We start from the raw sequence: 72,089 nt of genomic DNA on the forward strand, positions 1-72,089 counted from the left end.
ATGATAAAAGGATTGACCCATCAAGAAGACATAACAGGGCCAGCCCGGTGGCACACTCGGTAGAGTGCGACGCTTGGGAGCACAGCGGCGCTTCCGTTGAGGGTTCGGATCCCATATAGAGACCGGTCCGCTCACTGGCTGAGCGTGGTGCGGGCGCGACACCGAGGGTTGCGATCCCGTTGCCGGTCACGTAAAAAGACAAAAAGGAAAAAAAAAAAAGACATAACAATCATAAATATATGTGCACGCAATGTTGGAGCAGCCAGATTTATAAAACAATCTTATATCAGAAATGGAAAGAACTATCCAGACATTTATATGGAATAACAAAAGACCATGCATAGCCCAAATAAATAAATACAAAAAAAACTGGGGGAAATCATAGTACATACTAACTTTAATAAATGCTAGCTTTTGTTAACACTTAGCACATTTATACCATATTCATTAATGTATGAATCCATCCTTGTATCCATCTGTTTCACAAATCTTGAGTTCCTACTGTGTCAGACATTATGCTATGCCTAGGATATAATGCTGAAGAAAACTACAAAAGGTCTCTTCCCACATGTAGCAGGTCTTGATCTAGAAGCAAAAATACATGGACAAATAAATGTAATCACAAATCACATTCACAAATAAATGTAAAACTTGTATAAACACTATGTAGGAGATGTTCCTGGTATCACATGATGAAATCATAGAAGCATTTTATCTCTGTGAGCCTGCAGACTTTACACCATGTGGATGCTGCCATTTTTCACAATTAGCAACACCCCACTTCTTGGCACCAATTTTCTGGAACTAGGGAAATAACCATAGGATGGATTTTGGGACCCATTGAACTCACTGTGGGTTGGAAGTGGGCTAAAACTCCATTAATCACCTGAGTCCCATAATTCCTTATTCTAACAGGAGAGCAACTATGACTTTTTGAGTCTCCTGTAATCATTGTCAGTTGAGATCCAGTGTCCAGTAGTCTCCAGAAGGTCTGATTATTTCACTTTCCCTAGTACACAGTTACTTTGGTAAAAGGCCATTGGTACCTTTGAGGAAGGATGGGAGAAAGACTAACAACATAATTTTTCTGTCGTGTCCTTCCTCAAGGGGACCCAGATATCCCTTCATTCAAGAGGTTCTGGGTTTATAAACTGGCTCAAGTCTGGGAATTGACTGAGGGGCCATGACTCTCTGTTTTTATGATTCAGGTTAGACTTGTGTACAGCTGGCCTAGTTTTCCGCTTACACAGATCAAGCAAGAATTTAGTAGGCTTCCCATTTATTGGACTTCTAGGAATACCATGATTAACTAGCCAATGCCATAGATCTAAACAAATCAGACCATTCTGATTGTTGCTTTGCCTCTGCTGTCCATTATGGTAACTATACCCACCTTGCCTTTGGTGGATGAGCACCATCACTTGGCCCCTGTCACCCTTGGATCCAATTATTACCATGGCATTTAAGTTTTCTAATTTTTTATGCTCTGCTTCCCTTTTAATTATAAATTTTGGTTTTACTTCATGCCTTTGCTGACATAATTCAGTGTAGGCTGTTACAAGTAGCCACACAGCTACCTGGATGCTTTGCTGCTTAGAAATTTCTCCTGCCAAATACCCTGGTTCATCACTTTTAAGTTCCACACTCCATAAAACTTTCCAGCATGGATACAATTCAGCCAAGTTTTTTGCCAGTTTATAACAAGGGTGAACTTTGCTCCAGTTTCCAATAAGCTCTCCCTTAGTTTCATCTGAGACCTCTTTAGAGTGGCCTTTACTATTCATATTTCTATCAGCATTCTGCTCACCACCATTTAACCAGTCTCTAAGACATTCCAAACTTTACCTGGTCTTCCTGTCTTCTAAGCCCTCACCATAATCTAGGCTTTATCTAGCCTTCTCCTCCAAATTCTTCCAGACTCTGCCTATCACCCAGTTTGAAAGCTGCTTCCACATTTTCAGGTATTCATTATTAGCAACAAAAATGGACTAATGCACTATCGCTGAAGGAAGAGTAGAAGCCAATTAGACAAAGAGTGTACATCCAAACAGAAGGAAAAAGAAGTGCAAATACCATGGAGGAAAAAAGGATGATGAATATGAATGACTAGGAAAGGCCCAGCTGGGGCCAATGATGTGAATTTCCTGTGGGAAGATCAAGGCTTCATTTACCTTCCAAGAATTTAGATAAGTGTGGCTGGGGGTGTGTCTGAACTTCAAGTTAGAAATGTAGTTAAGGATTATATGGCACAGGGCCTTGCACACAGTGTTAAGATTTTTGCCTTTGCCTTAACAGAAATAGGAAGCTACTGAAGGTTTTCATTTTGTGTGTGTGTGCATGTGTGTGTGTGCGTGCGTGTGTGTGTGTGTGTGTGTGTGTGTAAAAATAAGGTCACTAAATTTTGAGAAAAAAAGTCATTCTAACTGACTGCATGGTGGGGATGTAAGATGGATGCAGTCAGAACAATTAAGAGGATATTGCAGTAGTTCAGGAAAGAGTCGATGGTGGCTAGGACTAGAGTCATGGTAATGGAAATTGAAAATAGTGGATGAATTTGAAAGGTAAATTGAATATAGAGTAGAAGTTTCAAGGATTACCCCTAGTTTTCTGATTTGTGGAACTGGATGGACAGTTAGGGCACACTGAAAAAGAGCCAAGTTGAGGGATCATATATTCTATTTTGTATATGTTATATGTGAATTAATTTTGAAACATTCAAAAAGATATATCATGAATCATGGACCCACATCTTGTGTGGGAATAGATACCATGATCTTTATGGGTTTCTTCCAACTCTTTGGTTTTCTAAGTTCTAATCATGTTTTTATCACTAACCAACTATGTGGTCCTTGGCAAGACATTTACCTTTCTTGAGCCTTAGCTCTCTCAACTGTAAAATGAGGAGGTTGAATAATATGATCTACAAAAATGAGGTTTTATAAAATTTAATAAACAAACCAAGGACAGGAGCCAGTTTTTATAGGTATATATTCTCATCATATGCTTCTACCTCCTCCTATTCCCTAAATGAATGTCCCAGAGTTGTTTGTTACTTTAAATTAGGAACAGAGTAACCACTGGAGTATGCCAACGAGACATATTAAAGTCAATTTTTTGACTGATACAAATAAAATCCATGAGTATTGTATTTTAGAGACAAAGTTTTGGAGACTAAAGTTGTCTGGGTTTTTCTGCTACCTTTCTTTAGCAATAATCACTCAATTCAACTAGCTAATTATTCCAAATTCCCATTTCACCTCTTTTATTTCATATACTTTCACATCTATTATTACCGGTGTTAATGTATCTATAGTTTTATTGATTATTTCCAAAAATGACTTGAGGAAGCTGATTACAAAATGTATTTTGGTGTGATACAGTTTCTAAAATGAAAGTAAATATATATATGCTATGGTCTGAATGTTTGTCCCCTCCACAGCTCATGTGGAAGCTTAATCCCCAGTGTGGTATTTGAAAGGTGAGGCCTCCAAGTGGTGACTGGATCATGAGGAATCCATTCATGGATTAATGCATTAATGGTAATGGGTTATCACAGAGTAGACTGGGGGATTTATAAGGAGAAGAAGAAGCATGTTAGCACATGCTCTTGCTCTGCCATCACCGTGTGATTGCCTGTGTTGCCATCGGACTCTGTAGAAAGTCCCTACCAAGAAGAGGGCCTTCACCAGATGAGCCACTCAACCTCGAACTTCCTAGCCTCCAAAATTGTAAGAAATAAATTGTTTCTTTATAAATTACCCAGTTTCAGGTATTCTAGAAAACAGACTAAGACAATGTGTATTGAATATGGAGGAAAGGGTAGCAAAGGTTTAAAACAGTCCCCTAAGTGAATATAATTAATGTGAATGGGAATGTGAAGCTTAAGTGAACTTCTTGGCAAAGGTAACAGAGAGAAATGTGAGTAGTTATATAATATTCATTGTCTTATCAAAGAAAACATGGATGCATTCTAGAAGCAAATTTTTTTACCCTGGACTAAATTCTGAAAGGAATTAAATACATAGACTTTTAGACTGGGGACACGGAAAAGCAGCTTAGTATTGTTCTGTTATTTCTAGAAAATAAAAGTGCCCAAATTCCAGAAAACAGAGGAGATATTGGAGGTGATAAAAAGGGAGATAATGAACATTATTGGACACCTACTAGGTGTCTTGTATAGTTGTTTTATATTTGTTATCCTATTTTACCTTCATCAATTTTCTATGAGATAGATATTATTTCCATTTTAAATATGGGAGTCCTGAGGCTTGGAGATATTGTCTATAGCCTCCATTGTAGGTATTTACAGTCTTTGGTGTGTTAAGCATTAGACTTAAAAGTGTTGCTTAATATTGATTTCTACTGATTACTGCCCATGGTTCTAGCTTCATGCCCCCTGCAGGTCTTAGGCTAAGCTATCTCTATGCCACACATGTGACATAGGGATATGGAAGAGGTCCTAGTCCTAGGCTTTAGCCTCTCTAGTTGTACCATGCATCCAACCCTCCTGAGTTGTTATGACCTCCTGAGGGTGCTACCATCAATTTGTACATGGGTTCTATGAATTCCTACTAAATCTTCATTCTGATTTTAGTCTCCAGGAATTTATTTTATCCTCCTCTTCTTGACCTTTCATCAGTCCTTCAGAGACAAGGAGATTATTTATTTTTCATGTTCAGGATTTTACAAATGACTGAGGTTCTTTCTGATTCCCACTTTGCAAAACTTCTGGTCTCCTCATTGAAAGAGAGTGGGGGAAAGCCAAAAAACATAATGGTCTCAAGAAATATTGTACAACACTAGTAAATTGAAAAGCTGAAAATAAAGCCTAGGTGTACTTGGAAAAACAATGTTGTGTGTATTATATTAGTATAGCACAGAAATTAAATTCATGGTCTTACAAGTTAAACAGATAGGGCTTTGAATCCCAGTTCGGACATTTAGTATTTTTATGACCTCGGGCAAGCCAGTTATCTACCCTTTATGCACCTCTTTACTGGTTTCCAAAATGGAGATATACATTGTTCACCTACATAGACACACTGGGAGATTAAATGAGATCATAGACACAATGTGCTGAGGGCAAGTTTTGGCATATCATTTGTTCAATCATTAGAATATTCCAAAGTAACTTTCTCAATTAGAGTGCATGAGAAGTAAACCACACACAAAAGTTAACTCAAAATGGACCAAAGACCTAAACGAAAAGAGCTAAAATTATAAAACTGTTGGAAGAAAACATATGGGAAAAGTTTCATGACATTGAATTTGGCAATGATTTATTGGATATGGCACCAAAATCATAGACAACAACAAAAATTAAATAGACAAGTTGTGCTCCCTCAATATTAAAAACTTTGGTGCATCAAAGGATACTATCAACAGAGTGAAAAGACAACACATGGAATGGGAGAAAATATTTGCAAATCATACATCTGGTAAGGGATTAATATCCAGAATATATAAGGAACTCCTACAACTCAACGACAAAATAATAAACAGCTCAATTAAAAAATAGACAAAAGATTTGGATATATGTTTCTCCCAAAAAGATATTCATGTAGCCAATAAGCACATGAAAACATGCTCAACATCACTAGTAATTACAGAAATGCAAATCAAAACCACACTGAGATATCAACACACACCCATTAGAATGGCAACCATAAAAATAAAATGAAATAAAATTGCAAGTCTTGGCAAGGATGCAGAGAAATTGGAACTCTCTTGCTGGAAAAAGTGTAAAATGTGCAGCCAGTGTGGAAAACTGCGTGGTGGTTCCTCAAAATATTAAACATAGAATTACCATAGGATCCAGCAATTCCACTTCTGGATATATACCCATTAGATTTGGAAGCAGAGACTCAAACAGGTATACCCATGTCCATAGCAGGATTATTTACAATAGCCAAAAGGTAGAAGCAACCCTAAGGTTCTTCAGTGGATGAATGGATAAACAAAATGTGAAATATACATACAAAGAAATATTATTTAGCCTTAAAACGGGATGACATTTTGATAGAAGCTACAATGTGCATAAACCTTGATGACATTAGGCTAAATGAAATAAGCCACACATAAAAAATACAAATACTGCATGATTTCACTTATATCAGGTACCTAAAAGAGTCAAATTAATGGAGACAGAAAGAATGGTGGTTTCCAGGAACTAGAGGCAGGGGAAAATGGAGACGTTATTGTTTAATTAGTATGGAGTTTCAGTTTGGGGACTATGAAAAAGTTCTGGAGATGGATGGTAGTGATGATTGCACAACGATGTGAATGCACTTAATGCCACAGAACTACACACTTAAAAATGGTTAAAATGGTTAATTTTACGTTTTGTGTATCTAACCATGGTAAACAAAAATAAAATGCCTAGGAACTCTCAAGAATCACAGGCAGAATCTCCTTCCCTAATAAAAATTCAATTTAAATGACAACTCAAGACACATTAGCTACAATTGCAAAATGACCTGCACAAAAGAACTCGAATACGTGCCATAAACTCAAGTATGTGTTCATGTGGGTTAAGGTTAGCTGTATGATCAATTAGGAAATTCCTATCCCACTTACTGGTGTTCTCAGTTCTCAATTTCAGCCTTATATTTTGACAAGGAATAAACACATTTTCCCTGGAGTATTTTGGCCTTTAACTGTCCTTTCTAGTCGATGTCATAGATCATCTAGCAAACCTGGGAATGAGCTAATTCTGTACCTTATTTTTAACACATGTACATTCAATATTCATCCTAGGCAAGATTGTTAAGTAAGTGAAATTTTCCTCTAATCTATTTTTTAAAAAAAATCTTTTTCCTCCTCTCCAGGGACCTAACTTGCAACAGTTGACCCAAGTTATGGAACTTTCTTGATTCCCCTTCTCCTATTGATACAGATTTATCTTTTGCCCCATTTTAGAAAGCAAAACTCATTCAAGGATTCAAAGTAAATTAATGTCTGATAATTGCTTTAAATATTTCCTATAGTTGATATGGTTTCCATTTTGACATGAGTTTTCATTGCTTCATCCCAAACAGATGACGTGAAAATTTCAAGAAAATTATGGGGAGTAAATGGAAGATACACGTTTTGTTTTGCATCTCAAATTACATGAAGGCAACTATCTAGTACACCTGGATGTGAGGGTGACCTTGTATAAAGTACTATTTTTTATTCTCATACTGTGGAAAGGCAGGAGTAAAAAAATAACCGGTGTGTGATCTCTTGATATATTCATTGAACAATAGCCCACTGGTAAGAAAAGACACAGCAAACATGGTATTTCTAGATTGCATCACAGGAGACCCATTTTCCAATTTGAATAAGGGAACCTACCAGGCTGAAAAAGAGATTGGCCCTGACCTGCAGGCATGGCACAGAGTACAGAAACAGGTACTGGGGTATTAGCATCATGTTGTGCTCATAATTTGTTTATTTTTTTTTTTTAATTTACTTTCAGCCTTGCAGCTTTCTCTAATGCTTCTCCTGTGGCCATGCTGTTTTTAACTTTGGCATGTTTTATTAAAAAAAGAACACAGCAGCAATTGAACTCCAGAAAGCAAAACATCCTCAACTTAGTTGTCTTTAACAAAACAAGACATTTTGTGCTGCTTTAGTGACAGCAGAAGTAGAAATTGCACTTTTAATAAAACTCTAAAGAATAAGAGTCGGTAAGGGGCAATTATTTCATGGTTGCAGTATGATGACTTACCTCCTCAAAAAGAGACAAATTCTATGCATGGAATGTCAGCAAATGAACAGAAAAGGATCATTCCTATATTGCTGCAAAGAGAAGCTTTTGCTAATTTTGCTTTATTCATATTTTCATTTCTTCTCTTAGATATTTCTCAATATCTACTAGTCCCTACTGGCTTTAATTTCAACTTACTTCCTCCTCCATCTGCTAGATCTATTCCTTTCATGGTTTGTTTGGCTTAACATCTTTTTAATTCAATAAGTAGGTTCAGTTCAACGGTGGGACTTAAAAATGGCATGATGTTAAAGGATATGGGCCACCATGACAAAGAGCACATGTAATAGGCAGGAGCACTAGTATTCGAGTGTTTTATTCTTTAATTTTTTCTTTGTAAAAGTCACATGAAAATACACTTTTATGAAGGCAATGATAGCCTATATGAAAGACGTGCAGTGGACACTGTCATATTTTCCTGCTAAGTATATTTTTGAGTTAATTATTCCCGAAAGATTCTCTTCCTGGGTTAGGTCTACTCTAGGGCCAAGGGGATTCAATATTTACCTCTAGAAAAACTATGATTTGTACTGTGAATTTCAATACCTAAAAACCAATTCATTCTCAAATTAATTTTTAAAAACCTTATAGATTGGAACCAGCAGCCCTGGGCCAGGGAACAGGTCATTTATACCCCTAGTTGTTTTGTAGAGAACATATGGTATTCCTGGGGCCATACTCCCCAGTGATCATTCCAGGGTACCTCGATGAGTATTACAGCTCTGGAATTCACTCTGAGGATTCTGGAGAGCAAAGAGGATTAAACGTTTCTCATTATTTTATTTTCTGTCATGTTTTTTCCCTTTAGGCCCCAACCTTAACCTGTATAATAATCATTATGAGTGAGTTTTTGCCATAACCTGTGTGCCTCTTGCTTGTCCCTGTACTTCTAAGACCTAGGGGACATAATAAGCATGTACTGTGATTTCATAAAGAAAATACAGAAAAGATAATTTCCAAATCAAGTAGCTAAAGTAAATTCAAGCAATCCATGCAGAAGTCAATGTATAAAAATAAACCTTAGGTAATGGAGGGGGATTTTCAGAATTGAAGCCATACTATGAATTTTCCTTTGTTGTTCATGTTAGAATCTTTATTTGAAGCATTGCTACAAATGTCACAAACTTACAGGAAATGCCGACTTTAATAAGATCTATTTGGTACCTTAATCCCCAAATCTTGAACAGGATTGAGTCCAGTTATCCTTTATGAGAATGTTGCTAAATACAATATTCAAATACTTAGGATGTACCACATTTCATTGATTTTTTTTTCACATTTTAGCATCTCTGAAATCAGGACACCCATTAAAATTGATGGATTGTCAGAGTTTAATAGATATTCTTCTTTCTTGGTGAAAAAATAAAGTACATCTTATAAGTGATGGCATCCTAGATTTGATAAAATACATTGTTACCTTGCTATTGTTAGAGAGCCCATTAATATATGCTTTATTTTCTACATTTTATTTTTTAAGATTTGGTGAATGGAAATATTATGCACTAATTACTTCCTGAAACTTAAAATCATAATTTTAATGCCTTTTCTTATGAATAGTCTTAATTTAATCCCATGCCACTTTGGTATAATATTTTAACTTTCATATACACTAAAATACTGAAAGGATTGGAAGACCACATCCATACTCTAAGAGGTATTTATTGACTAGATTAGATAGACAGAAGCATCAATGATGATATTTGATTCAATTTTTATAATTAAAAAGGTAATTCCTTTATTGTCTATTATAGCAAAATTCTTTAGTATCACAGTAATAATAGTTTATTAATTAACCAATGTCAAACAAATTCATAGTAATTCACTAAAACATTTTAAATTTGGTGCAAAATTTTATTTTTATGGAGATAAAAATATATTAATGCAATAAAATGACCATGATAAAAATACAGTTTTAGTGTTCTTCAGTTGTCATGAAAATGTCAGTTGGAAATAACGATTAACGCTTAACAATGAAACTGCAGACAATAATTAAAATGATTTATTAGTTAATATTTTTTCTCTTGAACCATTTATGAGTGTAGAACATACCATACCTGACACCACGTTATAATTTGTAATGTGAAATAAATTCCTAATTATTAACTGTCTTTGACTCTACTCGAACTTCAAAATATTTAAGTTGCTGATTTGCTGTGGGCAATTCTACTGTAATCAATAAAGTTCAAGCAATTAAAGTGAAATCTATGAAAACAAAATAAGCAAAGATTTTGACTAATTTTATGGTAAGTTAACATATAATAGTCTTTTCTGTGGGCTTGGATTATATATATTTGTGTCCTACGCTAAGTAAATTCATCATTAGGTGATTATTCAAACAATGAATTATACAATAAGCTTCTAGAAGTCTGGTACCAGTTTTTATTCCTCTCTATAGTCCCTCAGCACTTAGCAAAGTGCTTTGAATACAACAGAGTTTCAGTAATGGTTTGTGGAATAAACTACACAAGTAGAAAAACGTATTGCCTAGCTCCATTGTACAAACATTTTGATAAGGAGTTATATGTTCTTTTTTTTCCCCACCATATAATACAATACTTGCAGACTCAAAACATAGTAACTCCTCAACTAAGAAACAATTTCAGTTATATGCTAATACATTTGCATCACTACTAGCTATGATTGTAGACAAGGAAATTACCACTCAAAATCTCAGTATCCTCATCTATGAAATCAGGAGATGAGATTGTGGAGTTCACATGTAGGCCGAAATGTTTTATGGACAAAATATACTCAAGTTTAAATTTTAAATTTTAAATATTTTTGATAAGTTCAGTACTGCCAAGTTGCATAACATTGGGGAACACCATTCACATCTGTAATGTAGAGGTTGACTTCATCTTTGATGTTTCATTGCTGATAGATTTCAAGTCCCACCAATCCTTTTTTCCCTTCTGCTCCACACCTGGGCAAGCTGATAAGAAAGCTCGGGTGCTCCTTCCGCAGGAAGTTTATACGGCAGAAACCTCACCCTGTGTGCAAAAACCCTAACTCTGGCTCCAGCCACCGACTACATAAAAACCCCAAGCCAGTCTCCTTTCCCTGATGTCTCAAGCCATTTTCAAAACAGTGTGGGAGCCACTCTGCTGTCCCTAGAAATCTTCATTATGTACTAATAAACCTGTTCAGACCTTTTTGGTGTATGTGTGTGTGTATTCATGGTGTCATCAGTCTTGACATCAGAACCACATTTTGGTTGTGGGGAAATCCACCCTACTTCTGCAGAGTGGCCACAATAATGTCCATCAGTCAATATAAATGGATTTCCTTTGAGTTGTACAGTGTACAGTCAGCACTGCTGCACCCAGTGACCCTGAAGAATTCCATTGATTTGCAATAACAGAAATACCACTGTTTGAGTTTTTGAATAATATGAGTTTATTTCTAGGAAGAGGTCATCTATTTTCAACATACCTTTCACCTAGCACCTCTTCACAAAGGAGGGGAAAAAATGACAGAAAAATTAAGAAATTTAGGAAGGATCCTACGTTAGTTAGTGGAAGTGCAAGAAAACCCAAGTCTTCTAGTTCCCAGCCTAGTGCTATTTGCACTACACTACTTTGCTTTTATGACCTATCCACCAATGCCAAAGAGATCTGGCCTTGAAATCTTTCAGAATGTGGCCTTCTCTCTGCATGTAAAACGTTGTTCTGAAGATAACACACATTTCATAGCCTCCCAAGCAGCCATGTCTGACACAAACCTGCCCTGGAACTATAGATAATCTCCTGTATGTCCAACTAAACTTCCTAAAAGTATCACTTGGTAATTATGAATCTCTGAGTATAGTGTCTCAAATTTATCTTCGATTATTATATATTTGTATGTATTACCACTTTACTCAAAACATAAGTTTCATAAAGGCACAAACAGTTCTAAGTACATAGTAATTGATCAAATAATATTTATTTTTTCATTAATGTATCTATACTGTCAGGTAATCACCACTCCTTATCATTAGAAAAAGAGAATGTTAACTCAGAATGTACTCAGAATTTTTCTACAATCAGTTTTTTTATATAAAAAAAAAATACGCAAGATATAAAAGAGAAGCTGGTGCTATGAAGCAAAGTTTAGGTCCCTTAACTGATTTTTATTCTATGTGATATTCCATACTGTTTTTCTTTAATCAAGGCAAATGCTCTAGCTTTTACTCTCATTTTTTAAATTTTATTTTATCAGTATACAATGCAGTTGATTTTCATGTCCCTTTACTGAATCCTTCCTCCCCTCTCCCCCTCCCACCCATCAACATCATATCTGTTCTCTTGTCTTAACAAATTCAAGGAATTGTGATTGTTGAGTCTTCTTTCCCACACCCTCTCATTTGTTTGTGTATTTATTTATATTTTTAACTCTCACAAATAAGTGAGAACATGTGGTATTTCTTTCTGTGCCTGACTCATTTCACTTGATATAATTTTTTCTAAGTCCGTCCATGTTGCTGCAAATGGTAGTATTTCATTCTTTTTTATAGCTAAGTAGTATTCCATTGTGTAGATGTACAACAGTTTCCTTATCAACTCATCTGATGATGGATATTTGGGCTGGTTCTCACTCTTGGCTATTGTAAATAGTGCTGCAATAAACATTGGAGTACAGGTATCCCTTTGGCATGATGATTTCCATTCATCTGGGTATATTCCCAGCAGTGGAATAGCTGGGTCATATGGTAGATCTATCTGTAATTGTTTGAGGAACATCCAAACAATTTTCCGTAAAGCCTGCACCATTTCTCAGTCCCACCAACAGCGTAAAAGGGTTCCTTTTTCTCCACAACCTCACCAGCATTTATCATTCTCAGTCTTTTGGATATCAGCCATCCTAACTGGAGTGATATGGTATCTCAGTGTGGTTTTGATTTGCATTTCCTGAATGCTAAGTAACGTTGCACATTTTTTTATGTGTCTGTTGGCTATTAGTATACCTTCCTTTGAGAAATACCTATTCAGCTCCTTTGCCCATTTTTAATTGGGTTATTTGGGTTTTTTGCTGTAAAGTTGTTTAAGTTCCTTGTATATTCTGGATATTAATAATCCTTTGTCAGATATATATTTTGCAAATATTTTCTCCTACTCCGTTGGTTGTCTTTTAACTCTATTTATTGTTTCTTTTGCTGTGCAGAATCTTTTTAGTTTGATATAATCCCATTTGTTTATTTTTCCTTTGATTGCCTGTGCTTTGGGGGGTTGTATTCCTGAAGTCTGTGCCCAATCCTACTTCCTAGTTTTTATTCTTAAGAATGTTTTCCTGATGGGTTGTTGGTCATTGAACAACACATAGTATTTAGTTTATCTAAGCAATGAGTACAGTTTTCCTGGAAATAAAACAGGGGAAACAACAAAAGGAAATATAAAAAAGAGTGTCTTTATTCCATAAACAATTGCCTAAAATCTCCCTTTGGAGAGAATTATGTAATCAATATATTTTAAAATTTTACCAAGTCTGTATGGCTTAATGCCATTTTCCCCTATGTTATGTTATGTTTATGAAAAATTCTAGCTAAATCTCTGTCTTCCAGTTTCCGTGGATTAATGAAATTGGATTTTAGTATTATAGAACATAGGAGGAGGAATTGGAGGAAGATAATTTAGAGGGACAGGCTGGTTGCTATTCTCAGGTGATGAGCAAAATCATCATTTTGATGTAGTGGGGAAAGCATAGCTGGAATTTTTTATCTTACTAAATGCACACTGTCCTCATTGTCTTAGTGCATTTGGGCTATTATAACAGATACTTTAGACTGTTTAATTTATAAACAACAGAAATATATTTCTCCCAGTTCTGGAAGCTGGGAAGTTCAAGATCAAGCAGCCAATAGATTTGGTGTCTGATGAGGATCCATTTCCATAGACTGTGCCTTCTCACTGTGTCCTCACATGGCGGAAGGGGCAAGGCAGCTCACTGGGGCCGCTTTTATAAGAGCACTAGTTTCTTCATGAGGGTGAAACCCTCCTCACCTAAACCCCTCCTAAAGGTCCCACCTCTTAATATTATCACATTGGGTATTAGATTACAACATATGAATTTTGGAGGGACACCAACATCCAGACCATAGCACTATTGTTGGCATTAGTGAAATGGTCTTCATTTCATAATGGTCTTGGATAATTCATGGGACCAGATTATTACCTAGCAATATAACCTATATATATAACAGTGAAAATATTTTCATGAATACTCACTAGTAAGTCATCGAAACATATTTTGCAGAAATTAGACTGTGGACTTCTAGGGATCAATAAATTTAAATAAAACATTCCAGACGTCAGTTCAAAAGATCTGTTCAATCATTGATCCAATGTGTTTCAGCATTAAAATACATAATTATATATAATTTACAGCTGTTTATATGGCAATAACTGCAGAGATAGGGAGACAGAGGAAGAGACAGAGAAAATAAACCAATAGAAAAATAAAAAATAAATTTCACAATTAAAAAAAACTTTCCCTGAAAAATGTCAATGTAGTGTTGAAAAGTTTACCAGGTGAAAGTAGGCCATCTTTTTTTCTATTTTCACTAAGGTAATTGATTATCAGTAATTGGCATGAAATTTCTTTCCAAACGAGACCTTTTGTTGGTGAAAGAAAGAATAATAGTGCGCAGTCAGGAAATTTCCCTCTGTATAGTCCCAAATAATTGGCTGCCAGTGTCTATTTTTGTTGGTATATGTCAGTTCCATAAAGCCAATCAACCTATTATCTAGATCTCTGTTTGATATTGCCAGTAAAATATCTAAAATAGCATCATTTATAGTTCTAAATGTACAAAATTTTTAAAATAACTTTTATCTTTAGAAGTGAGAATAACCTGTGACCTTATAGGTAAAAACTCAATTGCAATTATGTTTATCAGAATTGTGATAAATAGATCCCTAGGTTCTTCTTGTCATTGTGGCTTTCTGAAAATATGAATTCATTTAATTACAATATACAGATAACTTGGGAATGGAAAAACGGTTGCAATAACCTATATGATTTTTTCAAGTACCAGCACAAAACTGAAACTGCACTTGATGTTACATTATCACACAAGGTTCTGCACACATTCACTACACTGGAGATTTGATGATAACATTACATATTAACATGCTCATAACTTATAATTAAATTCAAAGTACAACATATTCTCATCTCAAGCTATTAATTTTCTAAAGGTTGTAAAGTACTTGTCTCATTTGTTTGTGACTTTGGCTTTTAACTTCTTTATTTTTAATGTGTTCATGAAGAATTATTTTTCATGTGGTCTCTGTTTCAACTAATTACAGACATTTCTCTAAATGCTTAATACTTCCCACAAACAAATTTGGAAGCTAAGCAGCTGAACATGAGAAATTCTGGTCCCAGAGATTCTTGGGTCATTTTTCTGGTAGCCAGGACAGCATCAGAATCCCCGATATCCCCATGTCAATACTAACGCCAAAATATACCTAATTAGTATGGAGGGCTCAAATCTCAGCTTTGCCTTTTAACAGCTATTTGAACTTGGACAAGTTACTGAAGGTCTCTGTGATTTTGTTTCCTCACCTGTAAACTGATAACAATTATGGGACCTGCCTCAGGGCATTATTGGAAAGATTGAACAAATTTGTATGTGTGAAACTCTTGAAATAGTATCTCAATAGTAAGAGCTATGTGATCATTTGCCATTATTATTTTTCAAAGTGATAAACTTAGTCAATTTCCCAGAGGTTTTCCTGATAGGCTTCAAAAGAGCATTACCATTTTAATGTGAAATTATGTCAGCCATGAAACTCAGGAGAATGGTCTTCAGATGATTTTTGGCTTCCCTTCGCTTTTAGGATCCTACCTACCTATCCAGCCTCATGTTACACCATGCTCACATCACCATGTCCCTCTCTCACCTTCTCATACTCTTTCCATAATCTTTTTCTATTTTGTCTTACAGAGCTACGCACATGACCTCTGCATAGACTGCTCTTCCTTCACTTGTTCACCCATTTTACTCCTGTATATACTTCAGATGTCATCTCAGTGTCATTACCTAGGCCAAATCCACCATTATATACTCTTATAGTTTTGTGAAACTCTCCTTGTAGACTTCATCTGAGTTGTAATTTTGCATTAATTTGTGCCATTATTTGAATATTGTTTGTTTCCACCACTGTTAGTTTTTCATACTGAGAGGGCAGGGATGGTGCACATTTTTACTTAACACTATAGTGTTCACAATGATGCCGGATACAAAGTAGATACTCAGATATTTACTCAATGAGTGAATAAATTTAAAAATGAGAGAATATTATGCATTGCACCACATCTTTTTCATTTATGTATTTCTTTCAAATACAAAGCACAGTGAATGAACCTAAATAGTTTGATTGCCCTAAATGCTTTTCATGAAAAAAAGAAATTATTGGTCACTCTCCACTCGTAGTTCATCTATAAGCAAACATTTATTTTATAGGCAAATATAACTTTGATAACAAAGATGAAGAAAGCTTTGAAACAATCTGATAAGACATGATTTTAAATACAAGTAACTTCAGGTGTTTCTACATCTCATTAGGCTCTTACAAAAAGTCTTGACACTTCTGATGATGATAAGAAACTTCTCCCACAGGGCTAAAATACAATTCAAATAACTTTCTGGAAAATCTAAACAGTTGAGTTATACATTGAGATAGAAGTGAGTAGTATTTTTTCCTTTTTTCCTAAAAGTAGTATGAAGAAAACAAAAACAAACCTCTGCATATACATAAGGGTTAGAAAAATGATATTTATTATTATTTTTACCTTGGAATTCACTCATACATTCAAGTCATTTCCCTCCTTTTCCCATAACTTCCAGCACAATTATACTTGTGATATAATTTGGTCATCATATTTGGTTTGAACATAGGAACTGTTGAGGAAAATTCATATGCATGTAGGCAACTGTGAGGTATGCACTATATTCATTTTAATCATTGCATTCAACTGAGGCATTTAGTTGATTTAAATTACCCAGTCCTAGAGTGTTATACTTTGAATTAGGGGAATAATCCTCAAGAATATAAGAAGTAAATAGAAATTATGTTAAACTATGTCCAAGCTTTTTATATAAGTCTACAGACAATTTTGTGAAAGTGATCTACTCAAGCCACATGTTAAGCACTGAAATAACTCAGAAAAAAACTGTACTTATTTAAAGCAGTTTGTAAAAGTCTAAGAACACATTTACAGTGGTTGACAAAAGTACATTGTCCTCTGTACTTTATGTCATGTTAAGACAGCACTGATAGTACCTTTTAAACACGGGTCTAGGGACTATATACCTGGATTACATTTTTAACCTCAGTAATTGCAAACATAACATAGAAAGGGCTAACGATCTTAGCTGGAACTAGCCGGATAGAAGAATAAGAGAGCTAGTTAAAAGTAGTCTGGTTTCTCCATGAAAATCTCCTCAGGAACAAAACCATCGCTTAAGGACTTTAAGTCTGTGTCCTCTGAAGGAGAATCCTCTGGAACAGACTCATCCAGGAAAGGAACTGAAGAAGTTAAAGTTATTTCTCTTTCAGATGCCATTGCAATATAACCACCAAGCCTCTGGTCTAAGACTTTACTGGTCTTGGACAAAATAAACTGCAATGCAGCATTAAATGCAACCAGTTTGGATTGATATATTCTTTTTCTAACCAGTGGAGGGCCTTGGTGAATGGGATGGAAGGCCTTCTCCTGGGTCCACCTGGTAAAATTTGAGGGAGCCCACTCAATTGGAAAAGGAGGCTGAGTAAGGCCTGCAATTGTGTGGTGACATTGAGGGCAAAAACTAGCTCTAAACATTCGATCTAGGTCAGCTTCAGAATAATCATTTTGAACAAGTCTAGTCTGTTGTAACCAGTGTCCTAGAGCCAGAGTGGGGAGACATGGCTCTTTACAATCAGGGCAACACCACTTTTCTAAAGACATCTTTGTGGCAAGATAGTAGGATTAGTTAACAAAATCAACAGCATTAAACATCATTATAGGGACAGTAAGTCTTTATAACAATGTTACCTTCAGAATGAAAATGTCAGTCTGAGAAAATTAATTTGACACTTATTTACCCCCTAGTTTCGAGTCTCTGTACCTAAGAACATATAGTAACAGCAATGGAAGAACACCTTATCAACAAATTAATAATGGTCTAATTAACAAATTTAACTTTGTAAGCTCTTAGTACTTAAATGGTAAATAAACCTACTAGCATTAAATAGGAATAGTAGAGAGGCAATTAAACATAATGTTAAAACAGGATTAGTTTAGCAACACTGTAGAGGTCTATCCCGCAACTGGGAGTTAACTTTGAATTGTTCACACCTCAGTGGAATTTGTTGAGGGCCAGTTGTCTCCCCTTCCCTCTATTCTAAGCCTTGTCTCAGTTCTGAAGAACCAGTTTAGTACAGAATAAAATTTGTCACTTGCCAGTGACACAGTTCACAGGCTTTGAATATTACTTCTCCAAGTCCAGATGGTTCTGTGTAAACAGGGAAACTTTGCATATACTCAGACCCGAAGAATGTTTTGCAGAGGGATCTGCACAATCATCTCAGTTGGTGGTGCTATTGTCGACCTGATTTTTAGAAGCAGCTGACCAATCTGTTGGGTTGTTGTCTGGTGTAGCTGATTTTCACCAATTAGGCGTTTTTTAAGTCTTTACTGCAATCTCTGAGTTTTGTAAGTGGAAAAATCTTGTCACCCTTCTTCTCAGAGTATCTCTGGTAAAGTTCTTCTTGGGGACTCCTAGATCTTGACCCAATCTCTTAAAAGTAGTTGACTAAAGGAGTCTGGCTGCACTTGGGGTTTCTGTAAAAGAAAATTTTACATATCTTATGAAAACTTTAATAATAATTTATACAGTGTGAGAAATGCCCTCACCCATCCAATGCCAAAGGATGTGATGGATCTTGGACATGACCAGTGCCATTGTGCACACAATAAACACAAAATAGCCACTGGCCTTGTCTTCTACTCCAGCACCAAACCCCTCCCCCTTTCCCTTTAGGAGAAGCCTTGTGACTTAAACAGAATCCCTTTTGCTTCTGCAAGGGTGCAGTTCTCCACCCTGGTTGCATAGCTTCAACATTAGCATAATGCCCCTCCTTGTTTACATCAGCCAGCCCTTGGCACCCTATATAAGCTCTACCACCCCCACACCTGGTGCTGTCCTCCATTTTGAGGGTAGCCCTGGGCTGCCCCCCACTTTGGGCACAGCCTGGCAGATTCTTTTCCTTTAATAAAGCTTGATTGGTACCCAGCGTCTCGGCTCACTTTCTTTCAGGATCAACATGGAGACAAGAGGTACAGTGAAGCAAGACTTTAATTACAGCTTTATAAGTTTCGGGTGTCTGAAGGGCAGGCACACAGAAAAGGGCTGTAGCAAGCAATTTATTTCCTAGTATGCAAGTCTCTCCCCCCACTTCCTCATTGGCTGAGTAGTGTGAGGTGCACAATCTTCCTGACAGCTAAAATTTATTACCTCCTTGCAATGCAAGGAATTCCTTTGTCTGGGGGCTCAGGACAAGCCCATGAAAAAGGCCCACTTAAGCCCTGTGAAGGGAGAAAACACCAGGAAATGAAGAAAACAATGGGAGCTAGTAACTAATTACCATCTCAGTAAAACACCCTCAGATAAGTTATTTCTGAAAATGAAACACTTAGATCATTTTCTTACATATAGATAAAACTAAACATTTTAAACTAAACCCATTATCATGAGTTAATGGCCTTTGTAGACTTCATTTGTTTTTCCTAGTTCTATTATTATTTGATGTTTAAATTAACACTGCTTAATTAAATGCTGAATAAGCTTGTGCAAATATATGTCACATAATTATATCTCTTGAAACTTTAAACAAACTTATGGGTTAATTTTATTTAATTCATATTATCTTATATACTATAATTAAATAACACTAATAATAAAGTGAGAAAATAAAAAACAAAATTTAGTATTTTGGTCATTTTAAGAAGCTTATCTCTGGACACTAATTTCTTCATTTTAGTAGCTAAAAGACAAAATTTCTGGTATGGTGTGACTTGTAATAATTTATTTTCATTGTGTGTTCTTGACATAGAGTACATTTATATTACAGTTTTAATATTAACAGTAAAATAAAGTACAGCAGTATCTTTGCAAAAAGTTAAAAAAAAATATGTTGGATCCAAAAGAATCAGGAACTGTTGTAGCCAAAGCAGTTCAGAGGACAGAGGCAATTCCCTGATCACACTGAGCCTGTCAGCTATGCTGATAGATTTTTAACACTGTGTGAGATATTGATTTTAAGTGATAGATCTGTCTTAACATGGAAGCAAAAATCACTTTGATTTAGGTACAATTTTTTATTATTAATTTACCATTAAGTTAGTGACAAATCTGTGTCATAAGCTAAGCAGCTTTAACAAACAAAAGTGGATACTAAATAAGGATAAACTGAAGAGACAAATATTTGACAAACTTATAAAGCCACTGTTTTAGAACCTATCAACATTGATGTTTGAAATCTCTACTATTTGGGAATCTTTTTTAAGGGTGATTTTAATTTTAATGTTAGATAATGACAAAGAAAAGATAAATCTTTTGTTGTATTTTCCGTGGCCATATTTTATAGGGTAGGACCTGAAAATATTTGTTTTTGTTGTTGGAAGATAGTGCTACCACAGACAAAAGTAAAGGTAGCTAGCTAGCTAGCTAGTTAATATAATTTTGATTTTCATATTTCGTGTTTGACATGTTATAGAGATACTTGTTTAAAATAAATGATGGACTTTACTTTTCCAGTAAAAATTCACTTAGTGAAAGAAAATACATGTTCCAGTGTTGGGGGCACTGTTTCTAAGAGGGATCATAAATGCTATTCTGGAATTAATGTCTTTCATATGGATGTGCATCATTTTGTTTAGAAATTACACAATTATTAGCATTTATCCTAAATTTACTCTTATGAAGTTAATTAAAATTAGACAGGTGGCAAAGGGAGGCTTGGGTTTAGCAGATAGAATACAAGAGACAATAGCCTTCAGCTTCATCAGCACTATTTTCTTTTAAGGATGGATATCCAAGAACCTGATATTTTTAGAAATGAGACCGTTTAAGATAATCTCTTCCATGTTTTAGAATCTATTATTAGCCTTCACTAAGAGGTTCTCCTAATGACTGAGATTTTTTTCTTTTCTTTTTTTTTCTTGCAGTTCTTAAAAATTATCTGGCTTTGAGATTTTACTGGCTGACAACCTCTGGAACTTGACTAAGGTCACTTCCAGCAGTGTGGAACCCTGACTCTTGAGTCTATTTATTGTCACTCATACCAGCTGGGGCCACTGAATAAGGATCTACCCTTTGCCATTCTTTGAGGACCTGACAACCTGGATGCTATTCAGGGTCTGACCAAAGGTCACCCCTGTTGCCCTGACAACCAATCATTGCTGTTTAACCCAGATCACATAGAATACAGAAAACCAAAATTCAGAATACTGTTTTAAAACAATCTGTACTAAAAGATGATATAGTGTTGTAGTGGATTGAATCATGTCCCCCACAACTCATTAAAGCTTGAATTGCATCCCCCAAGTTTACATATTAGAAACTTAGCCCCCACTGTGACTGTTAAAAGGGTGGGAAATACTATTATTGTCATTGTAAGGTGCAGCCTTGAAGAGGTGATTGGATTGCACGACCGTGCAGTAGTGAATAGATTAAAAATGGTGGTCAGGGGCATGGTTCTGAGGGCTTTAAAAGAAGAGAGCCTATCTTTCTCTCTCTCTGCTCCACAATTTTCACAATGTGATACCCCTGCCACCACCAAAGAAGGCCTTCACCAGGTGTGTTCCTTGGACTTTAGACTTTCCATCAGAAACTGTAAGCAATAAATTTCGTCTTCTTTATAAATTACCCAGTTCTGGGTATTTTGTTATAAGCAACCGAAACGGACTAATACAAGTGTAATGGTTAGGAGTTGGAGCTGGACAGCCTGGTCGTGAATCCAAGTTCTGCAATTTTATCATTATGTAACTCCGATTCTCTGTGCCTCAGTTCCCTCATTTACTAAGTGATGACAATAAGGTTATCTAAACCATGGCACTATTGTGAGGTTTAAATGGATTAACGTTTATAAAGCACTTATAACCATTCCAAGCACACCGTAGGAGCTAAGTTAGTCTAAATCATAAATCAGGATCATGTGGCCTTCTGTCAGATGACCTGACTACAGTCAGTTTGTCATCAGAGTCATTACTAGAAAATTTCTCACCTTAGAAAGTCTACATTTAGAGATGCCAGAGAGGGATGCCTAGCTCTGGATATTTATAGTAGATCACAAGACCATTCATTGTCATGGTACAGGAATTAGTTATCCATTCCACATTGGTAATCAGCCTGTAAGGAAAAGTTTATGTTAGCAGTGTAGTATATCAGCCAACACGGAAGAGGTAGTGAACTTACATTTTAGATTTTATTACTTGTCATTTAATTACATGATATCTGGATGCATCAGAAGATTCATATGAATTATATATCTAAACCTCATCCAAACCGTTTTCTATAGGGTTTTGAAAAAATTACACTGTAGGAAGTTGAGCTTTAGGGGAGAGGGGAGGGAATAGGAAGGTGAGCTGATTTAGGGGATTGGTCCTACTCCCAAATCTTTTCCTTTCATTTCATGAAACTACCTTGTTAATTTGAATCAAACCTTGGAAGGGGTTACAGCACTGTTTGTCAAGCAAGGTCAGTACAAGCTTCATTAGAATCACCTGAGGATACTCAAAAATTTGGATTCCTGGGCTCCACCACAGATTTACTGAACCTTTGTGGTGAGGCCAGAAATGTGTGACTTTTAATCTCCTTCCACCATCTCTCACAAGCTCTCCCTCCTTCCCCACCATGGCAAATAACTCTTATGAACAGTGAAGTCTGTGGATCATTGGGTTAGTAACTCTCTCCAGAGGTTAGATGAGATTAAAACTCTCCATGACAATCCTACTACAGTTTCCACTGACATGTGAAGAGTGCTTGTGAGCCATCCAGCCAGACTCTGCATGTTTAACACCATTGCAAATCACCAATAAACTTCTCACCCTCATCCTCTCACAAAGATCCAGGGTGCTTTCATTCCACTTACAGCATAGGAAGCATTGTTAAAGAAGTTTTCCATGAGAAGATAACTTCTTTCAACAGAAAACTGTTTGACATTCACAATGTAATAGCACTGAACAACAACAACAAAATATTAAAACAAAATTTTAAAGGTTATAAAATGTGATATACACTAAACAGATACATAGCTATATATCCTCTATACAAATACTATGTAAGCTCCAATTCAAGAAAAAAATAATACGAGAGATGTCTTTTTATTGATTCCTCATCTACAATTTAAATTCAAATTGTCATTCATTAAATTAAGATTCTAGTATTTTTTCACCCTAAAATCAGAGACACCTAGAAGAATTTCCTGGGATGATATCTTCATATTCCTTTATCCTATGTTTTATAACCTTCTTTTGGAATGTAGAGATCATGGTCCACTTGGAGACACTATAAAACAAAGACTACCTCCCAGAAAAATGCACATGGACAATATTTTTCTGCTTGTTCAGGGTTTTTCAGACACTTTGTGGCTTATAAACCCTGGTTAAGAACCGTTATTTTACCAGGTAACTAAAAAGAGAATTCAGTATAAATCTCTTCTAATTCCTTTGGAATCCTACCCCAAAGAGACCAAAAGTTAAGCCAGTGAATTATCTTAAGTGCATGAATAAATTCTTTGAAGCCCAAACATGCAGAACTGGGATGGCATGTGGCTTCTCTTTCAAAGAGAATTTTTTTACGATAGTAATTTTATCACTGGTAATAACAATCTAAAATTTTAGTAGCAGCTGTTATGAGAAGAAATTCAGTTTAAGACAATATACCCTATTTTAATAGCTTTATTGAGATATCATTCACCTACCGTACCATCCACCCATCTTAAGTGTAAAATTCAATGGTTTTTAGCATATAGTTACGTACGTAGAACCATCACCGCAGATTACTTTAAAATATTTTTATCACCTTAAAAAGAAACCCTCTACCACTCTCTACTCTATCCCTCCCCCACCCTTAAGAAACCACTAATCTGTTTTCTGTCTCTATAGATTTTCCTGTTCTGGACTTTCATACGAATGGATTCACATAATATGTGGTATCGTGTGACTGGCTTCTTTTACTTCAAATGTTTTCAAGGTTCATCCATGTTGTAGTGTGTCTCAGTACTTTTCCTTTTTATGGTCATTGTATAATATACATATGTCACTGTATAAATATATCATGTTTTGTTTATCCATTTGTCATCTGATGGACGTTTAGATTGTTTCCACCTTTTGGCTACGATGAATAATGCTACTAAAAAATTCACATACAAGTTTTTGTGTGGACAAATAGTTTTGTTTCTCTTTGGTGTATGCCTAGGAGTGGAATTGATGGGTCTTACTTATATGGTAACCGTATGTTTACTCATTTGAGGAACTGTCAGACTGTTTTCTGAGGTGGCTATACCATTTTACAATCTGGCTAGCAGTGTGCGAGAGTTCTACTTTCTCCACATCCTTGTCAACATTTGTTATTATCTGACTTTTTAATTCTAGCCATCCTAGTGGGTATGAAGTGGTATCTCATTGTGGTTTTGATTTGTATTTCCCTGATACCTAATGAGTATCTTTTCATCATTTTATCCTTTCCTCATTTATAAATTGGGTTAGTTGTCTTTTTATTGAGTTGTAATAGTTCTTTATATATTCTAGATAGAAACGTCTTACCAGATACATGATTTGCAAATATGCATGTCGTGTCATTCAATGTACAGACGTTGTCTTTTCACTTTCTTGATGGTATCCTTTGAAGCACAAAAGATTAATTTTGATGAAATTTAATAGATTTTATTTTGTTGCTCACGCTTTTGTTTTCATAGCTAAGAATCTTTTGCCAAATCTATGTTCACGAAGACATATTTTTTTCTCGGTTTTATGGTTTTAGCCCTTACATTTAGGTGTTTAATCCATTTTGGATCAATTTTTGCATACAGAATGAGATAGGGACCCAACTTTATTTTTTTGCATGTCCATATCCAGTTGTCCAAGCACCATTTGCTGGAAAGACTATTCTTTCCCCCCCTTGAAGGGGATTATTAACCTTGCAAAAAATCAGCTGACCATAGATGTATGGGTTTCTTTCTGGACTCCCAATTCTAGTCCATTGTCTATATGACTTTCCTTGTGCCAGTATCACACTGTCATGATTACCATCACTTTGTAGTAAGTACCGAAATCAGTAAGTGTGAATCTCCTACCTTCTTTTTCATCAAGGTTATTTGAGCTATTTTTGGTCTATTAGAATTCCACATGAATTTTAGAATCAGCTTGGCAATTTCTACAAAGAAGTCAGTTGGAATTTTGATAAGAATTGAATTGCATCTGTAGATCAATTTGGGGAGTATTGCTATCTTAGCAATACTAAGTCTTACAGTCCATGAGTAAGGTGTTGTTCCATTTATTTATATCTTTAATTTCCTTCAACAATATTTTGCAGTTTTCAGAGAATAAATTTTGCATTATTTTGTTAAACTTATTCCTAAATAGTTTATTATTTTTATGTTATTGTAAATAGAATTGTTTTGTTAATTTCATTTTTTGGATGATTCATTGCAAATGTATAGAAATACAATTGATTTTGGTTTGTTGATCTTAAATCCTGCAACCTTACTGAACTCAGCTATTAGTAATAATGGATTTTTGTGGATTCCTTACGATTTTCTATATTTATCATCTGCAAATAAAGATAGTTTTACTTCTTTATTTTTAATGTGGATGTATTTTATTTCTTTTTCTTGCCTAATTGCCCTGGCCGGAACCTCAAGTACAATGTTGAATAGAAGTGATAAGAGTGGACATTCTTGCCCTGTTCCTGACATTAGGGGGAATGCATCCAGTCTTTTACCATTAAGTATGATGTTAGCTGTAGGAGTTTTATCGATGCTTTTTGTCCATTTGAAGTTCTCTTTTATTCTAGTTTGTTGAGTGTTTTTATCATAAAAGGATGCTGGAGTTTGTCAAATGCTTTTTCTGTATTTTTTGAGATAAATGTGATTTTTATTTTTTATTCTTTTGATATGATGTATGCCTTGGATTGAGTGTCCCCCCAAAACTTGACCCTGACTGTTACAGTGTTAAGAGGGCAGGAAATCCTATTATGGTAATTGAAAGGTGGGGCCTTGAAGAGGTGATTAGATTGTAGGACCATGCCCGAGTAAATGGATTAATAATGGTGGTCAGGGGTGTGGATCAGAGGGCTTTAAAAAGAGAGCATACGAAGAGTCTCTCGCTTTCTCTGCTCTGCCATTTTCTGCTATGACTCACTGTCACCACCACCAAGACCCTCACCAGATGTGTTCCCTGGACTTTGGACTTCCTAGACTCTGAAACTGTAAGCAATATATTTTTTCTTCATAAATTACCCAGCTCCATGTATTTTGTTATAAGCAGCAGAAAAAGACTAATACAGTGCATTACATTAATTGATTTTCAAATGTTAAACTGAACTTGCAATCCTGGAATAAGCACCACATGGTCATGGCATATAATTATTTTTATATTTTGCTGTATTTGGTTTGCTAATATTTTGTTTGAGGATGTTTGCATCCATATCCATACAATATTCTGATTTGTGGCTTTCTTTTCTTGTGATTTCTTTGTCTGGTTTGGATATCAGGGTAATACTGGCTTTATAAAATGAATTGGGAAGTCCCTGCCTTTTCTACTTTTTGTAAGAGTTCGTGAATAATTAGCATTAATTCTCCTTTAAATATTTGGAAGAATTTAGCAATAAAGCCATTCAGGCCTGGGTTTTTCTTTGTGGATAGTTTAGATACAATTGTATTTACAATATAATCTCAGTTATGTAAAAATATAAATAAATAACATATAATAAAGAACAGAAAGAAGAAAATATATCACCAGCATTTTAACAGCTACCTTCAGGTCATTTTTATACCTTTCTTCATAGTTACTTTTCTATAACTAACATGCAGTAAGTTAATAATTATATGTTTTAAATCATTGAAAATTTTGTATGATTATATATTGCTTATTTTTCTGAAATTCTATTTTCAGATATTATACTAACAGGGTGACTTTCAGATTATTAGGATTTTCATTCCACGTGGCATTATGCTAGGAACTGAAAAAATACAAAGATAAATAAGACATATAATTCCTAAGAGCATTAAAATTTATTAGAGGGTGTAGCCACTTAAGAATAACTTCAATGCAAGACAGACATCTTTCAGTCACCGGGTAGAATTTTGGGGCAGAGATCACATCTGGAGCCCCAACGTGTAAGCCTGATATTATTAGCCCGTACAAAATTATTTCAGCCCATTACCTCAAAATACCTTCTCAAACAACTGGGTGACTTTCCTCGTAACACTGCCACTGACCCTTAGACCAAGGCGAGACATTCTAAGAAATACAGAAGATCTTGGTACTAGTCACAGCCCTGTCAAGTACAAGTGCTCTGCCCTTAAGTAAGCAACTGAAGCTATTAAAATGCTATGAAAACTGAAAGTATAATACCATATTAAAGAAAATTATCATTTATAAAATATGCCTAGATGGTAGGGTGAAGGATTTGGGAGGGTATAAAAATTAAGTTTAAAAGCAGTGGACATCAAATTAGGAAATAATCACTGTCCTACTTAAAAAGTGCTGGTTAAAAAATGACATCTAGTGTTTCCTAAGAAAGAGTTGGCTGAATTACTCTGTAGAAATTTAAGGTGTATGGCTATATAACAACGATGACTCTTACTGGCTGAAGAGGCGGCAATGACATTTCTGAACCAGGGCAGTGACGTAAAGGTTGCCATACCACTGGTTCAGTGAGAAGATAGATACACAGAGAAAACAGAGTTGATGGTTCCTTGATGAAAGCTTCTCTAGATTCTGTGTTACAGAAGATGGCAAAGGCAAGGGAATATTTTTCTTTCCATAAGGCCATAAAATGATACACAAATACAAAACAAGTTAAGTTGCCTTGTTATGGCTGCATTTATTTCTAATCTGCAAAAAGAAAACTGTCTAGAGTTTGAGTGTTTTTTGGTTCCCCTTAAAGTTCGCCATAAAATCTCTGACAACTATTTAAGCATGAGTAAGTGAGGTCTGTTTAAGCTACATGGCTTAAACTTGTTTTACTTTTGAAAAACAAATATTTTCTTTAGAAATTCCCCCTTTTTTCCCCTTAATCTCATTTAACCGTCAATTGCAAACTGCCAATTAAAATTTGAAGACAAACCACCAGGGATAAATGCAAGGTAAAATTGCAAAGTGAGACCAAGCTGGTCTTCCTACGTCTCATACTTCTTTATACACAACTCTTACGTTTTTAGTGGTTGCTACTGCCCAGCCTACATGCACGATCTCTTCATGCCAGCTCTTGACTTTCCATGACCTTTCTAGAAGAATTTCCTTCTATGAAATATTTACCAGCTCTTCATCATAACTTCCTTAACCCATTTCACTTGCTTAAGGCTGACATCTAAGAGAATGTGTCCGACAAACTTTACATGTTACAAGCTTGAAGGATGAGAGCTTAATGTGCTTCACTTCTATGAATACACTCTTATTTTAAACTGGAGCTTTCCATGGACCCAATATAGGATACGAGATGTACAGATGGCTTGGGGAATAGGAGATTTTATTACAATCCTAAAAATAATACTATTTACATAATTTTTTGCTTGCCTGTGTTTAGGGGTCATTCTTGATAATAAAAAGCACGGGCAAAATTACATGATTCTTCTCACTGTTTTTTCCTCTATAGTGTTTATCTGGAGGAATTATGCTAAGAAATAGGGCTACTACTTAACCAAATGGCCCAAAGCAAAGTATATATTTTATTCATATTTTAAGGAGACTATATTTTACTTATCCACAACTGTAAAGAAATGCTATAAAGGGACTTTCTTTCTTTCTGGAGTGCCACTTCTGATAATGCAAGAAAAAAAAATAAAAATAATCACATATACATAGCTAATTTTGAGGGATGGAATTGAGAAGTAGAATGTGTTTATAATTACTTTCAACTATAACAATTTGGGTGTTAAGGCAATTGTGAGAGGAGTATTTATCCTTTTTTCTCTGAAAAGAGATCTGAAAGAAACCATACTAAGTTCTTGTATGGTAAATTTGCTCTATTCAATAAATAAATGCCAAAGCAAAAAACTTATGCTGGCATTCTCTGTCTTTTATGTAAGTTCAGCATTTATTCATGCCCTAAACAATTTTTTACTGAGTGCCTCCTATGTTCTAGGTACTGTTCTAGATATTAAAAGACATAGCAGTAGAGAAGAAAGCCTACATCTACAAACCCATCTTATAAATTATGAAGACGGGATCACTTAATTTTCTTCTGTTCTGTTAAAAGAATAAGACAGTGCATATAAATCTTTAAGGAAATGAATCTCTGACCCTTAAAAGGAACAACAGTGTTTTCTAGAGACTTTGTTTCTTCTCAGAAGAGCTAGGCTGGGGTAAGGTAACACACAGCTGAATGTATGTGTTATGCATGTATTTTGGGTAAGAAACTCCTAGAAGAGTATTTTTTTCCTGTTGTAATCTTGGAAGAAAGAACATGAGAAATTGAACTGAAAAGGCAGAAGTCTCCCTAGTCATCTAGGGAGTATAGTTATGAATAATGAATATATTTTTCATTTCATTCTTCATAACGCTCATCCCAGGGTAAGATATTAAAATTAACTTCAAAAACAGTAACCAAGCTACCCCATTAGATTTTAGGATAGAAATATATAGATAGATATAGACATGTCTACAGACAAATATACAGATACATATAGACATGTTTATATAGATATAGATATCTGAATTTTTAGATATAGACATGTCTATATCTATCTATATATTTGTGTATGTTTATCTATATCTATCACCTATTTTTGGATAGGCTTTTGCAAAATGTCTTTGTTAAAATGGTGTTTGTATATATAGTCTCTTCTCTCATTTTGTATTCTTAGGTTTGGCTCAAAGTAGCCTCTGTACTTGGGTGATAAAGTTTGAGTCAAAGGGGCCTGTGTACACACTGAACTATAACCGAGCTTGATGTGTAAATAAGTTGTAACTTAACCTAGGAGTATACCCTTGTAACCAAGCAACTGACTCTCAGCCAATCATAGCAGCCAAACCCTCAGCCAATCCCAGACTGAAGACTGCCAAATAATACCCAAATAAGGCAAACACTGGACTGCATCAATCAGGTAATCTCTATATGTCATTTCTTGCTTTCTAGTTATAAACACAGCTCAACACTTTGTAGGTGGGGCATTATGAACCATATTCAGTTTCTAGCACTGGAGTGATTCCAGTGCTAGAAACGTTTTCTTGCTCAAATAAACTTTGTTAAATTTAACTGGTTTCAGTCTTGATTTTTTAAAAAAGTTTATTTGATTAGTACAAAACATATACATTTTGAAGCCTTTACTGATTTCTTACCACCTTTTATTAAAAATATTCAGGGTCTGGGCCGGCCCGGTGGCACACTGGAGAGTGCGCCGCTTGGGAGCGCGGCGGCGCTCCCGCCCAGGGTTCGGATCCCATGTGGAGACCGGTTCCCGCTCACTGGCTGAGCGCGGTGCGGGCGCAACACCTAGAGTTGCGATCCTGTTACCGGTCAGTAAGAAAAGACAAAAAGGAAAAAAAGAATATTCAGGGTCAAAATAAGAGGAAAAAAGTGAAATTTCACATAAGGGGGTATGTAATCTCAAAAGTAAGTCAGCTGGGCTATGTGACCATGGGTAAAGGAAATACAAAGCTAGGTAATTATCTCCTAAATAGGTATATCTACCTGATAGCAGACAAGTTGAAATTTTAAGTATAGACAATCACAAGCTGTCAAACACTATTTACCGTAATTTTTTTTCTCCGTTAGATCCAATTTAACTACACCATGTAGGAGGTGTCTCCTCTTAGTTTTAAAGATACTAACTTGTTTCTACTATTTACTTGCATGGATTGACTAGTTGATTTTGACTCAGAAGCATTTTCAGGATCTGAGACTTAGCTATAAGAGTCAATCCCTGCTATGTTCTGAATGTTTGTTCCCTCCAAAGCTCATGTGGGAGTTTGATATCCAATGTGGCAGTGCTGAAAGGTGGGGAGTTTAAGAGGTGATTGGATGGTGAGAATAAAGCTCCTGTAAATGGATCAATGCATTCATGGAATAACGGGTTAATGGTTTAATGGGTTATCATAGATGTGGACTAGTGGCTTTATAAGGACAGCAAGTGGGCACATTAACAAGCACTCTAGCCCAGCCTTCTTGCCATGAAATTGCCTGTGTCTTCACAGGATTCTATAGAGTTCCCATCAGGAACATGGCACTCACCAGATGTGCACCCTGGATACTGGACTTCCAGGCCTCCAAAACTGTGAGAGATAAATGTTATTTCTTTATAAATTAGCCAGTTTCAGATATTCTGTTATAAGCAACAGGAAACTGACTAATACAATCCCAGAAAACACCAACAGAAGTGAGAGAAAATAAAGCTGTGGGCACAGTCATGCACAGAGACTCTGAAGAAAGAATAAGAAGCAAAAACTGATAGACCTGTGAGGTCTTTCAGCGTAGCTGGTTGTGAATGCCTCAGGTAACTGTTCCATGCTGGCGCCCTGATGACGCTGCAGTTGCAGGTATGCACACAGGCCTCCAGCACTTTGGGTACAGCTCCCAGCTCTAAACCACTCAGTTGCAGTATGAGAATAGTTTTCAGCAACAGAATGCCCTACACTTGTGTTGCCTGTCATTTGGACACTTCTGCTTTGGTGTTATATGATGGGACAAAGGACACAGTGATGATGACATCACACTGATATTTCTTTTGCTCTAAAAACTGTTGAAATCTGCCTGAGCTCATTGTATTTTATTGGCTGAACAGTTTAACATTGTGGAGTGGGGGAAGGGAGTTTCAAAATGTCCAGCTTGGAAAAGCAAATAAGTGCCACATCATGAAATGCTCTAAGCCATGTAAAAGAATTTATCCTAAGTATGATATGTGGCCACCTAAATATATCTCAGACAACTGTGCGTGATGAATGTTAACTAGCTTTAGTAAGAATCTAGTCATTTCTAAAATAAGCAAAAAAGTATTTCTTTCTCAGGAATATAAAAAAGTATTTGGGGAGGATAGAATGGGCCTTTTCTGTGAGAATGAGGGGAAGAAGGTTACAGACACTTCAGAAGAAAAGTATTGAGAAACAATTTCTGTGGTTCTAGAAGACTATCTGTCCTTTGTTCCATTAAGACTCAAAAACCACACAAATATCAAACCGTTTTGAATCTCAAAATGTTACAGGTAAATGAAATATAAATGTTACAAATAAAGAAAGATACAACAGAATTTTACTTGTTGGTGACATTTTCCATTCTTTCTAAATGTTTCTGGGAAAACAGTTTATAACTGCTTTTAAGAAAAAAAAAAAAATTCTGAAAAGGAATACTGAACTCTCAAAAGACAAACATTCCCTTCATGAGTCAACTGTTAATGCACAAGAATAAAGAAGATGGACTATAAAGAATGGATGGCCTGCATGGAACACAGTGAGAGATGTTCCAAAGGCCACCTATGACCCACCTTCCCTTGTGCTGAAATGCATTGCTTTCAGGTGTAAGACACAGGAGAGCCACTTGTACTTTCACCCATAAATGGCAGAAAGCCCGAGAAAAAGATTATAAATGGACTGAACATTTCACTTCCTTTTTTCCACTGAAGATGGGTACACGAAAAGCAAAGCAGAGTGGTTTTACCTCCCAAGGAAAGTAAAATTGCCATTAGTCAACATACTTGCATTCCCAGAAATCCTTGACTACTCACCTCTAAAAAAAAAACATTCCAAGCTAATGGAATATTATTTTGAAACTCAGAACTATACCAACCCAAAATGCTCCATAAGTTACTTCATCCTTAATTTCACTGATGCTTTTTGAAATAACTTACAAGATACTTTTACTTAGAATTCATAAACTCTTCTGTAGTGAATCTCTTGCAAATAGAAAACCATGCATCAATTATATTTTTGGTCTTTTATCATCCTACGTCAGTACGCAATTTAACTTTTCTTGGCCAGAGTTACATAAATCTTTAGTTTTCACATGGCACCTCTTGGTCCCCCCAGCACTGCATACAACACAATCTAAAGAAAGATACATTGAGCTAGGACATATAGAAAGAGCTTTGAAAATGATACCTGAATTCCAAGGCATACCTCATGGGATTACTGTGGATCCTCTCCAAGCCTGTAGCAGTCTCATATGCTCCCATCCATACAAGAGTTAGAAGCTGTTTTAAAGCTACCAATTGATAACTGTTACAGACCTCATCTCTAGCCCAGCTTGTTCATTTTCCTTTTTTCACTTTCCTCATATTTGTAGCAAGAATACAGGAAAAAAACAGTCTGTAAGAAGTCTCAACTCTGTGCTTCCAAGTTAGCTTTGCATTCTGGGCAGATGGATAATTATTCAATTCTTAAAGATGTTGGGAGAAATTGACTGTATTAAACAATTTTGAGCTTCAGTAATGGCTAGTCACAGATTCTCATTGTTATGATTTTTAGAACTACAAGGACAGTTTTTATCCTCTACTAAACTGGATCCACAGTCAAAATTACCAAAGTCGTTCAAGCCAAAAATGTGCTTTTGCCTGAATTACCAAGGCAATTACACCTACCCCTAGAGAGGCTGCTGATTGAAAAGTGTAAGAGCCTGATTGCAGCAAAGCTCTGGATTTCTTTGTCTTCATTTTTTTCCAGGATGTGTGTTCTCAGTTTTTATAAGACCAAGAAAACGTAAGATTCCAGAACTTCCAGTATTGTGAGAACAACAGAGGGTTTGTTTGCAAGTTAGGGACAACATAGAGCTGAGAGGAGAACAGAGGAGATAGAGTAACAATTTGGAAGAATTATCTTATTTTAACCCCTGGGAAACTGGGTGACGTTATACTCTACTGTGAAATCTACTGCTCTGTTGGGGGAAAAATTGATAATCCACAGGCAGGAGAGGAGGAGAAAAGGCTTGTATTATTAACAGTTTAAATGCATTATGGTCTCTGTTTAAATACAATCTTGATGAATTGCTCTTAAAAATGGTATTGATCTCGGTAATCAATCTTGGAGCTTTTGTCAAAAAGGATTTTTTCACCAAAACTACAATATTGATTACTTGCATCAGAGCAGAGTAAAAAAGGAGAAACCCATTCAAGTCAAAGCTATTGCTGATGCCCCTGAAAATACCAGATTTACATATCGACCCCCCCATTTTAAAAGAACAACAACAACTGATTTCAGAAACATTCCCTATCTGTCTTCTGACATCTATTGTTAATCTTATACCTGCATGCTACCTACCCCTCACTTTAACAGGCCAGGCTGCAGTAAATGAGCTCTAGCCTTGCCAAACAAAGGCGAGAACAACAAATTTAAAGGTGTTTAATGTTTAAAATAAAGGTCTCACCAGCCAACCCCAGGATCAATAAAGATAAACTGGCAATCTGAGTGAAGTCTTGAAGTTTCAAAATCTTGAGTGATTCCTACATTAGCACAAAATCCCAGAAAAGCAGAGAACACACTTAAATCCTGCACTCTGTATTCAGTCATTTGAAAGATTTATTTGGTAGATTAAGAATAAACTAAGTAATCTTGGTGGGCCTATACTTTTGTCGGTAATGCATTGCAAGTTCTCTCCGTATATGCCTTGGAGTGAGCACCAGAGTGCACACACCAGCAGTAAAAGCATTATCACTATTTATGTAAATAAGCCAACTCACTGCCGTAACAATAACTCTGAGAAGTACATTTAGGTGCTTGGGCCACGATGGATATTCCAGACAGAAGGGCTTGATTTAGATAATCTTAGTCAGTCACCTGGAAGGAGGAGCTACACGGACAAGAGAGCTGATATTCTATTGGGGATCACCCTCCAGTCCCATGTCATGGAAGAGGAGCACCAAAAGCATCTCCATTCAATGCCTCCTTGAGGCCAAACAGTCTATCATAGGCCCAGGAACAATATCCAAAATGCAAAGTCCAGGAATAGTGACTTTAAAGAATGAATAAGTTTACAAGCACAAGTTGCTATATTATGAATAGAAATAACCAAAGAATATAAAAACATTCATGTTGATAACTAATAGAACTGTAAATTGACTTTTTCTTTAAAAAGAGACAAGTGATATTGAACTTGATGCACAAAACATATTAAGTAAATGGTTAGATATTTTTGGCTAGATCAGAAAAAGATGTTATTCTTAGAAGAAAAGCAAGATGAAATAAAATATTATTCTAAAACCACTTCATGATGAGCATATTTTTACATTACTAAACTAAACTATGACACAGTAGAGTACAAAATGGGGCAAAGAGTAACTTTACCATGGAGTAACCTGGAACCACTACATTGACCAAGTGACTAAGGTTATCATAAGTCACAAGGCATGCTGATTTACATGTCTCCTTGCTATGACGTGTGATGAGAATGGCACTTCACCTCCAATGTTTTCCTCCCAAGAGCACATAACCCAAGTTTAACCCTTAAGAAAAACACCAAAAAACCCATATTGAGGGATGTTCCACAAAATCCCTGACCAGTACTCCTCAGAACAGTCAAGGTCATCAAAAACAAGGAAAGTGTGAGAAACTGTCACAGCCCAGAAGATGCTAAGACATGACAAACAAATGTAACAGAAAAAAGACAGGGAAAACTAGTAAAACCTAAATAAACTGTGAAGTTTAGTTAATAGTAATGTACAGATTTGGGTTCCTTACTTGCGAAAAATCCACCATAGTACCATAAGATGTTAACAATAGGGAAAACTGAGTGTTGGGTGTTTGGAAACTCTGTGCTATCTTTGCAACTTTTCTGTAAATCTTTTGTTCTAAAATTTTTAAAAAAGTTCATTGAAAAAAGTAAAGCCAACAAAATCTGTCTAAAAAAAAAACTATGAAATCCCTAACTTAAAAAAATTTCAGTACTACATTTTCAAATCATGTTTGAAGTAGGATCTTTACAGTTACCACTTATCTTAACTCTTACCTTCTGGAATCCTGATTGTGACTAGATATTAGAATCCCTAGTTTGGATGTTTTTGTGGCTCCATTATTTGATCATCATTATAAACATAGGCTTGTTTTATAAAAACACTGTCCGAATCTCTCAAACATGTTTTACTCTGAAATTAACTACACACACACACACACACACACACACACACACACACACACACACACACGGGGTCTTCAAAAGTTCATGGAAAGATTCATATTATCTTTTAATTCCTTTTTTACACAAACTTTTTGAAGACCCCTCATGTGTGTGTCTGTGTGTGTAAGAGATATATTATATAACTATAATAACTATATGTACATAACCAGACTGTCCACTTTTAGGTATAATTTTTCAGAGATTCTCTTAGAATATAGATGAATGCACCCAGGAGATATCGAGTTCAAACAGAACAAGATAGGAAACCAACCCAAGGAAAGTCGCCTTAAGTGTAGAAAAATCAGCTGTTTCTGCTTCCTACTCATCTCCTTAGAATGAGATGATAGGGAGCTGAAAGATTTCTTTGTCAGGAGGCTTTGGAGGGTTTACTATTAAATTTCAAAAAACAAAATGAGAAGTGGACAATTCAATAAATTATTTGGCATCTGTTTTATAAGGTGCTCTTTCAGGTACTACACATATTGCTCTGTTAATATAAAACCAAAGTAAAGGGTTCGTTCCTTCTTTTCAATTGCCATAGGTGATGATTTCTGAACTTATGACTGTTTTGAGGAAAATAGTTTTCTATACATGTTCTTAGAAAAATCTTTAAGTGTTCACAAAATCCTCTAAGAAGATTTTAGTGCTGCTGGGTGCACTGTCACGTTCAAAGTTCAGTAAGACAACTACAAAAAGGATACAATAAAGTAAGGAAAAATACACCTCCACTATGGGCTAACTCAGAACCTCTATTTTAGAAAAGCACTGAATCTAACAGACAGGCAAGGTAGTTAAATAATCCTAGTAGTCTTCAAAGTAACACAATATCATAATAATTATTTTGCAATACCCATATTGTTAGGCTTTTTCAGCACTTACTGAATAGTTCCAAATTCATCTTTCACCCAAGAACTGGAATTCAAAAATCAGCTCACTTTGTCAAAAATTGAGCTATATGCTTAAATTATGGCTACTGTGTCCTTTTCTGTATGTATATTATACTTCAAAAGTAATTGTTATTTAAAAATCAACTAATCTACTCATAGCATACATGTAGATAAAATTATTTCAAAGCTTCAAGATCCTTGCATTTCAACAAAAATTTCCACTGCACTTTTCAAGTTGCACATGGAAACATTCTAGAATATAGACGTTGGATCTCTATGAACAGCACATACTGGCTACTACAGCATAGATCAAACTTTAGATATTTTGAGATGATTTCTAAGATAGCCGAGAGACTTTTCAGGAATCCTGTGCACCTGAAACCAAAGTGTGTGTGTGTGTGTGTGTGTGTGTGTTTGTGTGTGTAATCTTCCAAATAAGTTATGAAAATGTGATCAAAGTGATCTTATACTAAAATCTAAGGTTTGGCATTTTAAAACATTTCTTTGGTATTAAAATCTTCCTTTAATATATTTAGGGTTAAAAACACAAAAGCATGAAGAAAAATGTGAAGGAAACCGGAACTTCTCATACACAAAAATGGAAATAAAAGTTAGCATGCTATAAAAAAAAATAGCTAATTCCAGATTTCTAGGATTCATTTCAATGTTAAATTTAGTTAAATTTGCCGATGCTTACTTAATGTCTTTATGATGGTTATATCATACTTTATTATCTATTTTTTAATTATTTCAAAATAATCAACTATTTAATTCTCATTTGTGGCATTTACATTTGGGGGCTCTGCTATGTTTTATAACTGACTTTTTTATTTGGTTTTCAAAAGGTTTATAAAAACTAATTTATATACCATAAAACCATCCATTTTATGTGTATAATTTGATGATTCTAGTAAATTTACACTTATATAGTCACCATACAATTCAATTTTACAACATTTCAATCCCCCCCAAAAGATTCCTCATGCCCATTTGCAGTCACTCCATGTTTCCACCTCCAGTCCAAAGGAATCACTATTCTATTCTCTCTCTCTACAGATTTCCCTTTTCGACATTTCATGTAAATGGCATTATACAATTTGTGATCTTTTGCATCTGAGTTTCTGCATTTAACAGAATGTTTTTGAGCAGTATCCATGTAGTCTACATCATTACTTAGTTGTTTTATATTTCATCATATGGATATGCCACATATTTTATACATTCACTAGTTGATAGACATTTTATTTTTTTCCACATTAGAGCTATTATGAATAATACTGCTATAAGCATTCATGTACAAGTCTTTGTGTAGACATAGGTTTTCATTTCTCTTGGATAGATACCTAGGGGTGGATTTGCTAGGTCATATTGTAAATATATTTATCTTTTTAAGAAACATCCAAACTGTTTTCCAAAGTGTCTTGCCATTTTGCATTCCCATTAATGTATGAGGGTTCTCATTTCTCCACATTTTTGCCAACAGTTATGATGGTTTATTATCATTATTATTATTATTATTATTATTATTATTATTATTATTATTATTGTTATTATTGTCATTCAAGTAGGTTTGAAGTTATATCTTATTGTGGTTTTAATTTGCTCTTCTAGTGAAGGCGTTGTACATCTTCTCATGTGCTTATTGATCATTCCTATATCTTTGATTAAATCTGTATACCTTTTCCCCATTTTTTAATTGGGTTTTGTGTTTGTTTTCTTAATACTGAGTTCCAAACATTTGGTATATATTCTTGATGCAAGTACACTATTGGATGCTATCTGATTTGAAAATACTTGCTCCCAGTTTGTGGCTTTTCTTTTCATTTTTTCAATGATGTCTTTAGAAATTTTTAAACTTGATGAAGTCTAATATATCGATTTTTTTTTCTTATCACCTGTACTTTTGGTGTTATATATTTAAAGAAATGACTGTTAGTTCAAATGTTCCTTTATATTTTTGGCTCATTCAAATGGGGTCACAAAGATACAAAAAGGTTATCATGGAAATACAACATTCTATGGGGGAAATCTGCTATATATATTGATTCTGTAGTTTTAATCATTTTTTAATACATTTTTAAAATTTATTTTTGATTGACACGTATTTATGGTACATATTTATGGGGTACAGAATTGTATTTCAGTACATGTATAAAATGTGTGATAATCAAATCAGGGTAATTAGCATATTTATCATCCCCAAAATTTATCATTTCTTTGTGATGAGAGCATTTGAGCTCCTCTTTTCTAGCCATTTGAGAACATACGATCAATTATTGTTAATTATAGATGCCTAGCACTACTGTATACCACTAGAACTTATTTTTACTATCTAGCTGTGGTTTCCGAATCTTCAAAATGAAAGCACTTTCTGAAGCTTTCTTAAAAACAAACAATAGATTCAGCTCTAAATTGCCATAAACTCCATAAACTGTGAGTAGCTATCCGGTGCCTTACATGCTGGAGCATCTCAGGGATTAGTGCTGGCCTCCCTTGGCTTCTCCATCTAGTCTCTTTCTTTGGGACATATACTTTCCTACCTCCAGGCAATGATTGGTCACAGCCCTACCCCCACACCACTTTCCACACCCAGAATAGCCTGTGTTTACCTCTATGACTGTACATTATAATGAAGCTTGTACTTACATGTCTATCACCATTCTACTGTAAATTCATTAAAATATTCTATTCATCCTTGCATCCACAAATCTTAGTGCGGTCAGTGCTTGACACATAGGGGGCTTCAGAAATGTTTGCTGTATACCCAGAAAGGACTGAAATTTTCAACCTCATCTCCTACCATATGCTGCTGTGTAAACAATACTCCAGGTAACCCACTGTTGCCATTAGAACAAATCTAAGTTTTTGTGCATACTGTTTTCTCTACCTGAGATACCATTATCCCTGTTCTCTGTCTGATGTTTCATTACATGGTGGCCAAATGCTTGAATGCATGAATTTATAGGAGTTTTACATTCTCAAACTCAGTCTCTGACAACCCTAGGAATGGATATTAAGGCTGAATTAGCTATTTTATTAGGAAATCATATCTACAGAGAGAATACACAGATAATTTAGATATTAAATTGTCAGAAAAAATGAAGCCCTGATTACCAGAGATTGGAAAAACAACACTGTGTAGTTGATTGCAGACAGAAGAGTCCACACTGGTGAAAGAATGAAGTGGATATTGGCAGATGGAAAAAAAAATGAAGTGCCAAATAAAGATTATTGCTTCCCACATTCATGAAAGTACTGGAAACTAGTGTTCAGAATTTTAAAGCCTGAACACAGGCTGTTGCATGAACACATCAACAGCAAAATTAAAGAGCAACCAGATGGGCATAAATCCTTGGTATTTAGGTTGTTTGCCCAGTATCATTTAATGCAGGTAATACTTCCAGATAGAAGCAAATCATTGCTAATAAGAAACAGAGAAAAGCCTAAAATTAGTTTACAACTGGCTACCGATTCACCATATTATATTTCTCATCATGAGACACTCAGTGTTCATATTCATATTTCTGTTTTGGTCAAGAAGACATCCTTTGGAAATCTGTTGTTTTCTTATCTCTGATTCCTCCAGTTCTAGATGTACCTAAAACCTCTCCTGTCTTTTTATCCAACTCAAGTGTTTCACTGAAGCAGCATTAACCTTCCTTTGTCCATCTCATTCAGACCATTCTCAGTTCCACCTCAGTTTGTATTGATTGCATTTTTAAATCCTTTCTGCGTGGCCTATGCACTTTGCACATACCTCTGCAATTCTCTGACTCTGCAGCTGTTCTTTCTGTGATCAGCTTTGATTTTATGTGTGAGCTGGAATAGGAAAGGGATCAGACATAGGACACAAAGATTGTATATTTTGATTTTTAAGCACATTCTCTCTTATAAAATCTGGAACTATGTACTCATAAAATAATCACAACTGGAAATTATAGGTCAGCTTATTTTTTTCCTGGAAGAGATATGTGAAAATTGTTTATGAGGGGAAAAAAGCACTACAGAGATAAAACCTATACTTTATACTTTTATTTCTTAGGCTGAAGATACAGAGTCTGTGAATATTAAAATATATATGTTTCTTTAAGCCAACAAAAATAACTGGTATAAATAACGCATTAAATAGTATATGAATAAAGTAATCTGACATTTTTCAGAAGTCTTCAAGGAGCACTATATGCACAGACTTCTGTATAGTATGTAAGTTGATTTCACATATTGATTCATATCTATGGTTAGATAGCAATAATGTCTAAATCTATATTTGTATGATTCATATGCAAGCATGGTTAACTTTATGACTTTTATAAAATCATGTAAAAGCAATACAGATTACATTAATTGAAGAAAAATCCAACCAAAGCCCCTCTCCCAAATAACTATTACAAAGGGAAAGTGAGGTGGCAGGTAGAGATTTTTCCCTGTACCAAAAAAAATAGTCATAAAAAATTAATAATTAGTGATGCAAAACATCAAAATAGGCTGCAACGTTTATGACATTTAATTCAACTCAGTAAGTGTGAAGAACTCCGACCTGCATACAAAAAAAATTTTTTTTTGGAATTTCTCTTTTTATCTGTTTATCCATAAAGTGCCCCCAACTCTTTCATATGACACTGGCTAATTAGGAGGTAAAGAGGGAAAATGAGAAACATAATGGGTTACATACTGGTGTTCCAATATTCTCCAGGTTATGCATATATGTTTGAGGAATGGATTTCTATTTTCTCCTGCCGTAGATCCTACCCAAACCAGCAACCAGGCAGCCTATGAAGTACACGATAACAATTCTTCTAAGGAGGACTGTGAGACAGAGAGGGAAACCATAGCTGGTAGGCTTCCCTTTACCACACACTGCATATTGTTCGGTGCAGGGTGAAGGAGGAGGATGAGTCTTCCTCTCCACCAATTCTTTTTTTGTTTTAGCTTTTAAATACAGGCTGTCTGAGATGACTATAATTGAACTGACTACTTAAAGCAGTATCCCTAAGAGAAATGCACGTTTTAATACCTACATATGTCTCATCAAGCAGTCTTGAAACTGCAAAATTTATGTTGTCTTCCTACAACCCTACCACTCACATTTGCCTTTTTTTGCAGATGACAAGGAGGCATTTTTGAATGACTCTCCTCTAGGCAAAAGTCCAAAGCTGGATCCAGCTGTTAAAAACTTTTGATGTCAAATTAATTTTTAGTCTGTGTCCAATGCACTACATTTGGATAGATCACTATTTGGATATACTCAAAGTTAGTACAGAACAGTTATTTCCTAAATGATAATTTTTCAAACTATCTGCTAGCACTCTCAACTTAATTTAAGTAATGGGCACTGGCAGTTTCTGTGGAAAATGAAGAGGAAAAAGAGTAAGGAAAATCTCATTTTATCAAACGACCAACTAGACCAAGTATGTCAAACACATGCATTTTCATTTCACTAAAGAGAACAGATTCAACAGAGCATTAAAGAACATATTACCACAGAGACAGCTCTATGCCAGCATATCAAATCAGGATACATCCAGGTTACTTTTCTGATTTATGGGTCCCACAGCATCCTTCTGCCAAGGTTGAGTCCCATGACGAGAGGCAGATTAATTCTAAAAGCATATGTCATCCTTCATCTTATCCCCCATTCTCCAACAATTATGAATGAGATCCCAAAATCCAAGGGATGATCAAATTAAGAGCTATAAATATTGCAGGCATGGTCTAGATCACTGTGAAAGAAACCCAAATCAGGCACCCTATGTTCCCTAAAATACAAAAATTATATAGCCTGCATGTACTGCATCACTTGGTCCCCCTACCCCAGCAGCAGCAAATCCTTATTTTATATCCCTACTTTCTGTGACTTTTGTTCTTCAATTTACAGTGTTTGATTTTACAGGCATTCCACATTTGCAGAATACTTTTGCTAACTGTTGTGGTCCCTCACATTCATTCATTCATTTATCCATGTCTTAATGAAGAAATCTCCAGTTGCTTCAAATCTCCAATATAGCATTTTGAGTTAATGTGGAATTAGAACAAATTACTAGTCAGAATTATTATTACTGTACTATTCCATAAAGAAAGTTAACATTAGAAATCTAACGACAAAATTTCAAAACCTAAAATAGATTAAGCTGTGTGGCATAACTGCAGTAGAAAACTAAGGCTAAATAGCACAAATTTTAATTTCTTCAGACATTAGAGTGGAAAGGAATCATTTAAAAACATTTTAGACAGCTAAAGATCATGGAGCATGTGTGTGGGAGGAGAGAACCTCAGTAAGCATAATTATTTTCATTAGGAAACCAAGAGAAGACACAATCTTTTTAAAAATGTTCCTTTTTACTGCCTCAAAAGTAATTACAGTAATAATATGTTGTCTTTCATGTACCAAGATGACACTCTTGACCCGTGATCAGTAGGTTAAATGCTTTGAATTGTATATCCAGGATAGCTTTTTTTCACTGATTCATTGACATGCTCAGATCCGGCAGCCCCTTATGAGCAGGAGCACATATTCGTAAGGCCAAGGACTGAGGTAAAGGGTGCAGCCTGTAGCCATGTAATTGAATACTGAATAAAGCTAACCAGCCTACACAAAGGTCAAAACTATGATGTTAGCTATGGCCTAATTAAGGTAAATAACTAGCCATCGATGTGCTTTATTAGTTTAGAACCACATACACGGTATAATTCCCCTAAGACTTTTATTCTAGTAAAAGCAGGAGGTGAATGGAGCTCTGGCTACTCTGAGGTTATCTCAGTTGGTTTACAAATGACCCAGAACTAAGAAAATTTCAAATTTGCAGCCTCTTTCATAGGCTTATATTAACTGGGGAAAGACAGGTTAGCTCTCCCAAATTGTGACAGATCAGCACTCAGTAAGTAATCTGCAACTGACTCATCCTCCCAGAAGCCTGTCAAACTAGGAATTTTCAAAAATGTGGCCCTGAGAACTCTACTGTCTAGTTTATTTCAACAGCATTTAGTGAGTTCCTTTTTTAAAGTGTGCCAGTTATTCTATGTATTGTTCTATGTTTTGAGACCTTTAAGTAAAGTATGGCCCAGAGCCTGTCCTTGAGAAGCTCGCTAACTAGTGGGGAAGACACACATATACAAGCACCTTGATAAAGATGTACAGAAAGAATGTTATAGTCTCACAGAGGGCTGTAAGAATTAGGCAGATGGAATAGGGAGTGGGGTTGGAAAAAGAGAAAACAAAGGCATTTGGGGAATAATGATCAGAATGAACAAAGGTACAAGAATGTGGAACAGCATCTGAAATGTGGGAGTAGATGGAGGTTCAAATAGTTTATAATTAAAGTGTGCACAAGGGATATTTTGCTAAAGATTTTACTTTGACCTTTGTGAAATAAGTCATTTCACCCCTATGGTTTAATTTCATTGAGGGTGTTTTTAAAATATAACTGCCTTTCTCTTATCTCCAAATTATGCTCAATACACACATTTGTAGAGAGAAATAAGTGGGCATTATTACTAAACTGTAGGATTGTTGTCTTAAAAATAAGTACTTGGGGAAATTCTTTGAGTACAAGAGTGTACGGAGCCTGTGGGAGGTACTATGGTGGAATTAAAAACCCTTCCCTTAAAGGAGGGGGATACACACAAATTACTCGATTACATCAGAGAGATAATGATGGAAGATGGAAGTAGCCGAACTAAGCATTCAAAATTTGAGTTTTGGTCTTCAGACACACGGAGAGGTTAAGCTAATATTAAATGACATCTTAGTTGTGTAAACAATTAATGACCATACCAAAGATGACAAATGCAAATCACTGCCAGAAAAATATCTTATACTTATTTTTATGATGTAGATATGGAATAATACAACAAAATCTAGGCTTTCAAATGCTATTTTAGAGAAATGGGTGAATGAAATGTGGTACATCCACATGATGGAATATTATTCAGCCATAAAAAAATAAAAAGAAAAGAAAAACTAATATATGCCACAACATGGATGAAACTTGAAAACACATGGCAAAGTGAAAGAAGTCAGACACAACACCGAGGTCAAGGGTTCACATACCCACACCCGCCAGTTGCGCAAAAAAGAAAAAGAAAAAAAAGTGGGACACAACACCAAGGTCAAGGGTTCAGATCCCTGCACCCACCAGTCGCGCAAAAAAAAAGAAGAAAAAAAAGTCGGACACAACACCAAGGTCAAGGGTTCAGATCCCCGTACTCGCCAGTCTCACACACACACACAAAAGTCGGACACCACCTATCGGACGAGATTGGAAAGGTTGAGGGGAAATGAGGAGTGACTGCTTAATGGAGTACACTTTCTTTTGGAGAGGGCACACTTTACAACTGCAAATATACATAAAATGTTAGAAGGGTGAACTGTATGGTATATAAATGAATCTCAACCAAGCCATTGTTAAAAACTGTTCTTGCAGACCTCTCTAGTAAAACCTACAAACTCCATAGGCATTTTAATCTCCCAGTAGCATAGGTTCGGTTAGGGTTCCACCTCTCTTACTTTCTTTCCCATCCCCTCCCCGAATGCTTTAAGGGAATATAAAAATTACCTAAAAATGCAATGGACGAATGACCCCTTACACACGCAAGGCACCATCCCTAAAGAACAAACAGCATTGGGCCAACCCCGTGGCTTGCTCGGGAGAGTGCAGCGCTGGGAGTGCAGTGGCGCTCCCGCCGCGAGTTCGGATCCTATATAGGGATGGCCGGCGTGCTCACTGGCTGAGCACGGTGCGGGCGACACCAAGCCAAGGGTTCCAATCCCCTTACCGGTCACAAAAAACCACACACACACACAAAAAAAAGAACAAACAGCTTTAACAAAATTGAAAGACACAAACTGCAGAGACAGAACAAGACTAGGAGTTGCTGTCCCTCATGGCAAACTTTACCTTTCGTGCGGTGTTGCTTTAAGAGCACAAAAATTGAGACGGAAGTACAGGGAGCGTAGAACTAGGAACACTCCTTAGCGCCACTTTTGAAATTCAAACCACTCACTGGCCTATTCACACGTCACTACGTCTCTGTGTCGTCATCTCCCCCCGCCAATTTCCGTATTCCACCTCTTCGTCAGTTGAGCTGCAGCCAAGCAGCCGCCATTATTGCGGCTGCTGCAGCCAGCCTTGCTAAGATGGATGCCGTCAGCTTTGCCGTGAGCCGACCTAACAAAACCCAACCATTATATGAAGGTTTCAGGATTGAGGCCAGCAAGAGACTTCAGGACCCCTGCAAACTGTTCATCGGGGGACTTGCCCGCGAAATCAGTAAGCAAGTTCTTCTTGAATATTTGTGTCAGTTTGGCGACATCATAGACTTTACAATTAAAACCGACCCAATCACTGGCCTCTCCAGAGGGTTCGGATTCGTGCTTTTCAAAGATAGTGCCACCGCTGAAAAGGTGCTCCAAAAAGAAGAGCACAAACTGGATGGCAAGAAAATAGATATTAAAAGGGCTAAAGCCGTGGAACCCATATTCCCTCCGAGAAGGGTTTTTGTGGGCGGGCTGAACCCTCAAGTGTCTGAAGAACAAGTCAGAGCATACTTTGGGGCATTTGGAGAGATTGAGGATATTGGGTTTCCAGTGTGTCCGAGAACAAAAGAAAGGCGAGCTTTCTGTTTTGTCACGTTTACTAATCATGCATCAGCGAGTAAGCTGTTAGAAAACAGATACCATGTAATTGGCTCTGGGCAGTGTGAAATTAAAATTGCCTTCCCAAAATTACTTACGCGGTCACAACAAAAGTGGGTAACAAATGTTCCATTTGCTGGGGTAGGCAATTGCTGGGGAGAAAGAAGCGGCTTCCAAGCAAACCCAAATGCTTGGGAAGCAAACAGAGATGTTCTTGGTGGCATCCAACATATTGCTGGTGCAAACAGGGATGCTCTCGGAGAAAACCAACATGTGTGGGGAGCACCCCTATATGCCTGGGGAGCATGCCAGTATGCGTGGGGAGCACCCCAATATGCCTGGGGAGCATCCCAGTATATGTGGAGAGCATGCCAATATGCTTGGGGAGCAAACCAAGTTGCTTGGGGAGCACAGCTAGATGTTTGGGCAGCATACCGAGATTCTTCAGGAGCACAGCGAGATGTTAGGGGAGCATACCGAGATTCTACGGGAGCACAGCGAGATGTTAGAGGAGCATACCGAGATTCTACGGGAGCACAGCGAGATGTTAGAGGAGCATACCGAGATTCTTTGGGAGCACAGCGAGATGTTAGGGGAGCATACCGAGATTCTTCAGGAGCACAGCAAGATGTTAGGGGAGCATACCAAGATTCTTTGGAAGTGCAGCAAGATGTTAGGGGAGCATACCGAGATCCTTTGGGAGCACAGCAAGATGCTGGGGCAGCATACCAAGATCCTTTGGGAGCACAGCAAGATGCTGGGGCATCATACCGAGATTCTTCTGGAGCACAGCGAGATGTTAGGGGAGCATACCAAGATCCTTCGGGAGCACAGCGAGATGCTTGGGCAGCACACGGAGATTCTTTGGGAGCACAGCCAGATGTTTGGGGAGCATGCCAAGATCCTTCGGGAGCAGAGCGAGATGCTTGGGCAGCACACGGAGATTCTTTGGAAGCACAGCAAGATGTTTGGGGAGCATGCCAAGATCCTTCGGGAGCACAGCGAGATGCTTGGGCAGCAAACCGAGAATCTTCGGGAGCACAGCCAGATGTTTTGGGAGCATACCAAGATCCTTCGGGAGCACAGCAAGATGCTTGGGTAGCACACGGAGATTCTTCGGGAGCACAGCCAGATGTTTGGGGAGCATACCAAGATCCTTCGGGAGCACAGCGAGATGCTTGGTCAGCACACGGCGATCCTTCGGGAGCACAGCCAGATGTTTGGGGAGCATACCAAGATCCTTCGGGAGCACAGCCAGATGTTTGGGGAGCATACCAAGATCCTTCGGGAGCACAGCGAGATGCTTCGGCAGCACACGGAGATTCTTCGGGAGCACAGCCAGATGTTTTGGGAACATACCAAGATCCTTCGGGAGCACAGCGAGATGCTTCGGCAGCACATGGAGATTCTTCGGGAGCACAGCCAGATGTTTGGGGAGCATACCAAGATCCTTCAGGAGTACAGCGAGATGCTTGGGCAGCACACGGAGATTCTTCGGGAGCACAGCGAGATGCTTGGGCAGCACACGGAGATTCTTCGGGAGCACAGCCAGATGTTTTGGGAGCATACCAAGATCTTTCGGGAGCACAGAGAGAAGCTTGGGCAGCACACGGAGATTCTTCGGGAGCACAGCCAGATGTTTGGGGAGCATACCAAGATCCTTCGGGAGCACAGCGAGATGCTTGGGCAGCACACGGAGATTCTTCGGGAGCACAGCGAGATGATTGGGCAGCACACGGAGATTCTTCGGGAGCACAGCCAGATGTTTGGGGAGCATACCAAGATCCTTCGGGAGCACAGCAAGATGCTTGGGCAGCAAACCGAGATTCTTCGGGAGCACAGCCAGATGTTTGGGGAGCATACCAAGATCCTTCGGGTGCACAGCGAGATGCTTGGGCAGCACATGGAGATTCTTCGGGAGCACAGCCAGATGTTTGGGGAGCATACCAAGATCCTTCGGGAGCACAGCGAGATGCTTGGGCAGCACATGGAGATTCTTTGGGAGCACAGCCAGATTTTTGGGGAGCATACCAAGATCCTTCAGGAACACAGCGAGATGCTTCGGCAGCACACGGAGATTCTTCGGGAGCACAGCCAGATGTTTGGGGAGCATACCAAGATCCTTCGGGAGCACAGCCAGATGTTTGGGGAGCATACCAAGATCCTTCAGGAACACAGCGAGATGCTTCGGCAGCACACGGAGATTCTTCAGGAGCACAGCCAGATGTTTGGGGAGCATACCAAGATCCTTCGGGAGCACAGCAAGATGCTTGGGCAGCACACATAGATTCTTCGGGAGCACAGCCAGATGTTTGGGGAGCATACCAAGATCCTTCGGGAGCACAGCGAGATGCTTGGGCAGCACATGGAGATTCTTCGGGAGCACAGCCAAATGTTTTGGGAGCATACCAAGATCCTTCGGGAGCACAGCGTGATGCTTGGGCAGCACACGGAGATTCTTCAGGAGCACAGCCAGATGTTTGGGGAGCATACCAAGATCCTTCGGGTGCACAGCGAGATGCTTGGGCAGCACACGGAGATTCTTCGGGAGCACAACCAGATGTTTCGGGAGCATACCAAGATCCTTCGGGAGCACAGCGAGATGCTTGGGCAGCAAACAGAGATTCTTCCGGAGCACAGCGAGATGTTTGGGGAGCATACCGAGATCCTTTGGGAGTATACCGAGATGCTTGGGGAGCACACCAAAATCCTTCGGGAGCACAGCAAGATGCTTGGGCAGCACACCGAGATTCTTCGGGAGCACAGCCAGATGTTTGGGGAGCATACAAAGATCCTTCGGGAGCACAGCGGGATGCTTGGGCAGCACACAGAGATTCTTCGGGAGCACAGCCAAATGTTTTGGGAGCATACCAAGATCCTTCGGGAGCACAGCGTGATGCTTGGGCAGCACACAGAGATTCTTCAGGAGCACAGCCAGATGTTTGGGGAGCATACCAAGATCCTTCAGGTGCACAGCGAGATGCTTGGGCAGCACACGGAGATTCTTCGGGAGCACAGCCAGATGTTTCGGGAGCATACCAAGATCCTTCGGGAGCACAGCGAGATGCTTGGGCAGCACACAGAGATTCTTCCGGAGCACAGCAAGATGTTTGGGGAGCATACCAAGATCCTTTGGGAGTATACCGAGATGCTTGGGGAGCACAGCGAGATGCTTGGGCAGCACACCGAGATTCTTCGGGAGCACAGCCAGATGTTTGGGGAGCATACCAAGATCCTTTGGGAGCACAGCGAGATGCATGGGCAGCACACCGAGATTCTTCGGGAGCACAGCCAGATATTTGGGGAGCATACAAAGATCCTTTGGGAGCACAGCGAGATGCTTGGGCAGCACACGGAGATTCTTCCGGAGCACAGCAAGTTGTTTGGGGAGCATACCGAGATCCTTTGGGAGCATACCGAAATGCTTTGGGAGCACACCAAAATCCTTCAGGAGCACAGCGAGATGCTTGGGCAGCAAACCGAGATTCTTCTGGAGCACAGCCAGATGTTTGGGGAGCATACCAAGATCCTCTGGGAGCACAGCGAGATGCTTGGGCAGCACACCGAGATCCTTCCGGAGCACAGCCAGATGTTTGGGGAGCACACCAAGATTCTTTGGGAGCATACCGAGATGCTTGGGGAGCAAACCAAAATGTTTATGGGGCAGTTGGAGGTGATGGAAGCTCTTCTGTGCATGTTCCTCTTTGCTTCCCAGTCTGCAATGAAGGCTTTACTTTCTCTGACCAAGGATATGACAATTACCATAATTCCTGCAATAATCAGCCAGTGTGTAATGGCTATTGTGGAGATTATTTTGTTGGATATAACTATGGAACCCGTGATTTAGGACCTACATTTACTAATTACCATGTGCAACTAAACCAGGCCACTCCTCTTGGTAGCTCTTACCAGGGAATTTACCAGCTATTCTGAAGCTGAAGGATGAAGATGACTCCGCAGAACCACACTGTTCTTGAATGAAAAGTTACGATAGTCATGGGAAATGACTGCATAAACTGTTTTTGAAGATGTTGTCACTATTTCTTCCTGAACTGTTACCAGCTGTTTCTAAGCACCAATTATTTTTCCATGACCCTTTGACATTGGAACTGAGACAGAACACACGATTTGAGACTTTTGTTTGTTTGTTTCATTGAAGTTAACGTTTTCTGAAAAATAAATGTTTACTGGCATTATTTGAAAGTATTTCTGTAGTGGCTTGTCTTTTGGCTTGTTTGCTTTGTTTTGTTTTTTGGTGAGGGGAGTGGGTGGTGGTGTGTTTGTGTTAGAACTACACAAAAATCCAGGGAAGACTTCAAGGCTTTCCTCCATATTTTCTATATATTCAGCCCGTTCCTTCTTGCAGTCATTCATCATTTACTAAGGGTTATTGTAAGCCAGAAACTGTGTTCAATACAGGACATTCAGAGAATCAGTCCTAGTCTTAAACGTGGCAGAAGGAAACCAAAAAATACAATACAAAGTGTGATGTGATATTATAGACATGGGCATCTATAACAGGTCTTGGGAGGGGTTGTCAGAGGAGGAGTGCAGTGGGTAGGCCTTTGCCAATGTGCATAAAGGAGAGAGCATGCCAAGCAGACATGCAAATGCATTGAAGAAGGAATTCAGCATGCACTTTTGAAAAAGAACACAGTTTTTTAAGGGTGGAATCAGGGTGCATGTGGAAAATATGGAAATGGAGGTTGGCAGGAGCTTAAGCATCCCTGTTAACAAAATATAATGAGTTACAAATGAGAGCCATGTATGTAATTTCAAATTTTCTGGTAACCACACTTTTTAAAAAAGCAAAAAAATAAAGAAAAGAAATTCATTTTAATAATAAATTGCATTTAATTTAATATAACCAAAATATCATTTCAACATGTAATCAGGATAAAAATTATTAATGAGATCTTTTACATAGTTTTCATACCAAGCCATTGAAATCTACTGTGTATATTACTTTTTATGGCACATCTCAGTTCAGACAAGTTACATTTCAAATGCTTAACACATGTGGCTAGTGGCTATCCCATAGGACAGTGCAGACTCAAATCACCAAAAGCCTACATTACATGCTGAGGGGTTGAATTCTATCTTTAAGGCAATAAGGAGAAATTAAAAGATTTCAAACAGGGAGTGACATGAAACATTAAATATCTAGTACATGCCCAACACTGAGATCCCTGGTAGGATCCAAAAATCAATGAGACTCAATCTCTGTATTCAGGTAATTCATGGTCAAAAAGGAAAGACAAACATGAAAAAAGCACAAGATTTTGATAACTATGTGATAATATTGCAGTAAATTTCAAATTTAAGGAGGAAGTTAAATTTACTTAGAATAGTATGTACTCACTTTCCTTATTAGAATACAAATATCCGATGCCAAAAAAAAAAAAACACTCTTTTTTGGTGTTCTTAGCATCTAGCAAGGGCTTTTGCACATAGTAGGCATTTTAAAACAACTACTGAATGAAGACAGGAACAGAGCTGATAAGTGTATATAACATTTTGAACAAAAAAAGGAGGAAATAGGAGAAGGCAATGTAAAGAAAGCATGAGGTTTTTCTTTTCTTTACATGCTTAGTAGAAATATTTGTTACTTAAATATTTGAACAAGTTGTGCTGCTTCCATGGTGGGGAAATTTTAAATATATAACATGTAAATAAACTTTGTTAAAAACATGGGGACTAAATGAAATACTAGATGTGAAACTGCTTTGAAAAGGTGAGATGACTATATATAAATAAATATATATGTCAGAGTAGGTATGCAATGGAGATTTTGATGTTTATTGTCCTTACTAAAATATATTATACTGAACCTTGGTTTGAAAACATCAGGGGATCAAACAACTGAGTTAATTTAAATATTCTTCCAAATAATATTTTCTTATTAGAAAACTCTCTAAAATAGTCATGCTGTGTTGCCACAAAGCGAAAGAAAATCCCCAGGTAAACTAACAAGAGAATTCATAAAACTAAATGGTGCTATGCAATAGTCAATGTAGTTGAAATCATGAGTATGTCTGCGTGTGTGTTTTCAGGACAAGGGAAAAACATACAGATTCATCTAGCAGAAAGTATTTAGGAGGAATCAGCTTTAACTGGCCAGAGTTTACTAGACAAAGACAGGTGATTTTTTATTAAGAGCTTCTGTTCCTGCATTCCTGGGGGAATTAACTTGTCTATTGAGCTAGACAAAATATAGCTATATCTACATTTGTCAGTTGGAACTAAGAAATTAAACTAAATAAAGTTTAAGCCAATTCAGAGTCAGTGTAGCAGCCGTTTTGATATTTCAGTTTTGTTCTGTATTGATATTTCAGTTTTAGGCACTCAGTAAGTTTTATTTTTTCCAGTTCTGGCTGGTTCATTAGTTGACTTGGGTTTTTTTTTTGTTTTTTTTTTTAAGTCTAGTAGAAAGCATAGGGTTGATTCAGATTTCGGCATACTACGTATGTCCAGCAAATTAGCTTAAATTCATTATTTCTCTTTGGGGGGCAGGGCTCATGGTTAGTTCAAGGTTCTTCTTGTGACTATGCATATTAATTGCTAGAAATTTAGGTTATGCAATGTTTTCAGATCAAATATTTCCATATCACAATGGTCCAATTAACCCTCAGACAGTTATGCATACATTTATGTATATGTATGTGTTTAGATGTTACCTAAAAAAAATGAGATGTGAAAGTCTAGGTTTAAAAGGGTTTGTTACTCTCCTTAAGAAACTAATGGCCAGGTCATATTTTCAATTATATTCTCATAAGATCTGGATTGACAGTAGAAATGCATATGTAGTAATAATTACATGCCCTAATGTCCCACCAAAAGTGAAATAGCCAAGTTTAATTTCCTGACATTTGAAGTGGTTTTTCTAGTAAGATTAGTTATTAGTCAACCTTATGCTTCTCAGACAAGACTGCTATTGGTATCCACATCTCTGTATTTGGAGAAACGATTCCTGGGAAGAAGAGCAAAAACCATTAAAGAGTTAGAAAATAGGAACTATGAGAAAAGATTCAGGGAGTTGGGTTATTACTGAGAAAAAGTACCTGGGAGATAATTAAATATAACCCTTAAACTTTGTGAATACCTGATAAAAAAGGAGAACAAGGCCAGATGTCACAGTTTCTAAGGTGAGTCAAGTTGGAGCCTATGGTTTCATTTTGCAGGGAAAAGACATTTAAAATTATGTCATGGCCAGGGTAATTAATCCCAAATACACATGTATGGACCTTGTGGAATCCCCATTTCTGAATACAGAGATAAAACTCCACCAAATTTTGTTGGCTTTGGTCTCAATCCTTGGTTCCCCAAAATGGCTTGTCATATGAATCCCTGAAAGGCGCTGGAAAAAATTCCTGTACTTATTTAGCTCTGGAAATTTTGATTCAGTAGGTTTTGTTTGCAACCAAGAAGCCATTTTGTCAAGCTCCTCAGGTGGACTTTAACTGTGAGCCAGATATGGGAACCATGGAGTTAACTAAATTGGGGAACTTTTTAACTCAGATTCTTAATTCCGTGATTGGTGTTAAAGGGAAAGCTCATGAAACCCCAGGGTTTTATGATTATTTCTCAACGGTTAATATACACATATGAACCAGTCACTTTTTGCTTCATATATACCCCAAAGATCCTTAACTGTATTAGATAGTAGCAGTAAAAAGATTTCATAGTATTCCTTGAAGCATATTTTTATTGCATTTAAGTTATGTGAAAGAAGATCAAACACCTCTTTTCAAAGAAGCAGAGGAGACCACTCCCGCACTATATACAAAGCAGAAGTCCTGCTAGTTAATGCATTATGACATTTTAGTATTACCTAAATATGTCTTACTAGACATGTAATCTTTTTTAAAAGATGGACCTTGAGATGGAATTGAATTTAGAAAACAGTAAAACTCTTAGTTTATGGAATAAATTACATTTTCTCTAAATTATCTCTTTTTTTCTTTCTCCCAAATCCATTAGATTTCTCACTTGCTAATTCCACAGTTTGCATTCATACAAATAACATGGCAAATCTTCCCAATTGTCTGCTGTGAAACTAGCCTAGAAGTGTAGACAGGATTCTATAATTTATGTTAATGATTGCTTAGAATCCTTTTTAGTGATACATACCTTTCAGGCATCCCATCTATAGCTAAGAGTCCAAGCTCAAGTTATGAATAAATGTTTACCACCTCTCAGAATACATCCTGGCCAAAAGTCCAAGCTCATATTATGGAAAGGAGCGCTGATGTGATGATACTTGAGCTGGATCTAGTTGGTTTCCTGAGCTGAGAAAAGTCCCTTAATATCCATAGATTCAGTATAATGTTTATGATCATTGTTGGCATTGAAAGACAATAACCGATAAGTGTTAACTAATTCCCCTCTTATTTTTACTTTTCTATAATCTGCAACATTCTTTTTCACATGCAGAAATGTGTAAAAAGGGGACTTTTGTTAATAATATCTGTCGATTTTGCCAGGTGTATAATCCTTGTCATAAAACTATATAATTCATTGGTTTATAGAAGAACTATGATGTAAAATATATTAAAGGATCTATATAAATGCAAATACAACAAAAAATACAATTGATTTTTATGGATTTTAAGTCTTAAATGTAAGTAAAAGCTCTGTAGACTACTAGACACAGTCTGATAAAATGTCAGATAGTTCCTTATGGGAAATCAGAATGATGTTCCAGAATACCATTTTCAACAGTCCCCACTGTTCTTTGATACTTCTTGACTTGCTTGGGGGAAGCTCCTAAAAAAACAAAACCATAAGAAGATATCCCTTAAAGGGAAATGACACATGTTAGTTGTCTCCGAATTTCTTCTGCTGAAACTCACTTTTGTAATTCCATTTGTATAGTCACACAAAAGCACAGGACTTCTAAGTGATCCATTAAAACCCTAATAAAGGTTTCATTTGAAGAAATAAATAACAACTATCTCCCAGTATTTATAGATTATTGTAAGGTCGCCATCTATGGAGAAAACTAATCAACTAATAGTCATCACTACTCCCTAGGTAGATGATTTATTTCTGCTGTAAAGAGAGAAAGAGAAAGGTTTCAGTAATTTCCCCAGCCCTTGGAGGCAATTAGGGACAATACTGAAATCTGTTTACAACCTCCTTACATCAGGCTGTAGAACAGGCCAATTATTTCTCTCTGGTCTCACAACTACAAAAAAAAAAAAGAGTAATAATAAAAATAATAGTAGCCACTATATCCTGAAAACCCCCTATTTGTTAGACTGTATTAGATGTTTTATATGTGCTATTTAGTTTAACCCACACAATTGTTTATATCATATAAATAAGGAAATCATGGTTAAGTTATTTTTGCATAAAAACACAGCTACTCAGTGACAAACTCAGGTTGTGAAGGCAGCTCTTTCAACTTTCCTGGGGCCTGTTCACTTTTCATGTACATGACACCACCTCTCTTAGCATAGACAGCATTACATGCAAACTAAGTTATGCTAACACTTTCATGATCTTCTAGGAAAAAAGTATTCAAGTAAAGCTAAGAATAAAGTTCAGAAACGTGTAGATTAAACATAAAGTGGTTAGGACATGAGGTGAGGTAGCAGTGGTAACTATAGTAAAAATAAGTTGGACAACAGAAAACTCTATTTGGAAATGTAGATAAAGGATACATTTTCAAATCATGGAACTGCCATCACACTTAGGTTTTCCATGAAAAAAAAAGAATTAAGTTCCAAGAAAAAAGATGATATAATACTTTTGTATAATATAATGATATATGATATAATGTTTTGTCTTGAATGATCAACTGACCAAAAATATACTATAGAGAAGTGTGTTGTATCGGTACAAAGGAAAAAAAAGGGGGACACAACGCCAAAATTAGGTTTGAGACCAACATAATCCTTTTGCATTGAGATAAGAAGCTTCATTTTTATTTATTTATGTATTTATTAGCATATTCATCATTACAAATCGTAATTATTCTTTATGCCCCTTACCCGACCAATCACTCTTCAACCCCCCTCAGTTTTGCCAAGTATTGTTTTCCAATTTTCCCAAAATATAAATGGAAAATGATGCGGTAAGTTCGTAAAAAGTAGAAAGGGATGGAGCAGGGAAAGAGAGACAGAGACTGGAGGGCCAAGTTGGGGGGAAGGAAGGGGGGAGAGAGAGAAGCAAATTGAACTCATTTCCAGATACTTCATTTAGGAAACATTCCTAATTCTGACATGTTAACCCCTTTATCTCTTTATTGAATTACCTTTGCATTTTGGCTATATCTTAAATAGCGATGTTAAAAACTGTTAAGAATAATGCATCACCAACTACACCATCTTACGTGTTCCCCCAATAGGTATTCTCACCTGTTTCTAAAGAGGTAACTCTTATGCCACACCAATCTGTGTTAACATTAAGCTGGACCAAAAGCTAGAATTTTTTTTTTTTTTTTTTTTTTGGCCAGTGATTTCAGTTAAAACAGTACTTCCATATGTTTGTGTACGCATGTGTATATATGTGTATAAAAAGCTTTATTCCAAACCTGAAGTTCGCAGCAGAAATTGGATAATATGAAGTTTTTTTCAGTGAAATACAGAACATACAAAAATGTCAGGAGAAGCTAGTTTTAGAAGCTTGAGACAGAGTGAATTAAAATCCCTGAACAGGGACTTAGAAGTCTCTTAAGACAACAACTACCAACAACTAATGTCTTTAGGGAACACCTTCCTCCATGAAATGTGCTAGAATAGACGAGAAGGGGAAAAGAGGGGGGGATTAATTGAAGCTGAAATATTCCTTCTGCCACTGAGTCACCTTGGAAATAGCGAATGAAGTAGATGGAGGGGGAAAAACATATCTGTGTCCATCCTATATGAACAGATGTATGGCAGGACATAGAAAGCCGTGTGTTTGTATATACATATATCCATAAACAGAAATTTACCTAAAGAATTTCTGATGTCCCAAAAAGCCTATGCAAGTAATTTCTATCATATAGGAAAAACTCATATTCTTGAAAATTACCTGAACAATGAGACAGTTTTAATCCACCAACAATCTCCTGTCTCCAAAGTCAATGTCCTATCTAGACTTTGAGGTTATTGGGAAAAATATTATCTCTTCGTGCTGCTTTAGAGAGTACCACGGGAGAAACAAACCAGGGAGATTCAGGTGGAAAATGAGAATCAGAGCAAGGTTTACATTAAAAAATAGTATTGCAATAGAAGGAGCATTAGACACTACAGCATAGTAAAAGAAATTGAAACCAAACTTAGTTATATGAATTTTCATATACAATATGAACAAAGGATTAATGTTTGAGGTTTTAGGGAAATGTGCACCTAATTACATGCTATGGTTTGGGTCTCTAATAGGCTTTGAAGTGCACTTAAAATATAAATGTTGATTCTCTATTAACACTGTCCTAAACAATTATCACAGTGATCCAAACTGAAATCCTAGTTTTCACCTGGTGGTGACTACAATGATCTACAAAGAGCGCTTACACGATGTCTATGGCTTGAAACTACAAATGTCATTGCCAGCGCCCTCAAGCCATTCGATCATTTATTCAGTCTTCTAGATTAGGGGTTCGTGTGTGTGTGCGCATGTGCGTGCGCGCGCGCGCGCGCGCGCGCGCGCGTGTGTGTGTGTGTGTGTGTGTGTGTGTGTGTGTGTGTAGAGAAAATTTTCATTGTTTTAAAATTTCTTCCCAGGATTACTTACTAATGTTAAAGCAAAATAAGGAGGCGGCCATTGGCCTGGGGTTGTTTTTGTACCTGGAACCCAGTTCACACAAGCAGACTGAAACTTAACTTAGAGGCATACCTTATAGCTGGTTAATTTTGGAAACAAAACAAAACAAAACCGAGTTTCGGCCAATCACAAATAGCCAACTAGCCTTTATTTCTATAACTATGTACTTTCTACTGGATCATACCCAAATAATTAGCTGTAGCCAATCAAGTAATTTCTTTACTTTGCTTTGCTTCTGTGTTCAGGCTATAAAAGCTTGCTGCTTATACTGCTAAAGCAGAGCTCTCTCATCCTCTTCTAGTTTTGAAAACTTTCCAATTCATGAATCCTTTAATGGTCAAAAAAACTATTAAATTTATTTCGTACAAAGTTTTTCTTTTAACATTACTTGCAAGGGAACAATAGTAACTATACTGGTGAGAAATCAGCAACATCTGCTCTAAATAATAAAAATTAACATCACCAATGAGGTGCAGATGTACATCATGTGTCTACGGATGTACATCATTTATGCAGTATTCATTTATGCAGTATTCCATCATTCTATCCCAGGTTGCATACCTGAATGTAATCAGCAGGAATCAAGAGACAAACCCCAAATGAAGAACATTCTCTCGCTGTCCTTTTTTTTTTTTTTTTAAAGGCCTACATTCTTCAAAACTGTAATCATTTTAAAAGACAAAGGCTGAGGAACTTTTCCCAATTAAAAATACATGATTGGGTAAACTAAAAAAAAATCAGAATGTGGGTTGGTAAATTAGGGAAGAAATGTCCTTATTCTTAGCAATATAGATTGACACATTTAGGGATGAAGGGGTGAAGGGATATGGTGTTTGCAAATGACGTTCCAGTGGTTCATAATGGGGGGGGGGCGGTGAGTGGAAAGGAAGCAAGCAAGGCAAACTGTTAGTATGTGAATCTGATAAAGGGTATTTAGGTGTTCTTTATACTATTGTACCTTTTATCAAAGTTTGAAATTATTTCTAAACAAGAGAAAAAAAAATGAGTACATTTTGTTACTCACGTTTTTCCTTTCCCCAGCACACACACACACATACGCATGTTGATTTGGATTTTTTTTTTTAATACCCTGTATATTGTTTGGTTGCCAAGTCCACATCCTCTCAGAAGCCTAAGCCAGAAACTTGGAAATCATACTCAGACTCTTCCCTCTACCTCCTAGTTTCCTAAATTTCATTTCACTTGTCCTTTAGCACTATCAGCAAATCTATCATCTAGGAAAGCTTGTGCTTCTGCAGACAAAGAAAAAATCATCAAAATATCAGTGTACTCTAAATCAATTTATAAATACGCAATTCATTAAGTTACCAACACATTTCTAACTAGACAAGCTGAACCTACAATTCATGTGGAAAAGTAAGCAAATAATAATAGTCATAAAAATTGACAAAGAAGAGCAAGCAGGTGAAACTAGCCTTACTAGGTATTAAAATTTAATATAAAGCCCCACCATGAAACACAGTAGTATTGTTGCATGAATTGACAGGCAGATCAGTGCAACAGAATAGAAAATGCAGAAACTGAGCCAATTCATAGTGACATGGAAAGATACAGAATAAACAAATTAACAGTGGTTAAATATGAAATGTGGAGTAGGAACTAAGTACACAGGAACCAGAGATGGAAGGGAGTCTCTTCACCATGTATCTACGTATACTTGTTCATTTTTAAACCATGTGAATCTATTCACAAAATTAAAGAAATTTTAAGAATATAATCAAAACAAAAGCACTGATTTTGTTGAAAACATTGAATTTGTAATTATACCAGAAAGTAGCCAACTCTATTTGCTTAGGCATAGTATTCTGTTCTAATTCATCCCCAATTAGGCAAGAAGAAACTCATGGTTGTATATTCAGGGTCATTTTGCAAAGAGCATCATCTGACAGTTGGTTTAAATATATACAATTCACAGAGCAGTCTAAAGGAACCTAACTTCGATTTTACCTTCCCTAAGGCAGAGCACAAGGAAGGGGCTTTTAATTGTGTTATATGGAATATAAATTCTCTAACAGCATTGCATTAAGATCACAATAAGTCTAATGCTTAGGAATCTTTGAATGTCCATAACCCTTTAAAACATCCAGGAGACATTTACATGTAGAAAAACCTGGCAGCTAACAGACTAACTACTTTAGTTGATTATAATTGATATTTCACATATCATATATATGCAGAAAGTTTATTACTTTGGTTACTTCTTTATAAGAGATGCTGTGGGTTAAGAGGATAGACAAACCACTATGGAAAGCCTAGGAGATGCCAGTTGAAAATATTGTATTAAAAACCTTTATTATGTGTTTATGTGATATAACCTTAAATAATTTAGGATTAACCAGAGCCTAATCAATTGCAAAGATGTCAGCCACCCCACCACTATGACATGAGTGGTTGTTATTCTATATTTCATGTCAGAGCATGGAGATTCAATTTTTAGATAGCATAATTTCAAGCTTGGTGCTGCCTTTCCAATATGCACACTATGTAAACAATAGTAGAGAGGCTTCCATGAAACATGGAGATGATGGATCAAATGCCCTGGTATTGCCAAATGGGCTGGGTCTGTCTTATGACCAGTAGTTACTATTAGTGACCCATCCTCTGATGTCAGTAAAAGCAGAAAATCCTTCCTCAGAACCTAGTATGGTTTTTAACCCCCTACTACTTTCAATAATGGTTTTTTTTTTTCTATAAAGTAAATTTTGTTTTCCAAAAAAATAAGTACTTATGAAATCAAAAACATCTTCATTCTCACCCAATTGGTTATCTTCCAACACTATAAAATTTAAATACAGTATATTAATATCTTTCTCCCTTATGTATGATAAAAAATATCACCAAAGATGATATTTGTGGTCAAGGGTTTGGATCCCCATACTGGTCATCCACCAAAACAACAACAACAACAACAAAACGATATTTGCCACATCAGAGGAGTTTATCTCTTCCCAGTCCTTAATCTCTCCAGGTGATACACTTGCTCAAATTCTTCCTGTTAATTTTGTTTTCCATTTACCACCTTTCCTTCTAAGACATAGTTGACATTTGGAATGCTTCTTCACTTAGTCATTGTTGTATGCAGAATTCTAAGACGTTCCCCCAGTGCGTCAAGCTCTTGTATAATCTCTTCTCCTTGACTGCTGGCAGAACCTGTGACTTTCTTCTACATGGCAAAGGACTCTCTTGAGGTTATGCCATATGGCAAAGGTGTTATGTTACTTTATATAAGACAGTCTTAGCCACATGGAGTGAGGTATTTTTCTGCTGGCTTTGAAGAAATAAGCTACCATGTTGTGAGCAGACCTGTGGCAAGGAACTGTAGGGTACTCTAGGAGCTGAGAGTGGCCCCTGGCAGATGGCCAGCAAGAAAAAGGAGACCTCAGTCCTATCACTGCAAACAACAGATGTATGCTTACAACCAAATGAGCTTGTTTCTTCCAGAAATGCACTCAGCCTGGACAGCACCTAGATTGTAGTCTTCTGAGATCCTGAGATCTCTCATCCTCTGGCTGAGATCAGAGAGTCTCTGACCCAGTTATAGCCATTATCAAGATTCCTGAATCACAGAAACTATGAGATAATACATTGTTTTTAAGCCAGTAAATTTGTAGTAATTTGTTAGACAGTGATAGAAAATTAATACAGTCATTGAATTCTACTTCTGCAAATCTTTCATTCCTCTAGACAATAAAATCTCACTTCTAAGAACCTTTTGTTAACTAACAAGAAGATGTGTGGAAAATTCCCCAAGTTTGTAAATGGTCAACACCCAAGATACTAATCACAAAATCCACTTACTCTGATGTGACAATGAAGCCAGATTTCTCAGTGGGGCTTGTGAATTACATTTATTTTACAGTTAATTTCATATATCATGCAGTAAAAATTAGAACTTTGGGGGCATATGATAAAAGTTTTAATGCAGGGTTTCACAAAGTATGGTCCTGGACTGTCAGCATCTGTATCACTTGGGTGCTTACTAAAGATGTGGAGTCCCAGGCCCATTCTCAGACCTACTAGCTTTGAAGTTCTGGGATACAGAAATCTACATTTTTTTAAAGTTCCCCCAGAGAATTACTTCTGCAGGTGAAATTTCAGAACCAATGCAGTAGCACTGGTTTACAACCCTGGCTGTCCATTAGATATACTTGGGAGGCTTTTAAAATTATCCATCCCTAGGCTCCACTCAATTACTGAAGAATCTCTTGTACTGGACCCAGACATAACAGATGTAAAAGCTCCCCATGTGCTTCTTTGAGGAGCCATGGTTGAAATTCACTGATTTAGCAGGGGCCGGTCGATCAGGATGAAGTTAGGCAATGGTTACATATATACTGGGTAGGCTAAGTTCTCCTTCACCTAAGAGTTTGTGCTCAGGAGAAAGATAGACTAAATCCTCATGATGCAAACTAATATAGAGAAGGTACCCTCAGGAAAACAGAACAGAGAAGACTAGCTACAATTGCTGTTTGATTTCTTGACCCCACCCTTCTTATTGCCCCTCTTTCAGACATCTTTCCTGTTTTCTCTCCTCAGGTCTCCCCTCTGTAACCATTTTATATGCCATGGTGACTTTTACTCTCTTCATATACAATAGTTCTTCCTCTTATGTTCACATTATTGTTGTCCATTTTGTATTATAAAGTTATCTAGAAGGTTTTACTTCATGCACTGTTTGTCCAAGGTGATTTTTTTTTTTTTTTTGTAGTCATACTGGTAAGTGGTAGGCTGGGTGATCTAACCCAGGTATGTCAGGAATGAGCCAGAGAGAGATATAAGAGTGAGAAATAAGATGTACTTTTATTGTGGGCAGTCAAAAAGTTAAATACCCATTTATATACAATTTATATTCATATATTGGTATACCCTTGATGTTGCCTTGCAACTGCTTGAGATCCGGCTTCCAAATCTTAGATAAGATCCATATGAGCACAGACTTTTACATGCTTTTTGATGTTGATAATTTTCTTTAAAATAAAACTGTTCCTGGTATATCTTATCTTTCTGTGTCCTAAAGAATTTACTTGTACATAATAGGATTCATTTTGCTCTTTTTTTTTTTTTCATTTTTGATGTTTTTCCCTCACTATCTGCAATAGTTAGTTGAACTAGACCAAGAAGAAACTGGCATTTAGCAAAGTGGTTCAGTATGTACTCCACACATGTGTATAGATTTTCCTCGACTTCCCAATCACTTATTACATCTTGCTGTTGCTAAAGTCTCAATCATGCCTGTTGCTGTTTTCCAATAGTTTGATCCTAATCTTTTGTTTGAAAAGCAGTTCACCTAAGCAAACTCCTTGCTCTGATGGGGGCATGGCTTTGTAAGATAGGCAAATTTCCTTAGCTTTTTATTCTAGTCCGGTCTCCTACACTTGGGCTACTGTGTTTGCTTTACAGCAATGTTCTAATTCTGTACTTGACACAACGGCTTGCTTGAGGCCAAACACCATCCCTTACTAGGTCTGTATCCAACATTCTTTGTACCTTCTTGGAAATGAATCGCTGGCAATTACCATTTGGGAAAAGGCAGTGATACTTAACCAAGATCTAAGATTTGTAAAGTGTAAGTATCTGTCATACAAATTCTCCATGGGTAATTATGGACTAGCCCATGAGAAATATATATTCTACTTTTTTCTTATGTTTATTTGAAGTCTTGCTAGACTTCCAATTACCATTGTTTCTTGTTTACCTTATCAATTTATATTGGGTGAAAAGCAGTCTCAGTTCATGCAGAATGGTTCTGTTATTTTCCTCAAACCTAATTTGTAGTCCTGTTTTGTCTGTATGTAATACTTTGATGCCTTTCATGTACAAACCTTAAAAGGTGCATGCTTCATTTTCACTGTTATTCTGAAAACCTCTGAAAACTTGATGTGATGGTGATGATTACTTCATTTCCTTAGGCTATTTAACATTACTTTTTTGGGTTTCTTGCATGTTGGCATTAGTGTTCAGAATAGGAAAATCTTTTGATGTTCGTCATTATTTACCTTTCCTGAATCCTGTAAGATAGATTATAGGGCCCTTCTGTTGCCCCATGGTTGTAGAACCTGCATCTCAGCTTCCACTGAATACTAATTTTAACATGAGTTAGCCACATAACCACTATATCAGAAATAGTACCATCAATTGGGATCTTATCTTAAGGAGACTGTTATGGTCTGAATGCTTGTGGCCCCCCAGATTCATATGTTGAAATCCTAACCCCTAAGGTGATGGTATTAGGAGGTGGGGGCTTTGGGAACTGATTAGGTCATATAGGGCATGGCCCTCACAAATGGGATTTGTGTCCTTGTAAAAGTGGCCCAAGAGAGAAGTCCTTGCCAAAGAGGAAGTAAGAAGAAATGGAGCATACAAAAATGGGAGCACATTTTGGAGAATTTATTTTGATCCCATGGAAAAAATAGATAATAAGTAAATTGCTTGCTACTTCAGTATTACAGCTGATGCTGAATGCTTTTAATCTCATGCACAGAGTACAAACATACACATTCTTGGTTTTAATTTTTTCATGAGTTATTTATTCTTTAATTCTCTCGAAGCAAGGTGAGAAAGGTTTACAGTTAGAGAACCTGCTCTCTCCTGTGTGATATTTATCATCTATAGAACCAACTATATTTGGCAGAAGAATTCGTATCTCATCTTAAAAAATGCATTGTGATTTATAAAACAAGATCAGTGAAATGTGGTTTACTGCCATTCATGAAAGTCATAAAATGCCACTTCAATATGGTCAAAGTAGTAAAGCATTTTATAATAACTTAAACCCCTTTTTCTCATTTTAAGAACAAAAAATAATTTAGCATGGCAGTAGAGAAAAGTTTAAAAATCTAAAGGTTAGAGTTCAAATTTATATTTCTGCCTTTATTCACAGAAAGACATCATCATCTCTATAGTTATTACACACTAATTTTTCATACCCATAGGCAGGCAGTGAAACTCCACAGAAAGTAGAACGCTAGTAAAAACAAACATCTCAACATTCACCAGAATGAAATTACTTGGAGCAAGGAGGCAAGTAAAAACCAAAGGCAAAAGAGAAAAGTAAGAAATTTAAACCTTACCTATGGGCTGTGAGTAAGTGGCTTTAGCCTTTTCAACATCCTTAGCAAAGGAAGGTAATCAATTGATTCTATCACCTTTGATGGAATTTAGTAAATGAGAGGACTGAAGATTCCAGATTCATAGGAAACCATCCAATTTAATCTTAGATTATATAACCCATTTCCACTAAAAAAAAAAATACCCCCTTTTTCCTTGACTTTTTCTGTTAGCTTTTATAATTCAAAGATGATGCCATTAATGCCTTTTAAATTAAAGGACCACGGAGACAGATGCTTTATAACCAGCCCATTTTGAAAGATGTGCATACAGTTGTCATTTGATTTCTTGTTTCTCTTTTCAGTTTCAGTTTCAAGCCTTTGTTTTCAGGATCTTAGTTCTGTTTAAAAGATGACTAACCCATCCTTGATTGCTGTACATTAAGCCAATTAGTCTGCTGTTGCTCCCCTGATGCCCACAAGTGGCCTTAACAGTTTGAAGTGATAGTCAAGAATGTTTTGGAGTACCCTTGTTGCAGTTACCCCACTTAAGCATACTCTATAAAAGCTGCTTTGGGATCTTTGCTGTCATCTACAGATCACGTATATTTAGCCTAATGGGGCTGTGTTGTGATAAGCAAAGTCCACTACTATTTCTTCGTACTGCACACATACCTGTATTGTTATACGAGGCTGGAAGAATGACCTTCTCTTCCACCTCTCTCTGTTAACGGTTAATAGCCACTGTAGATTCTGTAGGAAAAATTAGTCTTACTCTTTCCGCAGCAATAGAAACGCACATCTCAGAAGAGATCACCCATATCAGATGGTCTGTGGTTCTGTGGCTGGTTTACATTGTCCTTTGGACCAGTCCAAGGCAAAACTAGAAAGTAGAAAGCTTTTATTTGGTCTCCCCCTACATACCTTCCAGCATGTTTCCCCTTCCCTTAACTCCCCCTGCCTGACAACCACACTGTGTCCTTTTACTGTCCTCTATCCTTCACCATCCGCCCTACATATTGTGCTATACCAAAGGCAGAGAACCAGCCCCTAGCCAAGAAATTTTCCTATTTCCTATAACTCTTGAAACATAGAGAGCTCCATGTTCTTTTTATAAGGGCTTTGCTTTTTAAAAACTTGAGATTACCTAGGAGGGCCTATTTGAATCGCACAACCTCTTGAAAGCTGAGAATTTTCTCCAGCTGATTGCAATAGAGTAAGGCAGAAGGGGAAGTTAGAGACTGGAACCATGAGAAGGACTTGGCCATTGTTGATTTCAAGGAGGGGACTACCTGAGAAGGAATGCAGGAAGACTTAAGGAACTAAGAGGGGATCCCAGCTGACAGCCAGCAAGGAAATAGTGACATCGGTCCTACAGCTGCCAGCAAGTGAATTTGACCAACAACCTGAATAAGAGTGGAAGCAATTCTTCCCTAGAAGCTCCATATAAAAACTCAACCCAGTAGACACCTTGATTTCACTCTTGTGAGACCCTCAGCAGAAAACCACTTGAATCTTGCTGCACTTCAGACCTACAGAACTATGAGCTAATAAGTTTGCGCTGCTTTAAATCACTATATTTGTGGTAATTTATTACGTGTCAGTAGAAAATTAATACAATGGATGAATTAGATAAACTAATCCTCACTAATATGTTTCCTAGTTAATGTGTAATCGCTCTCAGAAACAGAATGCTTAAATGCACTTAAAATTCATATGTTGCAAAGATATATTAATCAAGCTCAAAAGCAAAGTGTCAAGAATGGCATTATGAATATAATGAAAGTAAAATTTAGAGCGAAATGTATTAAAAGAAATAAGGAGGGTCATTTTCTGGTGATATGAGCTATAATCAATAATGAAGATATGACACTATTAAAATGTATATGCCTATAGCAGATCCTTAAAGAATGAGCCTAGGCTTATGAATTAGAAACTTTAAGCTGGGATTGGACTTCAAATCACACCACACAGGCATCTATCCATTCTACCTTTGAATAAGGTCAAACTTGCCTAGATGCAAAGTGGGGGAGATGGCTTATGATTAGAAAATGAATCAGCACTGAAAAGAGAATGACTACTTGTAAATCAACATGCCCGAGACTGTGGCAGCAGACACACCACAGTTAATTTAAACTGTATTTCAAATCATTTGCACAGCTCATCTCAACTAGCAGAGGCTAGCTGGAATCCCATGAAAGAGTCTTTCTTTATACCTGGAGACTGCAGAATATCAAGTCCTATTGATTTCGTTGGCAGAAACTCTTTAGAAGTAATATACAGCTTTGCCTAACTCCAAGAATTTCAAAATCAGTAAAAATGAAGGCAAAATATTACAGCCATGCAAAGAGAAACTGGACTGAAACCTGATGAAATGGATTGGTAGTTTAGGGTAGTAAAAAGAATATTCTAGTTCTCGTACCTATGTAAGCTTAAAGAAGCTATGTCAGTTCCCTAGATCCCAGTTTCCCCATCAGTGAAATGAGGAGGTTAGAGTAGATAAAAAGCCCCTTCACCTCTGACTTTCTTTTATTTCATAAATGTCCTGAGGAAGGACAGTGGACCTTAGAAGCCACTGCCCATCAAATATGCGAGACATCCCCCCCGCAATACTAGTTCTCGAAGAGCAGTAGAGAATCTATCTGATCAATCTTCCCAGCTGCTACACATAGTATTTGAGGTGGCCAGCTTCTTATCATGGCATTCAATGTCTTTACCATGCCCCAACCTATATTCCCAGCTTCATTTATCGTCACTTATTACACTATATTATTTGTGTTTCTCGAACATGTTTCTTGACTCTTTTCTCATGCCCTTTTCCATATCCCAATTCACAGTCTAGCAAAATTTAATACATTCCTCAATTTCTAGGTCAAATATCACCTCCTGTAGGAAACCTTCTGTAAACCCTAATAGAGATCCACTCAAAAGCTTTCTAAACTTAAATCTTAGGGCTATTTTCCAGGCCCAGGCAGGATTTTCAATGTCCTCTTTTATAAATTAAGCATTTGTTTATTCATTTGTTTTTTTGCCAGATCCTAGAACAGGGTGAACTGCACCTGTTGGTGGGCACTAGCCCACAGATTTACTTTGGTCCGTACCCTGTCTTCTTAAGAATCTGAATCTGCGTGCCTTCAAGCAGGCATTGCACTGTCCAGGTTGCCACACGTCTCACCACTGAACAGTGGCCTCACACATAGCTGCTATCTTCCTGGGCTCTGATGGCATTTGGGTTGCTCTCTCAGCCCATTTTCCTTTATTTTTTAAGCCTGCAACCAGCCACGGACTATCGCTTGCATTCTTCTACTCCCATAGCTGGCTGTGGAGTAGAATGCAGGTTCCATAATTATAAAAGCAAGTTCAGAGCCCCTTTTAAAATTATTTTTACTGCAGTTTATAAGACAGGGGCTAACAAACTAAGGGGCATGGAGGTTAACCAGTTCCTCCTCCAAACCATCCACCTCTCTAGCTTCCTGAAGCTATTTACTGTCTTCCTTGGAAGGATGGAGGTGGGGGTGGGAGTTGCTGTTTAACCCTGCCTGCTTCCGAATCAAGCATTATTTTACAGGGCTTTGTTTATAAGAGAGGAAACCTACCATCTGCTAGTTTATTATCCCTATACAAGAAAAAGAAAACTACATAATAAATGTAATTGCTAAAATGACTATAAAATTTTGTTTCCTTTTGAACTAAAACTAAAAACACGATAGCATGTGACTCAATCTTTGACTACTCAGAGTCAGCATTGCTTTCATTAAAACTTTAACCCATAACCCCACATTTCTGTTTTCTTCTTGAGACTCACTCACATCCTGTCGTGGTTTTAGAATTTGCACAGCCAGTGGTAACGATCTAAGAGTGTTTCATTCCCTTCTATGCTGTCCCCCAAAAGGCATAATATGTCACATTAAATAAATTTCACTGACAGAGTAGCATCCTTTTCTGCTCAAAGGAATTTAACCTAGTGCAACTTAAGAAGTGAGGTATTAGAATTCCAGCAAGAAACGCTCATGCCACACTTCTTTTAAGAGATTGTTTTTCTTGTGTATGCTCCGTTTTACTGGTGATTTTTTGCTAGCTTTTTGAAGAAGCAAAGATTTTTGTTTACTGAGTTCACTCTAGTCCCCAGGCAATCAGCATCTCCCCCACCACCAAATGCAGAAGAATGCTTGTCTTTTCCTGAGCAGAGCTGTGTGTAATTAAAATTTGGCAAAGGCAGAGCAGGTGTCACAAAGATCTGCTAAACTTAACACTATTGTGAATTGAAGCTAGCTGGATAAAATTTTTGGCAGAAGGATACTTTCTTTTATAACTCCAATCCTGCAAATAGGAGTGACATGAAGAGACTTTAGATCCTCAAGAGGATTTTCATAAGTAAGGAGGCTACCAAGTCCCCCATCTCAGATGCAGTGAATAATTCATGTACGTGTTTTGTTAACTCTAGAGAAGTATGAGGGGGCCAGCTTGGTACCCTCTCACTTTCCCATTACCACCCTTCATCTCTCCCTCTCTCCTTTTTCCCATTCCAAGTTCCTATCAACAAAGCTACAAAGTTAATGGTAAGAAATCAAGGCTTGACCCTTCTGATGGAAGATGGAATATTTGTTTTTAAATAGCTAATACATAAAGGGTGGTAGACTCTAGGGATGCCCTAAAAGTGATTAGTTATTTGAGGTAAACACCCCCTCAAAGCCCATTCCTATTCTATCCACTCCCAAATCCAGTTCTTGTGTAAGGAAATATGTTAGGAAAAACAAGTGTTCTTATTTGAGACCAATGCCACATTTGAAATTTCACTTTCTGGTTTTCTTGATTTCAGGCATGTTATAATGTTCCATAATTCCTGCCTAGAACCTAAGGTAACGCCTTCCTTAAAAAAATCCATTTGGTTTATTTCTGAAACTAAACAGGCTAAACATAACTATTTTATAGAGGATTTCTATTAGAGGTCTTCTAGCATAAGAATATTTTTCAATTAAAAACTTGAAATTGATCTTACATTTATAAATTAAATAATTGGCCACTGATTCAAATCCATGTTAGTCAAATTCTGTGCATCTTAACATATGAAGACTTTTACAAATTCTTTTTGTTTTTATTCATGGCGAACAAAGTCTGAAGTAAAAATCCCAATTTAGTACTATCTTAATTCTTCCATATCAAGAAGTGAGAAACTACTAAATGCCATGACACTATACTATTTGCAGTCAGTGTAGATTATTAACTATTAGGACAAGTGGGTTGTTACAGGGATTCCTTCATAGACTTTTCTTGATTTTTTTTAACATTTATTTATTTATTAATATTATTTTTTTACATTCTATGATGTCGCAGAGCAGTTGGGGAGCAGGGGGAGAGGGGAAGGGAGAGGAAAATAGAGTGGGAGAAGGAGGAAGGAGGTGGAGGGTTGGGGCTGAGGCCTGTGGCACCCCCCTCATTCCTGCAGGGTAGACCAGGAGGCTTCCAGTGGTGTCTTGGTCATTGATAGGCTGGTTGCAGGTGTCAACAGGGGTGTGGCTGAGGCCCTTGGCCCCCCAGTGCCCTGGCTCAGGGGAGCCCAGGGTGCTTCCTGTGGCAGCTCGGTGGTTGTCACTGGGCTGGTTGTGGGTTTTGGGGGGTGTGGCCAAGGCCCCCAGCCTTCCCTCCTCCCTGGCATGGTAGCCCAGGGGATTTCCAGTCCTTCTAGGTTTTATAGGTGTCTTTGGTGTTGTGAGATCTTTACTAGTTAATATTAAACTTTGTCTCTGGTCTTCTGCTTTTTCTTCCAGTTCTGTGTTGGATTATTTGCTGTTCCCACCACTTAAACTCTGCACTGGAACTAATTTGTTATCTTTTGCTTAAAATGGGGGAACTTCCTGTGAGGGCCAGCACTTGAGCCCTGTGGTTGAGCTAAATTGTTGCTTTGCTGCTGATTCCCTGGGGAAGGCATTTTGTGCAGCTCAGGTTTTAATGGTTGACTTTATAGGTACTTCCAGCTCTTGTGAGATCCAGCTCACCTGGGTTGTGTAGAAACTCTGGTCTGGGCCTGAGTCTTTTCAGCAAACTGCACCTGCTGCAGTTCTATATTCCAGACCAATCTCCATTGAGTGGTCCTGCACTGATTGGAGGCCAGGTCAGCTGTCCCTGCTATGCCCCAGTGTTCCCCAGTGGGCCTGTCTCCCCTACCGCCTAAACTCCAAACACTTCCCATGGGGTGGGTCATGTGCTGGTCCCTTGTGATGACCCACTGGCCTCTGAGTGGCTCTTTTTTTCAGTTGTTGTGGCTTTTCATTCCTGTGTGGGTCCCTGGGAACCCTGGTAGTAGACTTTCTGACCTGGGGGCCACTAAGGCCCTCTTCTCCCCTGTAGCCTCCAAGCAACTTCATCCGAAGGGCACAGCTGCAGCTTTTGCCAGCTCCTGCTCTGTGCACTCAGCAGCTCCAGCCTGGAAGTGACTGGGGCTCTAAACAGTTGGAGCAGTTTTTCTTTCTCTCATTCTGGCTTCTCCCAGCTTCATGCACACTCCATAGGTCTCTCATCCTTTTCCCCTGAGCTCTAGAGGCCCCAGCTTGGCTGTCATTGCTTTTTGACAGTTGTAAACTGGTTTATTTGTGGGAGAGAGTAATACTGGTGACCATCTATCCCATCATCTTGACCAGAAGCCCTTCTCTTGATATTGGTACTTTACAATTAACTTTAACAATTGATACTTCACAATTAACTTTGTATGTGA

General features: G+C 37.2%; 1 protein-coding gene and 1 long non-coding RNA gene across 2 annotated transcripts; one reads left to right on the top strand and one right to left on the bottom strand.

Moving 5' to 3' along the window:
- Nucleotides 1–16,166: 16,166 nt before the first annotated feature.
- LOC103592014 lies at nucleotides 16,167–22,109 on the bottom strand. The gene is made up of 2 exons (XR_550636.1): nucleotides 22,003–22,109; nucleotides 16,167–18,559 (listed from the first exon to the last, which is right to left on the bottom strand). It is a non-coding gene; the product is annotated as an uncharacterized LOC103592014 (long non-coding RNA).
- A 23,952-nt stretch (nucleotides 22,110–46,061) lies between these two features.
- Nucleotides 46,062–50,762, top strand: LOC103592015 (fibroin heavy chain-like). The gene has a single exon (XM_008574599.1). The coding sequence runs from the start codon at nucleotides 46,062–46,064 to the stop codon at nucleotides 50,490–50,492; it is 4,431 nt and encodes a 1,476-aa protein (XP_008572821.1). The 3' UTR covers nucleotides 50,493–50,762.
- The last annotated feature ends 21,327 nt before the right edge of the window (nucleotides 50,763–72,089 follow it).

The sequence above is a fragment of the Galeopterus variegatus genome, unplaced genomic scaffold, assembly GCF_000696425.1.
Source record: "Galeopterus variegatus unplaced genomic scaffold, G_variegatus-3.0.2 Scaffold1071, whole genome shotgun sequence".
NCBI classification, from domain to species: Eukaryota; Metazoa; Chordata; class Mammalia; order Dermoptera; family Cynocephalidae; genus Galeopterus; species Galeopterus variegatus.

What these genes read in the sequence shown, in the direction of transcription:
- LOC103592015 (XM_008574599.1), top strand. Translation starts at nt 46,062, where the DNA reads ATGGATGCCGTCAGCTTTGCCGTGAGCCGACCTAACAAAACCCAACCA.